Here is a 72,089-nt window from a genome sequence, read left to right on the forward strand (position 1 = left end):
GATCTACACACCTCATCATACCTCGAGATCTGCACATCTCGTCATACCTCACGATCTACACACCTCGTCCTGACCTCAGAAACTACATACCTCGTCATGAACTCACAATCTACACACCTAATCCTACCTCAGAATCTACACATTTCTTCATCCCTCGCAATCTACACACTTCGTCATACCTAACAATCTCACACCTTGTCATAACTCACAATCTACACACCTCTTCATACCTCACAATCTACACACCTCGTCATACCTCACAATCTACAAACCACGTCAAAAGCTCACAATCTACACGCATCGTCACGACCTCACCATCTACACATCTCGTCATTATCTCACAATCTACACGCATCGTCATGACCTCACCATCTACACACCTTGTCATTATCTCACAATCTACACACCTCGTCATACCTAACAATCTACACACCTCGTCATACCTCACGATCTACACACCTCCTCATACCTCACAATCTACACACCTCGTCATACCTCACAATCTACACAGCTCGTATTTCTTCACCATCTACCCACCTCGTCTTACCTCACAATCTACACACCTCTTCATACCTCACAATCTACAAACTACGTCATGACCTCACAATCTACACACCGAATCCTACCTCAGAATCTACACATTTCTTCATCCCTCGCAATCTACACACTTCGTCATACCTCACAATCTACACACCTCGTCATACCTCACAATCTACACACCTCACCATACCTCATCAGACGTCACAATCTACACACCTCATCATGACCTCACTATCTACACAGCTCTTCATACTTCACAATCTACACACCTCGTCATGAGTTCACAATCTCGACACCTCGTCATACCTCACAATCTCCCGATCTGATCATGACCTCACAATCTACACACCTCATCATACCTCACAATCTACACACCTCATCATACCACACAATCTACACACCTCGTCATACCTCACAATCTACACACCTCGTCATACCTCACAATCTAAACACCTCATCATACCTCACGATCAACACTCCTCGTTATACCTCACGATCTACACAGCTCGTCTTTCCTCACCATCTACACACATCGTCTTACCTCACAATCTACACACATCGTCTTACCTCACAATCTACACACCTCGTCATTACTCACAATCTACACACCTCTTCATACCTCACAATCTACACATCCCTTCATACCTCACAATCTACACACCTCGTCATACCTCACAATCTACAAACCACGTCAAAAGCTCACCATCTACACACCTCATTATACCTCACAATCTACGCACCTCGTCATACCTCACAATCTACACACCTCATCATACCACACAATCTACACACCTCGTCATACCTCACAATCTATACACCACGTCATACCTCACAATCTAAACACCTCGTCATACTCCACGACCTACACACCTCATCATACCTCACGATCTGCACAGCTCGTCTTTCCTCATCATCTACACACATCGTCTTACCTCACAATCTAAACACCTCATCATACCTCATAATCTACACACCTCGTCATACCTCACAATCTACTCACCTTGTCATACCTCAGAATCTACACACCTCGTCAATCCTCATTATACCTCACAATCTACATACTTCGTCATACCTCACAATCTACTTACCTCGTCATACCTCACAATCTACACACCTCGTCATACCTCACAATCTACTCACCTCGTCATACCTCACAATCTAAACACCTTGTCATGACCTCACAATCTACTCACCTTGTCATACCTTACAATCTACACACCTCGTCATACCTCACAATCTACTCACCTCGTCATACCTCACATTCTACACACCTCGTCATAGCTCACAATCTACGCACCTCGTCATATCTCACAATCTACACAGCTCGTCATGACCTCACAATCTACACAACTCCGCATACCTCACAATCAACACACCTCGTCATACCTCACAATCTAAACACGTCGTCATACCTCACAATCTACACACCTCGTCATACCTCACAATCTACACACCTCGTCATACCTCACAATCTACGCACCTCGTCATATCTCACCATCTACAAACCTCGTCATACCTCACGATCTACACAGCTCGTCATACCTCACGATCTACACACCTCTTCATACCTCATGATCTACATACTTCGTCATGACCTCACAATCTGCACACCTCCTCATACCTCACAATCTACACACCTCTGCATACCTCACAATCTACACACCTCCTCATAAATTACAACCTACAGACCTCGTCATGATCTCACAGTCTACACACCTCGTGATAAATCACTGTCTACAGACCTCGTCATACCACACAGTCTACACAACTCGTCATACCTCACAATCTACACACCTCGTCATACCTCACAATCTACACACCTCGTCATATCTCACCATCTACACACCTCGTCATATCTCACCATCTACAAACCTCGTCATGCCTCACGATCTACACAGCTCGTCATACCTCACGATCTACACACCTCTTCATACCTCATGATCTACATACTTCGTCATGACCTCACAATCTACACACATCATCATACCTCACAATCTACACACCTCGTCCTGACCTCACAATCTACACACCTCGTCCTGACTTCACAATCTGCACACCTCGTCCTGACCTCACAATCTACACACCTCGTCATACCTCGCATTCGACACACCTCGTCATATCTCACAATCTACACACCTCCTCATAACCTCACAATCTGCACAATTCCTCATACCTCACAATCTACATACCTCGTCATACCTCACAATCTGCACACCTCCTCCTACGTCTCAATCTACATATCCCGTCATACCTCACAATCTGCACACCTCGTCATACCTCACAATCTACACACCTCGTCGTACCTCACAATCTATACACCTCGTCATGGACCTTACACCTTATTGCCTACCTGCACTGTACTTACTCTGCAAGTTATTGCGTACCTGCTATGTACTTTCTCAGTAAGTTAATACTTTACTCTGCATCCTCTTTCCGCTTTTCTGTACAACCTCAAGGTACGCATGGTTTTGAAATGAAACTGAATGGATGCTGAATAGACAAGTTTTTTCCTCACTGTATCTCTCTTGTGATATTAATAAACCAATAACAGTTCCACAAATGATTCATACACTACTTTCAACACCAATTAAAGTTATAACCTCAGGGTACTTATTGTTATAACAAATCTCAGATGTTCCTAAATATTGCTTTAACAGTAGTATCAGAACTTGAATTTTTCCAGGTTTCAGTATAATGTTTAAATCAGGAAACCAAATGGGAAAAACAGTTACCAATCAATTCTCCAGGCAATTCTGTTCTACTCTGGATTATCAGAATGCCAAAGGTGCAGTCAAATATTTAAGTAGAGTAAGACAATATTAACCAATTTTTAATTACATCATGGTATATATTGCAAGATTACCAAAAAGTGACATTTGCTAGGTTCAGTTCAATATAGAATTAAATTTATAAATAAAATACCACAGACTAAATCTTGAAATATTATTGAAAATGTAAGACTGGCAAAATATATTCCTTTAAAATTAGACTGGATCATATTAGTCCATCAATTGTTTAACATTAGAGCTTGTCTTCTGCATTGGTGCTGATTCACCTCCAGTTTACATCTTCAGCTATTTGTCCTCAGCGGTTTTCTCTTCTTGCTTATTGCATACTTCCCATATAGAAAACACAGCTGACAGTTAAGTCTCGTTCCCCCTTTCTATGCTAGTATTTCAGACTGGTTTAATGCTTTTCTAAACTTCAGGATTCTCCATAATGCCTGCCTTGTTGCTGATGGGTTAATTCCCTTATTCATTTAAAACTTCATGTTTAAAACAATTTCCAAAAGAACACGCCAATATAAACAGCACATTGCTCTAACAAACAAATCCAAGGTTCATTGTGTGGTACTTCCAGAAAGAGTCTGCTGTATTTCCCAGGACTTTGAAATAATGTTTTTATATATGTGTGAAAATATATTAACAGTTGTTGAATTATTCAAAGTTATTAATTGTACCAACACAGCATTATTATTGTTTCACTAAAAGCTTATGAACATTTTTTTGTTAATTTGTAAATTCCAAAAGCAGTGATATCCATCTTAGATTGGATGCATCTCAAATAAGCAGTATGGTGATTGAGCAGGAAACACTAAAGCTTTGATTCTTAGGTTTACAGAGTCAAAGCAAGAAACAGGCCCTTTGACCCACCAAGTTCATGCCAATCCTTAGGCACCCATTTATACTAAACCTACACTAACTTAATTTATTCTTCACACATTCCCATCAACTTCCCCTTCCACTAAATCCTACCACTCACCTACACAACGGACAATTTACAGTAGTCAATTAACCTACCAACCTGGACATTTCTGGCATCCAGAAGAAACTGAGAGACAACCCACACATGCAAACTCCTCACAGACAAGTCATGGACAAAGCCAGGTCTTGTTGGTCCTACAATGTGCCTACCTAGTTCTGATGGTAAGATCTCACGCAATGTCATTACAAACAATTCCTTCTTCATTTTGTGAATGGAAGAGAACCAAATTTAAGAGCAGTAGTGCATTAAAATCTATGAATCTGGATGTGTAACAAAAAGTATGATTAATTCTTAAAATATTGGTTATTGATGACAACATGGCAACAGGCAATCTCGGTTCTAAAAAGAAGGACAGAAATTACATTTCCTTCTCCCTACCTTGTCATATACTCATCACCCAAATGGACCTTCATGAACACAAAATAGTATTCAACTTTACTTCTCTTAAAGAAAAGCAAGAAGAAAAGATCTAATAATTAATTCTATCTTATTTAAAGTTTATTGTCACCTGAGAAAATCAAAAGAAGCCCAGACTGAACTGAGGATCCAGGCTGGATGCTGCCTCTGACTACAAATGTCAACAAGTTTTAACAAAAGTGTACAAGGTATAAATATGCTCATCTTTGTCATTCTTCATGTAGCTTTAAGGATCAGGAGGAATTCCTTGAATCACTCTACGTATCTTTTCTGCATCTGCTTTAACTCCTGCATTGTTTGGGTCAATCTTAAGAGCTGCTTCGTAATCTTGAAGACCTGCCAAAGCATAAATTAAATATTAAGTTAACAGTTGTAATGTAATATTGACCAAGAAAAGTCCAGCTTGAACCACTAGTGTGGGCTTGGTTGCAAAATCTAATGTTGATAGCAGGGAGCTACAACTGGTTTCAGTCTTTCAAGGGGGGGAAGAGGGAAAATAATTCAGGATTACATATTCATTTCAACAAACATCTGCAGATTAACATTATATATTCATTGCTTGTGCTTCCACTGACATTCACCAGTGTCATTAAACATATCTCTGCAACAAACAAGGGTTACAAGTTATAAACAGTCTGCTGGAGGAACTCAGCGGCTAATCAGCATCTGTGGGAGGAAAGGGATTATTCATTTTTCAGGACAAAATTCTGTATCAAGATACAGGGTTTTGATGCTGACAGATCCTTTCCTTCCGCAGATCCTGCTTCCACCATTGAGTTCCTCTAGATGGGTGTTTGTTGCTTCAGATTCCAGGATATGCAGTTTCTTATGTTTCCATGGGTTACAAGTTACAATGCTACTTTCAGGAAAAGAAAAGGAAAAAGGAAAAGTGGGGGGAAAAAGAACACTCGTGCATCTAAATTTCTACCATGGCATCCAATATTTCTAACTACATACATTATGTAGATAAGCCTACAAGAGGAGAGGCTGTATTTGATCTGGTATTGGGAAATGAACCTGGTCAGATGTCAAGTCTCTCAGTGGGAGAGCATTTTGGAGATAGTCATCACAATTCTATCTCCTTTACCATAACACTGGACAGGGGTAGAACCAGATAAGTTAGGGAAAAATATAATTGAAGTAAGGGAAAATATGAGGCTATCAGGCTGGAACTTGGAAGATGTTCTCAGGGAAATGTATGGAAGAGAAGTGGCAAATGTTCAGGGGATATTTGCAGGGGGTTCTGCGTAGCTACGTTCTAATGAGACAGGGAAAGAATGGTAAGGTACAGGAACTGTGGTGTACAAAGGCTGTTGTAAATCTAGTTAAGACGAAAAGAAGAGCTTACAGAAGGTTCAAAACACTATGTAATGATAGAGATCTAGAAGATTATAAGGCTAGCAGGAAGGAGCTTAAGAATGAAATTAGGAGAGCCAGTAGGGGCCATGAGAAGGCCTTGGCGGACAGGATTAAGGAAAATCTCAAGGCATTCTACAAGTACGTGAAGAGCAAGAGGATAAGACGTGAGAGAATAGGACCAATCAAGTGCGGCAGTAGAAAAGTGTGTATGGAACCGGAGGAGATAACAGAGGTACTAAATGAATACTTTGCTTCAGTATTCACACAGAACAGGATCTTGGCGAATGTAGGGATGACTTGCAGCAGACTGAAAAGCTTGAGCATGTAGACATTAAGGAAGAGGATGTGTTGGAGCTTTTGGAAAGCATCAAATTGGATAAGTCACTGGGACTGGATGGGATGTACCCCAGGCTACTGTGGGAAGCGAGGGAGGAGATTGTTGAGCCTCTGGTGATGATCTTTGCATCATTAATGAGGACAGGAGAGGTTCCAGAGAATTGGAGGGTTGCGGATGTTGTTCCCTTATTCAAGAAAGGGAGTAGAGATAGCCCAGGAAATTATAGACCATTGAGTCTTACTTCAGTGGTTGGTAAGTTGATGGAGAAGATCCTGAGAGGCAGGATTTTTGAACATTTGGGGAGGCATAATATGATTAGGAACAGTCAGCATGGTTTTGTCAAAGGCAGGTCGTGCCTTACAAGCCTGACTGAATTTTTTGACGATGTGACGAAACACATTGATGAAAGTAGAGCCGTAGATGTAGTGTATATGGATTTCAGCAAGGCATTTGATAAGGTACCCCATTGCAAGGCATATTGAGAAAGAGAGGTGGCATGGGATCCAAGGAGACATTGCTTTGTGGATCCAGAACTGGCTTGCCTACAGAAGGCAAAGAGTGGTTTTAGACGGGTCATATTCTACATGGAGGTCGGTGACCAGTGGTGTGCTTCAGGGATCTGTTCTGGGACACTTTCTCTTTGTGATTTTTATAAATGACCTGGATGAGGAAGTGGAGGGATGGGTTAGTAAATTTGTTGATGGCACAAAGGTTGGGGGTGTTGTGGATAGTGTGGAGGGCCATCAGAAGTTACAGCGGGACATTGATATGATACAAAAATGGGCTGAGAATTAGCAGATGGAGTTCAACCCAGATAAGTGTGAGGTCGTTCATTTTGGTAGGTCAAATATGATGGCTGAATATAGTATTAGTGGTAAGACTCTTGGCAGTGTGGAGGATCGGAGGGATCTTGGGGCCCAAGTCCATAGGACACTCAAAGCTGCTGCGCAGGTTGACTCTATGGTTAAGAAGACATACAGTGCATTGGCCTTCATCAATCATGGCATTGAGTTTAAGGGCAGAGAGGTAATGTTACAGCTATACAGGACCCTGGTCAGACTCCACTTGGAGTACTGTGCTCAAGTCTGGTCACCTCACTACAGGAAGGACATGGAAACCATAGAAAGAGTGCAGAGGAGATTTACAGGGATGTTGCTTGGATTGGGGAGCATGCCTTATGAAAACAGGTTGAGTGAACTCGGCCTTTTCTCCTTGGAGCAATGGAGGATGAGAGGTGACCTGATAGAGGTATACAAGATGACGAGAGGCATTGATCGTGTGGATAGTCAGAGGCTTCTTCCCAGGGCTGAAATGGCTAACACAACAGGGCATAGTTTTAAGGTGCTTAGACGTAGGTACAGAGGAGATGTCAGGGGTAATTCTTTTTAAACGCACAGCAAGGTGAATGTGTGGAATGGGCTGACGGCGGCAGTGGTGGAGACAGAAACTAAAGGCTCTTTTAAGACACTCCTGGATAGGTACATGGAACTTAGAAAAATAGAGGGCTGTGGGTAAGCCTAGGTAATTTCTAAGGTCAGGACATGTTCAGCACCACTTTGTGGGCCGAAGAGCCTGCATTGTGCTGTAGGTTTTCTATGTTTCTATTACCCTGGGTCTGATCAGAAAAAAATTGCAGGAGCTCTGACTGAGATACTGTATATGGGCATTGTTAGTGATGGGTGATTTGCTGGAAGACTGGGCGATGGACTATGTTGTGCCTTTATTTCAGAAGGGTAAAACATGTAAAAGCTGGACACTATACACCTGTGAACCTAATATCTATGCAAGTTATTAGAGGAGCTTCTGAGGAAAGACAGTGGTTGATCAGGGATATTTGGTATGGCTTTGTGTGTGAGAGATCATATCTCATGAATTTGATTGATTTTTTATTGAAGAATTAACCAAGAAAGTCGATGAGAGTAGGGCATTTGATGTAATCTATATAGACCAGTGAGGCACTGGATAAGATGGACTGTTTTGGAAAGTTAGATCACAAAAGACCCAAGGAGAGCTTGGTGGTAGGAAGCAGAACGTGATGGCATTTTTCAGATCAGAGACCCATGACTATTGGAATGCCTCAGGAGACAGTGTTCCTTCAAAGTGGCATCATAGGTAGACAGTGCGGTGAAGATGTTAGGCATGCCTACTTTGGTCAGGGCACTGAATATAGAGCTGGACTGATGTGTTGCAGATGTACAAGATGTTGGTGAGGCTGCTTTTGGAATATTGTTGACCAAGTTAAGACTTTTTTCATTGGAACGTAGGAGTATGACGGCTGACCTTTGAGAGGTGTATAAAATCCTGAAGGGTACAGATTGGGTAAATGTACATAGTCCTTTCCCTAGGGTTGAGAAATCAAAAACTAGAGAATATAGTTATAAGGTGAGAGGGGAAAGAATTGAGGAACCCGAGGAGCAATGTTTTCACACAGGGGGTAGTCCATAAATGAAATGAGCTGCCAGAGAAAGTGTTTGAGGCAGGTACATTAAGAACATTTAAAAGACACTTGGACTAGTACAAGGGTAGGAAAGGGTTAGAAGTTCATGGACAAAACATGGGCAAGAGGGACTAGTTCAGATGGTAAATTTGATTAGCAAAGACCAGTTGGGCCAAAGGAGCTGTTTCCATGCTGCATAACCCTATGACTCTATTACCACAAATTCACTAAACTTAAATATTAAAGGATCTTCTTACCCTCCACATACAATTCCAACTCACAAAATGCTGCCCCTCTTCTGACATGGGCCTTCAGTCTGCTCTCAGCATTGTCTGGAACTGCAGGAGTTAATAATTCAAGTGCCTAAAAAAGAGGACAAACAGGTGTCTTTCAAAAATAAAATCAAAGGAACTGTTATAATTTAGAAAGCTTTTAAAGATTCAAGAATTCTCTCATGGCTTCCAAAGTTCTAAGTTCTGAGAACAGAATCAAAGAGTTTTTTTTCTTTGTTAATTTGATGCCTTTATGATTTCACTACATTTAAGATTTCCTGCTCCAATTAGCATATTTTTTTGGAGGACATTACTGTATAGAGAAACTATTGACACACAGCAACTGGTTTTACTTGTAAAAAGTAGTATAACAAAGAAATCTGGGTGTGGAACCTTGTACAGTATAGGAGCAGAGAGAGTATTGTATCACCTTAAAGATAGATCTTGTTAACATACAGCCCTTGATTTTGCCAGCCTTGGCAGACATCATTAGTTGGGAGGGCTCTGAGCACTTTGTGGAATGGAGAGAAACAATCCTACACCCAGAATGTCAGCCAGAATGGACTTAAAAATACTTTAAAATTTACTTTGCCAGAGCATTGATGAGTTGATACTCTTCTCAAAATTCAAAGTTGAAAATTATCTAAGTCCATTTATATCACCATATACAACCCTGAGATTCATTTTCTCGTGGGCATACTCAACAAGTTTATAGAATAATAACTTCTGCACAACTGAATCAATAAAAGACCACCCAACTAGGGTGTTCAACCAGAGTGCAGAAGCTGACAAAGCTGTGCAAGTGCAAAAAAAGAAACAAAAATAATAAATAAATATTATCAAGAACATGAAAGGAAGAGTCCTTGAAAGTTGAGTCCATTGGATGTGGGAACTTTTCAATGATGGGGCAATTGAAATACTGTATCCCCTTTGGTTCAATAGCCTGATGGTTGATAGCTCTGTTGTGACCCACAAAATAAATTGTCACCGCTCTTCGCGCTTTCAGGCTGTAGGTTAAAATAGCAGATCTGATGTAATTGGTACTCAGTCTGCAAACTGAAAGAGGACTTGATCTTTTTTGTCTGTTTGCTGTTGCTGTTCAAACTTTAGTGAGTTGCATTAAGAAAAGTAAAGGAATGAAGTTATCTACAGGGTATCCTCTATATTAGAAAGATATTTCACTAAAAATGTATGAGGAAAAGGGGAAATGAATGATCTGAAAAGCATTAACAGCAGTAACAAATTTAGCACTTAAATATTCAACAATAAATGGTTTAGGATATATCAAAATCAAAAATTCAATTGATAGAAGAAGGTTCTAAATTTAAATTTAAAAATCAACCATGGTTAATCTTTGCACAAGCAGATAAGAACTAACCTTGGAACAGTCTTCAAGGGCTTTGTGCAAGTTTCTTAGCTTAAGATGGGTTGCAGCCCGATTCAGATACAAAACTGGAAGATTGTTATTCAACCTTATTCCCAAATTGTAAGCGTTAATAGCTGCAAGATAATCTCCCGATGCAAACAGTTTGCTGCAAAAGGAAAGCAATTTTGAACAAATATGATAATCTGATTGATATTTCATTGCAGAACAGTTAATCAGGTCTTAAAAGAAAACCGCATTTCCTGTGCTCCAGAATGTCCTTTGGACTGTACACGTATAATGGGAGATCATTATACCTGTAGGAATTTGGTACTGAAACTGAAAACTATCATAGGACATAGAACATTATCGCACAGGTACAGGACCACTGTTCCACCAAGCCTGCACCAATCATAATGCCAATCTGCACTAATCCCATCTGCCTTCACATATCCTTATTCTCTGTCTGTTCATATGGGTGCCTAAATGCCTTTTAGAATTGCACAAAATATTCCAAATGTAACCTAATCAAAAAGTTTTGTACACTGCAACATGACTTCCTGGTTTTTATACTCAATGTCATGACTGATAAAGGCAAGCATGCCTTTTGTTTTTTTTTAAACCACCTGATTTACTTATGTTTCTACTTTAAAGGAGCTATTGACTTGAACTCCAAAATCCCTCTGTACAAGGTTCCTGCTATTTACTGTATTGTTTCCTCTGGCATTTGATCTCCCAAAATTCAACACCTCGTATTTTCTGTATCCTTCGAAAGATACTCTTTATCAAAACTCCACCAATTTTTGTGTAGACTTACTAATCAAACGATCAGCAATTTCATCTAAGTCATTAATATATGTCATAAACAGAGGTCCCAGCATCGAACCTTACAGAAAACCACTATTCACAGATCTCCAGTCAAAAAATCATTTTTCCCCCTCTGTCTTCTATGGCCATGCCATTTAAAATCTAATTTATCAACTCATCATGCATCTCCAGTGACTTAATCTTGTGAACCCATTTGCCATGATAGACCTTGTCCAATGTTTTACAACAGTTTATGTGGACAACATTCATTATCTTATATCAATTATTGTTGGTACTATCTCAAAGAACTCAAATTTTTGAGACTGGACCTTCTACCCAAAAAGCCATGCTGACTATCCCTGATAAGTCCATGCTTTTCCAAATGTGAGCACATTCTAACCCTAAGAATCTCTACATTAATTTCCTTACCACTGATTTAAGGCTCTCCAGCCTGTAATTTCCTGGTTTAGCCCAAATACCTTTCTTTAACGAAGGAACAACATTAGATCCAGTCTCATTAGATAAAAAGATCTCTGCCAAGGCCAAAGCAATCCTCTCTTGCCTGTCTAGGTATCTAGGATAGATCCCATCATGTCCTGATGACTTTTCCACCTTAATATTTCAAGACATCCAATCCCTCCTCCCTCCTAATCTCACAATCATTTATATTCTTTTCCATGGTGAATAATCTAAAGTACATATTTCGGATCTTACTCACTTCCTTTAGCTCCACTCACAACTCCTTGCAAGCTGCTCTCTGTTATTCCACTCATTACTTATAAAATATAAATTCTATGTCTAAGATTTTCATATAATGTTCTTTTAAATCTACTTTAGAAGTGGAGAGAGTGAGTAGTTTCAAGTTCCTGGGTGCCAAGATCTATGAGGATCTAACCTGGTCCCAATATATCGATGTAGTTATAAAGAAGGCAAGACAGCAGCTATACTTCATTAGGAGTTTGAAGAGATTTGACACGTCAACAAATACACTCAAAAACTTCTATAGTTGTACCGTGGAGAGCATTCTGACAGGCTGCATCACAGTCTGGTATTGGGGGGGGGGGGGGGGCTACTGCACAGGACCGAAAGAAGCTGCAGAGGGTTTTAAATTTAGTCAGCTCCATCTTGGGTGCTAGCCTACAAAGTACCCATGACATCTTCAGGGAGTGCTGTCTTAGAAAGGCAGCGTCCATTAGTAGGGACCTCCAGCACCCAGGGCATGCCCTTTTCTCACTGTTAACATCAGATAGGAGGTACAGAAGCCTGAAGGCACACACTCTGCGATTCAGGAACAGCTTCTTCCCCTCTGCCATCTGATTCCTAAATGGACATTGAATCCTTGGACACTACCTCACTTTTTTTGATGCACAGTATTACCGTTTATGCACATTTTAAAAATCTATTCAATATATGTATACTGTAATTTATTTTATTTACTTTTTCTCTCTCTTCTAAATTATGTATTGCATTGAACTGCTGCTGCTAAGTTAACAAATTTCACGTCACTGGCCAGTGATAATAAATGTGATTCTGATTTTGAGATCTGGCAACACTTTATTCCGCATTCTGTTATTGTTTTACCTTGTAGTGCCTCAATGCACTGTTGTAAAAAATGAATGGTCTGCAGACAAGTAGTTTCACCATACGTGTGACAATAATAAACCAATTTACCAATTCTTCTGTCCACGTTGCCTTGCTGGATGAGCCCTCCAGGTTGCCATCTTTAAGTACAGCCATTGTATTCGCCCTAATCAGCAATGCGACTGCCCCATTTCTTTCACACCCCTCTCTGCCAAGTCTGAAACACTTGTACACTGGAACATAGACCCATCAGATCTTAAACACTCTGTGATTAGAAGCCAGATACCCAACACTGTCACCTTAACTTGTGGAAGTCTATTTGATTGGCTACTTGATTTTAGAGGACTAGAACTGAATAAGATGAAGAAAGAGGGACAAAACCACTGCAATGCACAAATTCTGAGTGGAAATTAGGCTCTAGCCATGTGGACCATGACATATTCAAAAGCAGATTTTTTTGCAGATCACACAAAGCTATAAAAAAGGTAGAACTTAATCATGACCATAAGACCTAACAGCAGAAATGGGCTATTCGGCCCATCAAGTCTGCTCCGCCATTCCAATATGGCTGATTTATTATTCCTCTCTACCCCATTCTCCTGTCTTCTTCCCATAACCTTTCATGCCCTGATTCATCAAGAACCTATCAACCTCTGCCTTAAATATGCCCAATGACTTGACCTGCACATCCATCTGTGGCATTCATCTGTGGCAATGATTTTCTCAGATTTACCACCCGCTGGCTAAAGAAATGTTTCCTCATCTCTGTTCTAAATGGATGTCCCTTTATTTTAAGCTGTGCCTTCTGGTCCAAGACTATCCCACTACAGGTGTCTCCCGCTTTTTGAACGTTCGCTTTACGAAACTTCGCTGTTACAAAAGACCTACATTAGTTACCTGTTTTCGCTAACAGAAGGTGTTTTCACTGTTACGAAAAAAGGCAGTGCGTGAAAAAAGCAGCGCGTGATAAAAGGCAGAGCGCACCCCGAGCAGCCAAGCTCCTCCCCTGGAAATGCATTCTAGCCGGCATTGCTTAAACACGTGCCTGTGAGCAGTCATTAGCAAGATGAGTTCTAAGGTATCGGAAAAGGCTAAAAGAGCTTGTAAGGGTGTTACACTTAGCATAAAACTAGACATAATGAAGCATTTCGATCGTGGTGAACAAAGTAAGGACAAAGTGAGTTTGGCTTGTGGAAGTTGACGAAGATGATGTTGAAGAGGTTTTGGCATCCCATGACCGAGAACTGATAGATGAAGAGCTGATGCAATTGGAAGAGGAAAGGATAACAATCGAAACCGAATGCAGTAGCGAACAAACCGAAAGTGAAGTCGTCCAGGAACTGGACGTGAAGCAACTGTGTGAGATTTTCGCTGCAATGATTGCAGAAAAGTATGACTTTAATTTTGAAAGGGTACGTAGGTTTAGGGCATATTTGCAAGATGGTTTGAGTGCTTACAAAGAACTGTATGATAGAAAAGTGCGCGAGGCTAAGCAGTCAAGCATACTGTCGTTTTTCAAGCCTTCCACATCAGCCACAGCAGATGACAAACCTCGACCTTCGACATCGAGGCAGGCAGACGTAGAAGATGATGACCTGGCTGCCCTGATGGAAACAGACGACGATGAGATGACACGCCGGTGTCCCACCACTTCAACCCCTGGGCCTCGGACCAATACATTGCCGCGGAGAATACAGCGGTAGGGGGGACGCACCCAATACATCTTTAAGGAAAAAGCCGAAATAAACAAGCTAATTAATTAGGCACCGGGTGGCACCTAATTAATTAGCTTGTTTATTTCAGTTTTTTTCTTAAAAATGTGTTGGGTGCGTCCCGGATACCACTGTCCCGCTGCATGCTTCGCGGATCGGTATCGGTCCGCAGCTTGGAGATTGGGAACCACTGCACCATCCCAACCTCCGATGACTCAGCCTAACACACCATCATCAGTGTGCTCGGCACTGTCTTCCAGATTCCGGTAAGTGATACTACACTGTACATACATTATTTCTACTTTATATAGGCTGTGTATTTTTATGTGTGATTCAGTATGATTTGGCAGCTTCATAGCTTAAAGGTTACTGGAGAGAGTGTTTCTGCTGAGAGCACTTGCGTGAGATTTTCACTATGGAGAACAGTCTGGCAACGATTGTAGAAAAGTATTTCTACTTTATATAGGCTGTGTATTTATCATATCATTCCTGCTTTTATTATATGTTACTGTTATTTTAGGTTTTATGTGTTATTTGGCATAATTTGGTAGGTTATTTTTTGGGTCTGCGAACGCTCACAAATTTTTCCCATATAAATATGTGGTAATTGCTTCTTCACTTTACCAGCTTACGAACCATTTCATAGTAGCGCTCTAACTTCGGATGGTGGGGGAAACCTGTAGTCCATGCCTTTATCTCCAACTTCTTTGCCCATTCTCCCAGTCTGTCTAAGTTCTTCTGCAGATTCCCTGCTTCCTCAACACTATCTGCCATGCCACCTCTATCTTCATATTGTCAGCAAATCTGGCCACAAAGCCATCCATTCCATCATCCAAATCATTGACATATACCATGAAAAGAAGCAGTCCCAAACCGACCCCAGTGGCACACCACTAGTCACTGGCAACCAACCACAAAAGGTCCCCGTTATTCTCACTCTTTGCTTCCTGCCAGTCAGTTAATCTTCTATCTATGCTGGTAATCCTTCCTGTAATACCATGGGTTTTTTTTACCTTGGTAAGCAGCCTCATGTATGGCACCTTGTTAAAAGCCTGAAAATCCAAGTAAAGAACATCCACTGATTCAAAGCAGCCCTGCCTATCCAACTATACAATTTTTAACTTCCTAATAAACACAGATTACCTTGATGACAATCTGATACAGCAGTTATTGCATGGTATAATGCTCTGTATATGAAGCTGCTGTGAGTTCCCTTGGAGCTCCAAATAAACTCCAAGATTATGAACAGTGGCACCAGAAGAGGAGCCACTGATTAGTGCACTGCAAGGAGCATAGATCTCTTAGGCTGAGTATTATTGAAGGGAATGGGGAATAGAATGCAGAGGAAAATAAGGCTAAGTATCTTTGTAGATGAGTCAAATTACCATTCCCATGCTGGAGGATTACACACTTCTGTTCCACTAATATACATGTTCCATCATCCACCTACTTTATGAAGTGTCCTTACACAAGTGTCTGCCTTGACAGGATTGTCCCATTATAAACACAAGAGATTCTGCAGATGCTGGCAATCTTGTGCAACACACAGAAAATGCTGGAGAAACTAGCAAGTCAGACAACATCAAAGGAGTGGAATACACAGTTGATGTTTGGCCCAAAATGGTGGCTGTTTTTTGCTTCTACATAAGTGCTTCTTGACTTGCTGAGTTCCTCCAGGGTTGTCATATTGTCCATGCAGTACCATCATCGTTAAATCCATCCATGTCTTCACAACATCTCAATGTGTACAAATTAGACAAGATTTGCAGCATAGTGATTAAAAGAAGAAATGCAGTTTATTTTCCTCACTGTAACAACTCCTGTTGGAATTTTTTTTCTGTCACCCAGGTCACCCTGGGAAGAAGAGCAGATTACTTAATCAGCAGCGGCTGGGATTATATCTGGAACACCCATGGTTATTTTATTCAATTTGATAAACATATTTGATAGCTATGTACTTCATGAGTAATTTAAAGTGTTTTCATTACTTACTTCCCTTTATCCTTCAGCCAGTCTGGATTTTTTTCTTCTTCTTTTAAATCTTTAAGTTCAGGAACATATGTATTATTGGCTCGTCTAGCTTCTGCTTGCTTCCTGAGCCACTTAAGTAGGGAAGGGAAAAATAGTTCATGAGCAAGAAATCCCAACCACCCTTTGCTTCTTATAAAGATTATTGAATTGAGCACAGCAACAAAAAACCAGGCCCCTTGGCCCACCCTGGCCAAGTTGAGTATCATGACCCCATCTCCACTAATCTCAGTTACTAGCACTTGGTCTGTAGCCTTCTGGGCTTTGGTGATTCAAGTGGTCATCCAAGGTTCCCCCCACTTCTGAAAGTGGAGAGCATTCCTATGAAACCTTTCATGCCGAAATGGCGTAAAGCGAAGAAGCAATTACCATTAATTTATGTTGGAAAAATTTTTGAGCGTTCCCAAGCCCAAAAAATAACCTACCAAATTATACCAAATAGCACATAAAACCTAACATAACACTAACATATAGTAAAAGCAGGAATGATATGATAAATACACAGTCTATATAAAGTAGAAATAATGTATGTACAGTGTAGTTTCACTTACCAGAATCGGGAAGATTTAGAAAAAAATCGGCACGTACACGCATGTGCACACACCTGCCCGTGCAAGGCTTCACGGTCATGGTAGTCTTTCTCAGGGTAAACACAAGTTTAAAGTGGGCGCCTTTTTTCGTAAAAGCGAAAATCCTCTTCGGATTTCTTTTGGTTAGCGAAAACAGGTACTAATGTAGGTCTTTCGTAAAAGTGAAGTGGCGTAAAGCGAACTTTCGTAAAGCAGGGGTCACCTGTACCTATTAAATGTTATGAGAGTCTCTGCATCCACTATCCTCTCAGATTCCAATCACCCCCTAGATTAAAACATTTCTTCTCAGAATGTCCTTTAATTTCTTGTCCAAAACCACTAGTTTTAGTCACCTTTGTTATGGGGAAGCTTTCCTACTATTTGTTCTATGTACGCCCTTCATGATTTTCTATATATCTATCAGGACTCCCCTCATTCCTTTGCTCCAGCAAAACAAATCCAATTCATCTAGTCTCTCATAAAAGAAACACTCCATCACAAGCAATACCCTGGTGACTCTCTTGTACACTCCACAGAGTACAATCAAGCCATTTCTATGGTGTGGTAACCAGTACTCAAGCTGTGGCTTAACAAAATTTTAAAAAAGCAGTACCACAACTGTCCAAACATTTCTATTAGACAGCTAATGAAAGCATATGTCGCATATACCTGTGCTGCCACTTTCAGGTATCCTGGCACTTGCCCACAAAGGTCAGCAAATGTGTTTTAAATACAGTGGATTTTGGTTAATTGGGACACAATGAGACCAGTACATTTTGGCCCAATTAAATAGCTGCCCCAATTAGCTGAAGTTTCATGAAGTTTTATAAGGTATAAAATCAACAAACCACTGTTTAACTAAGTAACAAATTATGTATTTAAGTAAAATAACAAATAAATTAGAACACTACCAAAACTACCACAGCACTATAACAATGTATTAGTTCCTAATAATTATAGAGGGAGGAATTCATCCAGTGTATGCTGCCATGTTCTTTTGATTGATTGACAGTAAATAAACAAAATCAGTACAGACACCCAGTGCAGATTAGGGAATGCTTTCATACAATGCTTTCGACTATGATGATTAAAAAAGAGGAAGAACTGGCGCTTTTAAGGAATATAAAAGTGGATAAGTTTCCGGGTCCTGACAGGATATTCCTTAGGACCTTGAGGGAAGTTAGTGTGGAAACAGCAGGGGCTCTGACAGAAATATTTCAAATGTCATTAGAAATGGGGATGGTGCCGGAGGATTGGCGTATTGCTCATGTTGTTCCATTGTTTAAAAACGGTTCTAAGAGTAAACCTAGCAATTATCGGCCTGTGAGTTTGACGTCAGTGGTGGGTAAATTAATGGAAAGTATTCTTAGAGATGGCATATATAATTATCTGGATAGACAGGGTCTGATTAGGAACAGTCAACATGGATTTGTGCGTGGAAGGTCATGTCTGACAAATCTTACTGAATTTTTTGAAGAGGTTACTAGGAAAGTTGACGAGGGTAAAGCAGTGGACGTTGTCTATATGGACTTCAGTAAGGCCTTTGACAAGGTTCGACACGGAAGGTCAGTTAGGAAGGTTCAATCATTAGGTATTAATATTGAAGTAGTAAAATGGACTCAGCAGTGGCTGGATGGGAGACACCAGAGAGTAGTGGTGGATAACTGATGGTCAGATTGGAGGCCGGTAACTAGTGGTGTGCCTCATGGATCTGTACTGGGTCCAATGTTGTTTGTCATACACATTAATGATTTGGATGATGGGGTGGTAAATTGGATTGGTAAGTATGCAGCTGATACTAAGATAGAAACATAAAAACATAGAAAATAGGTGCAGGAGTAGGTCATTCAGCCCTTCGAGCCTGCACCATCACTCAGTATGATCATGCCTGATCATCCAACTCAGAACCCTGTACCTGCCTTCTCTCCATACACCCTGATCCCTTTAGCCACAAGGGCCATATCTAACTCCCTCTTAAATATAGCCAATGAACTGGCCTCAACTGTTTCCTGTGGCAGAGAATTCCACAGATTCACCACTCTTTGTGTGAAGAAGTTTTTCCTCATCTTGGTCCTAAAAGGTTTCCCCTTTATCCTCATTCTGGACTTCCTCAACATTGGGAACAATCTTCCTACATCTAGCCTGTCCAATCCCTTTAGAATTTTATACGTTTCAATAAGATCCCCCCTCAATCTTCTAAATTCCAGAGAGTATAAGCCTAGTTGATCCAGTCTTTCATCATATGAAAGTCCTGCCATCCCAGGAATCAATCTGGTGAACCTTCTTTGTACTCCCTCTATGGCAAGAATGTCTTTCCTCAGATTAGGGGACCAAAAATGCACACAATACTCCAGGTGTGGTCTCACCAAGGTCTTGTACAACTGCAGTAGTACCTCCCTGCTCCTGTACTTGAATCCTCTTGCTATGAATGCCAGCATACCATTCGCCTCTTTCACCGCCTGCTGTACCTGCATGCCCACTTTCAATGACTGATGTACAATGACACCCAGGTCTCGTTGCACCTTCCCTTTTCCTAATCGGCCACCATTCAGATAATAATCTGTTTTCCTGTTCTTGCCACCAAAGTGGATAACCTCACATTTATCCACATTAAATTGCATCTGCCATGAATTTGCCCACTCACCTAACCTATCCAAGTCACCCTGCATCCTCTGAGCATCCTCCTCACAGCTAACACTGTCGCCCAGCTTCGTGTCATCTGCAAACTTGGAGATGCTGCATTTAATTCCCTCATCTAAGTCATTAATATATATTGTAAATAACTGAGGTCCCAGCACTGAGCCTTGCGGTACCCCACTAGTCACCGCCTGCCATTCTGAAAAGGTCCCGTTTATTCCCACTCTTCGCTTCCTGTCTGCTAACCAATTCTCTATCCACATCAATACCTTACCCCCAATACCGTGTGCTTTAAGTTTGAACACTAATCTCCTGTGTGGGACCTTGTCAAAAGCCTTTTGAAAATCCAAATATACCACATCCACTGGTTCTCCCCTATCCACTCTACTAGTTACATCCTCAAAAAATTCTATGAGATTCGTCAGACATGATTTTCCTTTCACAAATCCATGCTGACTTTGTCCGATGATTTCACTGCTTTCCAAATGTGCTGTTATCACATCTTTGATAACTGACTCGAGCATTTTCCCCACCACCGATGTCAGGCTTACCAGTCTATAATTCCCCGGTTTCTCTCTCCCTCCTTTTTAAAAAAGTGGGGTTACATTAGCCACCCTCCAATCCTCAGGAACTAATCCAGAATCTAAAGAGTTTTGAAAAATGATCACAAGTGCATCCACTATTTCTTGGGCTACTTCCTTCAGCACTCTGGGGTGCAGACCATCTGGCCCTGGGGATTTATCTGCCTTTAATCCCTTCAATTTACCTAACACCACTTCCCTACTAACATGTATTTTCCTCAGTTCCTCCATCTCACTGGACCCTTGGTCGCCTACTATTTCCGGAAGATTATTTATGTCCTCCTTAGTGAAGACAGAACCAAAGTAGTTATTCAATTGGCCTGCCATGTCCTTGTTCCCCATGATCAATTCACCTGTTTCTGACTGTAAGGGACCTACATTTATCTTAACCAATCTTTTTCTTTTTACATATCTATAAAAGCTTTTACAGTCAGTTTTTATGTTCCCTGCCAGCTTTCTCTCATAATCTTTTTTCCCTTTCCTAATTAAGCCTTTTGTCCTCCTCTGCTGGACTCTGAATTTCTCCCAGTCCTCAGGTCAGCCGCTTCTTCTGGCTAATTTGAATGTTTCTTCTTTGGAATTGATACTATCCCTAATTTCCCTTGTCAGCCACAGGTTCACTACCTTCCCCGGTTTATTCTTTTACCAAACTAGGATGAACAATTGTTGTAGTTCATCCATGTGATCTTTAAATGCTTGCCATTGCATATCCACCGTCAACCCTTTAAGTACCACTTGCCAGTCTATCTTAGCTAATTCAAGTCTCATACCTTCAAAGTTACCTTTCTTTAAGTTCAGAACCTTTGTTACTGAATTAAATATATCACTTTCCATCTTAATGAAGAATTCCACCATATTATGGTCACTCTTACCCAAGGGGCCTCGCACGACAAGATTGCTAATTAACCCTTCCTCATTGCTCAATACCCAGTCTAGAATGGCCTGCTCTCTAGTTGGTTCCTCAATATGTTGGTTCAGAAAACTATCCCACATACATTCCAAGAAATCCTCTTCCTCAGCACCCTTACCAATTTGGTTCACCCAATCTATATGTAGATTGAAGTCACCCATTATAACTGCTGTTCCTTTATTACACGCATTTCTAATTTCCTGTTTAATGCCATCCCCAACCTCACTACTACTGTTAGGTGGCCTGTACACAACACCCACTGCGTTTTCTGCCCCTTAGTGTTATGCAGCTCTACCCATATCGATTCCACATCCTCCTGGCTAATGTTCTTCCCTTCTATTGCGTTAATCTCCTCTCTAACCAGCAATGCCACCCCACCTCCTTTTCTTTCATGTCTATCCCTCCTGAATATTGAATATCCCTGAATGTTGAGCTCCCATCCTTGGTCACTCTGGAGCCATGTCTCTGTGATCCCAACTATATCATATTCATTAATAACTACCTGCACATTCAATTCATCCACCTTGTTACAAATGCTCCTTGCATTGTCACACAAAGCCTTCAGGCTTGATTTTACAACACTCTTACCCCTTATACAATTATGTTGAAAAGTAGGTGGAGTTGTAATAATGAGGTAGGTTTTCAAAGCTTGCAGAGAGATTTAGGCCAGTTAGAAGAGTGGGCTGAAAGATGGCAGATGGAGTCTAATGCTGATAAATGTGAGGTGCTACATTTTGGTAGGACTAATCAAAATAGGACATACATGGTAAATGGTAGGGCATTGAAGAATGCAGTAGAACAGAGGGATCTAGGAATAATGGTGCATAGTTCCCTGAAGGTGGAATCTCATGTGGATAGGGTGGTGAAGAAGGCTTTTGTTATGCTGGCATTTATAAATCAGAGCATTGAGTATAGGAGTTGGGATGTAATGTTGAAATTGTACAAGGCATTGATGAGGCCAAATTTGGAGAATTGTGTACAGTTCTGGTCACTGAATTATAGGAAAGATGTCAACAAAATTGAGAGAGTACAGAGAAGATTTACTAGAATGTTACCTGGGTTTCATCTCCTAAGTTACAGAGAAAGGTTGAACAAGTTGGGTCTTTATTCTTTGGAGCATAGAAGGTTGAGGGGGGACTTGATAGAGGTATTTAAAATTTTGAGGGGGATAGATAGAGTTGACGTGGATAGGCTTTTTCCATTGAGAGTGGAGGAGATTCAGACAGGAGGTCATGAGTTGAGAGTTAAAGGGCAAAAGTTTAGGGGTAACATGAGGGTGGTAGCTGTGTGGAACGAGCTTCCAGCAGAAGTGGTTGAGGCAGGTTCAATGTTGTCATTTAAAGTTAAATTGGACAGCTGTATGGACAGGAAAGGAATGGAGGGTTATGGGCTGAGTGCAGGTCGGTGGGACTAGGTGACAGCAAGAGTTCAGCACGGACTAGAAGGGCCCAGATGGCCTGTTTTCATGCTGTAATTGTTATATGATTATATATGGTTATATCCTCCAAATCTTCCGTTTTCATTGTAACATTCCAGATGATTGACGATACCTTCAAATTCTCCATAGTTTCTAACCTGTTGAAAGTAGTAGTAGTCATTTTTACTCCTGACTTTCTGGCATCTCCAAGCTTAAATGCTTGAAACCGCTGTAAGCAAAACAGTCCAAATTGTCTTACTGGTTACTTCTTGCCAATTATCAGTGACTGCTTTTTGAAGACAAACACAGGCAAATGACGCTATTTAAAAACTGTTTGCTCTAAGCACTGTATAGTGTCTAATGGCCACAAAGTACACATGACCGATGTTAGTTAGAAACTGTTCAGCAACAGTCTCCTGTCCTAATTAAGTGACATAGTGTTCCAAATAAATGAAGAGAATCCTGGCGATTTTCTCAATTAGTTTTTGTTCTTTAAGAGTTTCGGAATCCACTGTAGTTTTACAAAATCCTTACCTCCTCTTCCTCAGCAATTAGAGATTCTCGCAAAGCAGTAGGAAAAACTCGAGGTGTGAATTGTATCTGTATATTACCAGCTGAACGAGGAGCTGGGATCATTTCTTTTCTGGCATCTTCAGTAAATATATTGGTAGCATTGCCTGTAAGTGAAATGCAGTTAGAGATTTACCATTAAATCCATCCTGTAAAAACAATGGTCTTTTTTTATATAAAAGCAGATTATGATTTACAAAATAGGCAAAAGGTAACATTTTTCTATTTGGTATAGATATATCAAGAAATGAACTAGTTCTTGCACTATCTTAAATTAAGATAATAACCAAGGAATTTGCTCAAGCAGTAGGATCTACTTATACTATGCATAAAATTACAGCTACTATTACTCTCTTACTTAATGGTTGACACATGACACTATTCTAATCCTGAAATAAAACCTACTAATTTAAAGCTGCTAAACACTGGCCATATCCATGGACAAGAAGCTGATAAATCCTAATGGCACAAATAGGATACACAGTTTCCATACCCTCAGCCTGCTTGATGTGATGCAAAAGTTGACGATTTAGAGCTGTTTGCACCAGAACCTTGAGTGAGGAGTTGGCTAAAGTTAAAATAAATGCTTATTGTTTTCCCACAAAGTTCATTCAATGTTGAGGTTTTGAATATCCTGCCATGATAAATCCAGAGATCGGGCTCATTGAAGGACTCAACCAGAATAAATATAGATAGATGGGATAAGGAAAGCAATTGAGCAACAAAGAAAAGGCTTAACTAATTATGCAAACACCAAAAGAAATGTGTACTTACTTAAGTGTGGCACATTTAACATTATAAAATGTCGCAATGTGCTATGAAGCAGTATAATCAAACAGCTTGGTCCAAAAGGTAGAGAGAGAAAGAGTATCATAAAGAAAAACAGGGAAACAAAAAGACATGAGGAGAACATTTCAGAATTTAGGAACTAGTCACTGATGGCCAAATGCCAGTGATGAAGCAATTGAACCTGGGGTGATTCAGGAGGCCTGAAATGTAGGAATCTAGTAATTTCAGGGATTTTTAGGTCTGGAGATCAGTAATAAATGTAAGTGAAGCCCTGGAGAAATTTCAAAACATCTGATTTAAGAGCTACTTTGCTTAACAGTGGTTCACTGGCACTCAGTCAAGAAAGCATTATCACCTCACACAACACACATAAAAGTTGCCGGTGAACGCAGCAGGCCAGGCAGCATCTCTAGGAAGAGGTGCAGTTGACGTTTCAGGCCGATGACGAAGGGTCTCAGCCTGAAACGTCGACTGCACCTCTTCCTAGAGATGCTGCCTGGCCTGCTGCGTTCACCAGCAAATTTTATGTGTGTTGCTTGAATTTCCAGCATCTGCAGAATTCCTGTTGTAAGCATTATCACTTGTTTGCTTTGAACAAGGTTAGATAAGGCAGAAAAAAAACAGAACACTGGGAGCTCTCAGCAGGTCAAGCAGCAACTGAGGAGGCACAGTAAAGTATATGCTGATGCTTAGCCTTGAGACACTGCATCAGGACTAGGAGGGAACAGGAAGGATCACCAGTACCTAGAAGTATTGTGCAGCAGAAGGGGTGGGGGAATTTGGAAAGAGGCTGGTGGCTCTTTTGGTGTCAATGGGGAGGGGGTGAAAGGCAGATAGAACCAAGTACTTGAGAGGATGAGATGGATGTAACAAAAGTAGATGGGCAGGAAAATGTGTCTGGAAGGAAAGAAACCAGGAATGTGGGTTTACTGAAAGGGGCAAATGAAATGTTCATACTACAAGGTTGTAAGCTTCAAAAGGAGGTTATGAGATGTTGCTTTTCCAATGGTGAAGGCAGAGGAAAGGCAGACAAGAGTGGGAGTGGAAAGGAAGTTAAAATGATTTTCGACAGGAAACTTACGATGGCCATTGTGGAAGAATTCTAGTGCTCTACAAAACTGAGACCCCTGCTCCCAAACGGCTCATTTATACCATCAATGTCTAGTGTCCAAGTGCAAATTATTTATTATGATTGGCTACCAATTTGACTGATAATAAATTAAGCTTGTATTCTCTCTATATAAAAGGCTGCTGCTAAAAAGATGTGCTGCTGCTCTCTCTATTTTATCCACCATTCAAACTTCTCCCCCAAATTCCTGACAAGAAATCAGAACTGAAAATATTTTATGTGCTATATTCTTTTGTTTCAGGTTGTATCCCTCACTTCTTACTCAGGACATTGATAGTATGTTGGTACCTGCTCATCTTGCTGCCAAGTTTCATTCTGCTCCTAGCTTCATATGATCCATCTCTGTCACTTCCCTTTCCCTCCTCAGCTTCTCCATCTCTATTTTAAGAGATATGCTGGCTATTGGTATACAGTGAGATATTCTGATGAAAGGTCATTGACCTAAAACACTGTTTCTCTCTTCATATCCTACTGGATATTTCCTATCTTTTCTGTTTATTTCAGATTTCCACGATCAACAATTTTTTTTGTTTGCTTCGTCTCTGCAGCCTCTGGATCTCAGAGATACTTTAACACCATTCCTTGGCCATTAATGCATCCTACCATACTGTCTGTTATAATACCACCTTACTTGACAGTACTTCCAAAGCATTTTCTATCTAATTTAATAATCATTTTGTCTCCCCTGAATCTGGATGGACTTCAACTGTGACTGCTCCTTTTCCCGTATTTCTGCTAACTCTCCCTGGGTAATTTTCATGTGATCCAGTACTATGATTAGATTTTCCTTCACTTTCAAGCTGCCTTCTCCCAGTATCCCTTCATGCCCTGACCAATCAAGGATCTATCAACCACTGCCTTAAATGTACATAAAGACTTGGCCTCCACAGATTCACAGCTCTCTGGCAAAAAAAATTTCCTCATCTCTGTTCTAAAAGGTCATCCCTCTATTCTGCGGCTGTGTCCTCTGGTCTTAGACACTCCCACCATAGAAAACATCCTCTCCACAACCGCTCCATCAAGGCCTTTCACCATTTGATAGGTTTCAGTTAGGTAACCCCTCGGTCTTCTGAATTCCAGGCCCAGAGCCATTAAACGCTCTTCATATGACAAGCCATTTAATCCTGAAATCATTTTCATGAACCTCCTTTGAACAACATGTTCCTTTCCCCTTGCTTTGCAATATTTCAAATAAATCATTTCCCCCAGGAGCTCTGGTTCACTCTTTCTTTGCCTTTCCTATGGTACTTTCTTGCGTAATCACAAGAAATGAAACATCAGCTCTATTACATCTTCCTTTTACAACATACAGGGCCCTAAATAACTGTTCAATTGAAGCAACATTATATTTGCATTTCTTGCAATGTAATAAATGCATTCACTGCTTGTAACAAAGTATTTTCTTAACTGGGAAAACTAAATGTGAATTGGGTCACTTTCCTCTTTACAGGGACCATATTTGATCAGCAATTTTGTAGGAAAACCATTTCAAATGAGTTTTTTGCTGATTTTCTGTGGATGGAACAGATTCCATATTCAAAATTAAGACCGCTATTGTATTAATCACTGGTGTGAAATAGATTTACCTTTTTTGAGAGAGCGCTTGTATGGTGCTTCTGAAGCAGAATTTCGTATTATATTTTCACCTTTCTTCCACTTTTCTTCTGCTTCAATTTTTTGCCTTGCGATCTTTAGTTCCTCCTTTCTCTTTAGTTCCTCTTCTTCAAGCTTCTGAAGCTTCCACTTTTCTAGCTCCTCAGTAGCTTTTATTTGTTCTCGCTTTTTCAATTCTTCAATCTGTTTTCTATTATCTTCCTCCACCTGTACCATTTTAGCACATGTGTATCATTTTACTGTATTTGCATATAGACTATGCTTACTGTATTCTATTATCCCTTCTACTCAAACACAAATTTGAAATTTAATTCAGTTTCATCTGAAAACTTAAAATGAAGTTTAGAAGCATCTTGCACTAAAAGAGTGTTTAACATCCATACTGATTATAAGACCAATATAAAAATATACTGCTGTTGACGTGTGGCGTGCAGGTAAGAGACACAGTTAAAAGATGGGCAGGACTGGCAACTCAGTATTACAAGGAATAGAATTTTGAGGGGAAACAAAGGAAGATACATATGAGGAGGTGATATTATTCTGTTAATTAAGGAATATATTAACTTAGTATTGAGAGAAGACATCTAGAAGGCTTCTTAAATGAGAACATATAGGTATTTCAGTTCTTCTTTGCAGTTGACCATCTGGAATACAGTTTTTAAAACCTCACCGTTTCTGTTTCATGGTGTCCCAGGATTAAGAATGCTTTACCTAGAGTCATACAGTAATACAGCATGGAAACATGCCCTTCAGCCCAACTGGTCTATTCTACCCTGCTAGTTTCAGTTGCCTGCATTTGGTCCAAAACCCGCCAAGGCCTTTCCTCCATGTACATATACAAATGGCTCAAACGTTACAATTGTCACTGCCTTGACCACTTCCTTTGGCAGCTCATTCCCCTCACTCTCCTCTGTATAAAGAAGTTACCTCTCGAGTCTCTTTTAAATCTCTTCCCTCTTACCTTGTACCTGTGCCCTCTAGTTCTGGACCCCCCAACCCTGAGGAAAAGACTATCCATACCCTCTAATGGTTTCACTGTTTCAATGACTCCATATCAGAGAATGAATACAATAAACAACCTGAAATTCTTACCCTCTGCAGACATCCACAAAACAGAAGAAAAACCCCAAAGAATGAATCAGAAGAAAAATGTTAGAACTCCAAAGCCTCCTTCCCCCTCCCATGCACAAGCAGCAGCAAAGCATCAACCCTTCCCCCTCCCCTCCTCCCACTTATTCCAGCAAAAAACATAAGCCTCCCCATCATCCACTATGTAAGCAATAGCAAAGCCCCCAAGGAGACTATGATCTAGAATCCATCAAAAACTACTGTTCACCCAAGAATTTGACATGCCACAGATTCTCTCTCACTAACAAGGGAGTTAGAGGAATCACTCCTGTCACAAAGAGGAGACCAACAGCTCACTGTTTCGATGTTACAGTCTGCATCTTCACTTTTATTTCAAGTTCCTCAATTCAAGAATCGGCAGCAAACTCTCTCTCTCTCTCGAGAGAGAGAGAGAGAGAGAGAGAGAGAGAGAGAGATCACTCGTGCAAAGGCCTCCAGCACCCCTGCACCCGCTGTCTCGATGTTCCGATCTCCTGCGCTGTTTCAGTTGGTGACACCAGCAGGGAATCGAGCCGTTCACAGGGCCACACCCTGAAGGCACATATCTTCCAGGCCGCTCGTAGAGATATTGACAATGGCCTCTTGTCGAACTCTGAGAACAGGAACCCACCGCCGTGAAGAACCTTCATGATTTTATAAATTTCAGTTTGGTCATTCTTCATTCTCTAATGCTCCAACATATAAAGATCCAGAGTGGGCAGCATCTCTCTATAATTCAGGCTCTCTAGTCCAGGCAGCATCCTCGTTAATCTCTTCTGTACCCTCTCCAGTTTACCAAGGCTTTCCTACAGTAGAGTGACCAAAATCGTGCACAATACTCCAAGTGCAGTCTCACTAACAATTTATATAACTGCAACATAATATCCATACTTTTAAACTTAATTCCCTGACTGATGAAAGGCAGCAAACAAAATGCCTTCTTCACCACCCTGTCTAATTTTGAAGCTGCTTTTTGCAAACTGTGCACTTGTAGAAGTCCTAACCTGATTTGTATGTCCAAAATACATCGCCTCACACTTACCTAGGCTGAAAACTATTTGCCAGTCCTCAGCCCATCTCCCTAACCAATTAAGATCTCTTTTCAATTCATCGTAGCCTGCTTCAATATCAATAAGATCCATAGTTTAGTATCAGCAAATATGGTAACCATACCATGTATGTTCACATCCAAATTATTTATATAAATTAATATCAGAGGTCACAACCAATGAACACTAGGCAGCCCACTCGGAGACCATTCTTCACAGACCTCCTGTCGGAGAGTCAACCCTCAGTTTTCATACTCTACTTCCTATCATCCAGTCAATTCTAAATCCACCTTGCTGCATCCCCTTAAATCCCGTGAAATCTAAACTTCAAGATCAGTCTGCCATGTGAGACCTTATCAAAGGCCTTACTATAGTCCATTTAGACAACATCTACCTTCTTTTATCCCCTTAGTTACCTCATCAAAAAACTACTTTCCTACTTCATTTCTTGAACTTTTTGCATAATAGGGGAATTAAAGATTACAGTGAAAAGGTTATTGATAGGTGGAGATGAATTCATGGCCAGATCAGCCATGATCTTATTGAATGGCAGAGCAGGACTGACGGACCAGATTGCCTACTCCTGCTCCTATTTCTTATGTATGTTCAAAGGAATAACATTTTCCACCCTCCAGTGATCTGGTATTACTCCAGTAGCCAGTGAGGAGGCAAAGATCATCGCCAAGAGCGCAGCAATCTCTTTCTTTGCTTCCTGTAGTAACTTGGGGTATATCCTGACCAGCCCCTTTATCAGGTACCTCCTACAGCAGTTTTCTGCTGTATACTGAATACTGAAGCAAAGAAGTTATGAAGGACCTCTGCTAACTCCTCCAATTCCTGGTACCTACATCACTTCTCTCCCTGATCAGTCCTACCCTCAGTAGTTATCCTCCTATTCTTCACATACACGTGCAATGCCTCGGGATTTTCCTTAATCCAACTCAGCAAGATCTTTTTATGCCCGTTCTAGCTTTCCTAAGACCATTCTTCAGCCCCTTTCTGGCTAATCAATATTAGGGGAATATTGAAGGAGGTGCCAATCAATATTAGAGGAGTTGTAGTCGCCCATGACAGCAACCCTGTTATTTATGCACCGTTCCAAAATCTGCCTCCTGATCTATTCCTCAGTGTCTCTGACGCTATTGGAGGATCTATAGAATACTCCCAATAGAGTGATTGCCATCCACACTGACTCAGTAGCAAGTCCCTCCACAATGTCCTCCCTTTATGCAGAAATATTTAGCAATACCACTCCCCATCCCTGTTCCTTTTGAAACACTTAATCCCCAGAATATCCAGCAGTCATTCCTGCCCTGACGACAGTCAAGTCTCCGTAATGGCTGCAACATTATACTTCGATGCAGTAAGTTCATCACCCCTGTCCCTGATGCTTCTACATAAAAAGAGACACATTTCAACCCATCTCAATGACTACAAATTAGCTTTATTGACTTCTGCCTACCCTTCCTCACAATCTCGCTACATGCTGCATGTACCTGTATACCAATTGCCCTATCCTCTGACCCATCAGTCTGGTTCCCCTCCCACTGCCAAACTAGTTTAAAACCACCCTAACAGTTCTAACACATCTGCCTGCAAAGATTTTGGTCCCCTCAAGTGTAACCCGTCCTTTTTCACTAGTCCTACTTTTCCCAGTGATCAGTGATCCCAATGATCCACAAATCTGAAATCCTGCCCCCTGCACTAATTCTTCATCTACCAAATCATCCTATTCTTATCCTCACTGACATGTGGCATATGCAGCAATCCAGAGATTACTATCCTTGAGGTCCTATTTTCCAGCTTCCTCTCTCTTTTCAGGACCTCATCCCATTTCCTGCCTATGTCTTTGATACCAATATTTACCACAACTTATGGCTGTTCACCCCGCTCCTTTAGAATTCTGTGGACCAATCAGAGAGGTCCCTAAACCTGGCACCTGGTAGGCAATATACCATCTGAGAGTCTCTTTCACGCCCACAGAATCTCCTGGATGCTCCCCTAGCTAATGAAACCCCTACCAACACTGTACTCCTCAAAACATTAGGACAGATACAGTCAGCGGCCACCTTATTAAGTAGACCAGCTCGTTAGCGCAAGAGATTCTGAACCGGAGTCCCACAGACCTAGTCACTGTGATTTTTCCCGGTAGGTCATATCTTGTCCCCCTCCCCAACAGTATCCAAAGTGCTTGTTATTGAGGGGAACGGCCACAGGAGTACTCTGCACTAGCTGCCTATTCCCTTCTCTCTCCTGACAGTCACCCAGCTACCTGCCTCCTGCAATCTAGGGGTGACTACCTCCCTGTATCTCTTATCTATCTCTTTCTTATTTTCCCATATGAACCGAAGGTCATCCAGCTGTAGCTACAGTTCCCTAACATGGTCTGTAAGGAGCTTCAAGTGGATGCACTTCACATAGATGTAGTTATCAGGGAGTCTGGAGTTCTCCCAGAACTGCCACATTTGACATGAAACACACACCACTGACCTGGAACCATTAGCCTAGCCCTAATAGAGAAGGAAAGAAATGAACTTAGCAGAAACTTACCTTAGCCTCTGCCTCTTGAGCCAAAGCTGCAAGCTCTCTAACACTGGCCCATTCACACAATGGCCACTCCCACAATGGTTTCTCTGCTTAAACTACACTTCTTTTTATAGACCTTTGCCAAATACCTAATAAATTGCAATATCTCAAGCCTGCCAAAAAATTTTGAAAGGTTCTGCCCATATTGTAAATCTCATACTCAGCTCACTCATCTCCAAACAAGCAACTGTTTGTGATATCTCAAGTCTACCAAAAAGTTCTGAAAGGCCCAACTCACGTTTTAAATCTCATGCTCAGCTCAACCACCTTCAAACAACCAACTGCTCATGATATCTTTTTATCTTCATCAAGGGGTTCATTCATATCCAGCTGCCTAAACGTGATGTACACTTCCTCTTTCCTCCTTACCAGAGCCCTGAATTTGGTATGTCTATCCTTATCCCTAGCAGAAACATACTGTCATTGGACTCTTAAACTGACCCTGTTAAAAGCCTCCCGCTTGCCAACTGTTCTTATACCTTTAAATAGTCACTCAGTCACCCCCAGCTAGATCCTGCGCTCCAGTTTAGGATATTCACCTCTGAGCCTAGTCTACCTTTTTCCATAACTATTCTAAAACTAATACAATTATGGTCATGAGACCCAAAGTGCTCCCCAACCACCACTTCAGATACTTGAATCATCCTGAGAGGAAGTTCAGTATTTCTCCTTCTCGAGTAGGTTCTTCTACATATCATGTGAGAAAACTGGCTTGAGTGCCCCATCCAGGCCCTTTAGCACTACCCTACTATTCACACAACTATGTGCAATTACTCAAAACATCTGCTGCTCAAGTTCCTGCTGACTATTGGGGGGGTGGGGGGGTCTATAATATATTCCTTCCATAGTGCCCATCACTTTCTTATTTCTAACTTTTTTCTAATGGCACCAATGGTTGATTCCTCTTTAAGTAATGCAGTTATATCCTGCCTTAGCAAAAGAGGTAACACCCACTCCCCCACCCCTCCTACCTGTTTCTCTGTCATGCCTACACTCCAAAAACATCAATATCCTGGAATATTGTGCTGCCAGTCCTGCCCGTCACTCAGCCATATATCTGTTATGTCCACAATATCGGAGTCCCTACAGGAAATCCACACCCTCAGTTACGCTGCTTTACCTGTTAAGCTATGTCTATTGAAATAGGTGCAACTTAAAGCAGTGGTTCTGTCTGGTCTCTTACTATAACAAGGCTATCCTGATTGCAAGGCTTACACGTTTTGATTACTGTACATAGTCAGTCTTTTCACTGACTTCACTCTCTCAAGTCCCACACCCCAGCCAATCGTATCTGTATACTCCCTGTTAGGGTATTGGTGGCCCTCTGGTACAAGTTCTACCTGTCCCTCTTGTACGGGTCACCTCTACCTCAGAAGAGATCCTAATGATCCAAAATCCTGAATCTATATATATGAATAAGCTCACATAATATTATGTTCAAAAATCTGACGTATATACATTTGTTCATTTTTCCACCCTCTCTCTTTCTTCCCACTTCCCACGTTCTTTCTTGTCAGTGCTTTTGTTGCTATTCATTATAATACTCTGCAAGTATGGTTAGTACAGTTAATGATTTTTGTATACTTTCCAACTTATAAACAAAATCAACTTTATGGACTTCTATAAAAACAGAAACCATTTGTTATCGCAGCAGGCCAAGCAGCATCTATAGGAAGAGGCGCAGTCGACGTTTCAGGCCGAGACCCTTCGTCAGGACTAACTGAAGGAAGAGTGAGTAAGGGATTTGAAAGCTGGAGGGGGAGGGGGAGATGCAAAATGATAGGAGAAGACAGGAGGGGGAGGGATAGAGCCGAGAGCTGGACAGGTGATAGGCAAAAGGGGATACGAGAGGATGGCCTTTTATATATTGGTGAGACCCGACGCAGACTAGGAGACCGCTTTGCTGAACATCTACGCTCTGTCCGCCAGAGAAAGCAGGATCTCCCAGTGGCCACACATTTTAATTCCACATCCCATTCCCATTCTGACATGTCTATCCACGGCCTCCTCTACTGTAAAGATGAAGCCACACTCAGGTTGGAGGAACAACACCTTATATTCCGTCTGGGTAGCCTCCAACCTGATGGCATGAACATTGACTTCTCTAACTTCCGCTAGGCCCCACCTCCCCCTCGTACTCCATCTGTTACTCATTTTTATGCACACATTCTTTCTCTCACTCTCCTTTTTCTCCCTCTGTCCCTCTTGCCCATCCTCTGGGTCACCCCCCCCCCGTCTTTCTTCCCGGACCTCCTGTCCCATGATCCTCTCGTATCCCCTTTTGCCTATCACCTGTCCAGCTCTCGGCTCTATCCCTCCCCCTCCTGTCTTCTCCTATCATTTTGCATCTCCCCCTCCCCCTCCAGCTTTCAAATCCCTTACTCACTCTTCCTTCAGTTAGTCCTGACGAAGGGTCTCGGCCTGAAACGTCGACTGCGCCTCTTCCTATAGATGCTGCTTGGCCTGCTGCGTTCACCAGCAACTTTGATGTGTGTTGCTTGAATTTCCAGCATCTGCAGAATTCCTGTTGTTTTTGTAACCATTTGTTATCCCAGGTTGGCCTGGAGTTAAGTTGCATATTTTATTCAAATGTTAAGCAAATTAGTAGCTTTACACAAATTCCTTGCCTTACCCCTTCTGCACCAACATGCATGTTCAAAATGAAAAAAGAAATATTTAACATTTTTAATAATAATCACCTTCATCATTTTTTCCAATGAGTATTTCTCATTTTCTCGCTCTCTAATTGCTTTTTCTTTTGCAGCTTCTTGTGCCTTCACTTGAGCAGCAAGAATGGCTCTCTCTCTCTTTTCTTGCAACTTTTCCTTATTAACTATCAAAGCAAAACCAAAATGACTCAAAGTTATTACATTTCAAATAATCAACACAGCTGTCGTATTTCACACTCTAAAGTCTACATGAAGTTAAAACAGTTAACACTTTCCTTACCTTCAGCAGTTATAAGTTGTTCCCACATTCTAGATTCTCTTTTATGCAAGGTGAAGGTGACAGCACCATTGCCAACCTTAGCTGAGCTTTTTGATTCATCAATAGAAGCATATAGCAGCACTTCAAACAGAAATGGAGGGAAGTTCACCTGTTAAAACAAACCATATATCACTAGCTGCAGGCTACAACTAACAACTGCACAAAATGAATCAAATCCTTCATTCCTATCAAAACTAAAAACACAAATTCGATACATTATCATGAAGCAGTCCACAATTGAACATAGCAAGACTGCTCTTAATAAACTTGACACCATACAGAACTTGCAGCCTATTTGATAAGCACTCCATCTGCAACCATTCACTCACTTCTCCACCTACACACAGTAGCAACAGTTTGCACCACCTACAGAACGTGCTGCAGCTCACCGAAACTCCTAGGGCAGCACCCTCTAAACCTATGACCTCCACCAGCTAGAAAGACAAAGGCAGTAAATACATGGGAACACCAGCACCCCAAAGATTCTCTCTGTGCCAAACATCATTCAGACTTCCTTTACTGTTGCCGGGTTAAAACCTTGTCATAGTACTGTGGGTATACTGATACCTCAAGGACTGCAGCTCACCACCATCATTTCAGGTGGCTTCTAGGGATGGCAAGTGAAACCCACATCCCTTGAATAAATATAACAAAAAAATACACCAGTAGTATCTTTAAATGATTTGGAGATAAGTAATGGAATCATATTAAACTCAAATGAATGACTCAAATATAAAAGATCAAATACTGGTTTATGATCTGGCCTGACTATTGAAATCATTAAGATCATAAGACCAAAAGACATTGGAACAGAAATAAGTTACTTGCCCCATCGAGCCGGCTCTGCCATTCGATCATGGCTGAATTATTATCCCTCTCAACCCCATTCTCCTGCCTTCTCCACATAGCCTTTGATGTTCTTACTAATTAAGAACTTATTGACCTCCGCTTTAAGTAGACCCAATGACTTGACTTCTACAGCTGTCTATGACAATGAATTCCACATATTTGCTACTCACCACTACGGAAATTCCCCCTCATCTCTGTTCTAAAGGAATGTCCTTGTATTCTGAGGCTGTGCCTTCTGGTCCCAGTCTCGCCCACTATTGGAAATATCCTCTCAAAGTCCATTATACCTTGACCTTTCAAAATTAGGTTTAATAGGTTTCAGTGAGACCCCCCTCATTCTTCTAAATATTAGCAAGTATAGGCCCAGAGCCAACAAGCATTCCTCATACATTAAACCTTTCATTCCAGAGATCATTCTCATGAAATTCTTCTGAACCCTCTCTAACACCAGCACATCCTTTCTTAGATAAGTGGCCCAAAACTGCTCATGATACTCCAAATGACTTATAAAGCCTCAGCATTACATCCTTGTTTTTACAATATATTCAAGTCCTCTTGAAATGAATGCTAACGTTGCAATTGCTTTCCTTACTACTGACTCTACCTGCAAGTTAGTCTTTAGGGAATCCTACACGAGAATTCCAAAGTCCCTTTGCACCTCCGATTTCTGAAATTGCTCCCCATTTAGAAAATAGTCTACACTCTTATTCTTTCTACCAAAATGTATGACCATACACTTCCCAACACTGCCACTTCTTTGCCCCAATCTCCTAATCTGTCCAAGCCCTTCTCCAGACTCCCTTCTTCCCCAACACTAACTACCCTTCCACCTATCTATGAATCGTCCATAAACTTAGCCACAAAGCCATCAAGTCCACCACCCAAATTATTGACCTACTGTATAATGTGAATAGAAACAGTCTCAAAACAGAAGCCTTCAGATCCCCATTAATCATCAGCAGCCAAACAGAAACCGCACCCCCCCCCATTCCCATTCTAAATGATCCAGTCATCCAAACTTCTGTCCATGCTAGTTTCTTTCCTGTAATACCATGGACCCTTATCTTGTTTTGCAGCCGCATGTCTGGCACCTTGTCATAGGTCTGCTGAAAATCCAAGTAATCAAAATACACTCAGCACACACAAAATGCTGGAGGAACTCAGCAGGTCAGGCAGCATCTATGGAAAAAAGTACAGTCAACATTTCGGGCCGAAACCCTTCGGCAGGACTTGCCAAAGTCAGTCCAACATTTTGAGTGTGCTGCTCAGATTTCCAGTATCAGCAGATTTTATCTTGTTTGTCAAACAAAATCCACTGACTCTTTTGTCTATCCTGCCAGTTATTTTCTCGGAGAATTCCAACAGGTTTGTCAGGCAACATTGCCACTTAAGGAACAAAGCCTATTTTATCATGTCCCTCCAAGTACCTCGAAACCTCATCCTTATTCATGAACTTGAGCATCTTCCCAATCATTGTAGTCACAGGTTAACTGGACTATAATTTCCTTTCTTTTACCTCGCTTCTTAATGAGTGGAGTGACAGTTGCAATTTTCCAGTCATCCAGAGCTATTCCAGAATCTAGTGATTCTTGAAAGATTACTCCTAACGCCTCCACAATCTCTTCAGCTACCTCTTTCAGAATCCTGTGATGTAGTTCATCTGGTCCAGGTGTCTTATCTAACTTCACACCTTTCAGCTTCCCTAGCACCTTCTCCTTAGTAATAGCAACTACACTCACTTCTTCCCTCTGACACACTCAAAGTTCTGGCATACTGCTGGAGTCTTCCATAGTGAAAAATGGAGCAAAAAACTTAGTGTTTGTCTCCCATTTCCTTGTCCCCTACTGACACCTCTCTGGCATCATTTTCTGGTTATCCAATATCCTCTCGTCTCTCTTTTACTCCTTATATATCTGAAAAAAATTGCTGTCCTCTTTTACATTATTGGCTAGCTTACCTTCATATTTTGTCTTTTTCCTACTTATTGCTTTTTTTTAGTTGCTTTCTGTTGTTTTTTTAAAAGCTTCCCAGTCCTCTTGCTTCCCACAATTTTTTTTTCTATATTGTATGAACTCTCTTTTGCTTCTATTTTGTCTTTCACTTCCCTTGTCAGCCATAGTTGTTTTATCCTCCCTGCAGAATCAAGTGTACACATCTATGAAATAGGCAAATGTATGTGAAGTTAATTTGTAGAGAAGGTTTGTAAGAGAACGTGTGAAGGAAGACAGAACAGTAGAGGGACTTTTCCCCTTCCCCTTCTCTTTGCCTATTCTATTCTCCCCTACCATTCTACTCTCTTTGGCCCCATCCTCCATTTCTCCTCAACTTTCTCTCCCCCTCCTATGAGCTTGTCATGGTTATTAAGAGACTAAGTAAAGTATTAGGTCAAAAGAAAAAGTACATGTTACCACAACAGCACCAAGATTGAGGAAATTAGAAAATTTTGTAATTCTGTCAAGTAGGATGAGGACATTGAAAAGAAAATGGGAAGTAAAATACACGAGTCTGTTATCAAGAAAAATAAAAATAAATTGCAAGAGTTTCTATACACTTATCTAAAAAGGAAAAGATTAGCTAAAATTGTGGGTACCTTACAAACAGGAAAAACTGCATTGCTGGATAAGGAAATGGCAGAGAAGTGCTTTGTGTGTGTGCTTTCAGAAGGATGCAACTTCTTAAAAATACTAGAGAGAAACAGGCCTAGAGAAGCTTAAGAAAATTTCTGTAAGAAAACACAAACTAGGAAAAGAGATTATTAGATTGAACCGTCATAATCCTATAAGACTTAATGACCAACACCCTTTGGTTTTGAAGGGGGTAAATAAGGAGACCGTGATGCACCAGTTGTCTTCCAAAATTCCACAGAAATGATCACACAGATTGGAAGACAGCAAATATAAGTCCACTATTTAAAAATGAAAGAAAATATGGAAAATATGAACCAGTTAGCCTGACATTGATAATAGAAAAAAATGCTGGAATCAATTATTAAGAAAGTGGGCACAGGACATTTGGGGAAAAAATGAGGTTAGGGAGAATTAACATGGATTTTGGATGTGTATGGGGTGTGCAGGGAGGGCAGCACCTCTGGGGAAAAGGCTTGTCGTGTCCATTCTGGGGCAGCTCACTCACCTTTGGTCCCCACCAAACACTCATCTCTCACCTGTGGCTCCAAGTAGCCGTTTGCATGAGATAGCAACCACACCCTTGTTTACAGCTCCATGGGGGATAAACCAGGTGAGGGTAGTTGGACAGCCTCATACCCCGGAGGGATAAGGACATGCCTGGCCTGGCATGTTAAGTCAGCTCCAGCAGAGGTGGTAGATGAGATCAACAGTAAGATCCAACAGCCAGGAAGGTGGTTCTGCAACACTTTGTGAAAAGCGAAGGGCATGAAGAGGCACAGAAGTCATGGTCTTCCACTGCATCCAAGGAAGAAACCAGTTGTGATGATTACTCGTACTACTGAACACTCCCCTCCTACATAGCCTTCCATTTTTCTATCATCCATGTACCTCTCTGAGTGATGATGGCGCTAAACAACGACTCCTTTGCTTGCATCTTCGGAAGCAGCTTTATTTCTATCTTTGATATCTCTTTTTTCCCCTTTCAAGGAGCTTTAGAAGACCCTGACCTGGAGTAACACTCTGACTTCGGTTCTTTGCAGGAATGGGACCCACTCTCAGGGCCTCACAACCAACCACGTTTCGATATGCCAAGGACGTGGCTTGGAAGATGAGCATGCCTTCAGGGTGCTGGATGCTCATGGCTCTGGAGGTGGGCGGATTCAAGGCTGGTGCCGCTGCTGTCAACTGATGCGTCGCGGGGGAACAAGATCAGAAGCAGCAGGCTTGCTGTTGGCTGTGTACCCAGTGGCATAGAGCTCAGAAAGAGCAACGCAACAGACTGTTAACACCATAAATTCAGCAACTTTGATGTGTGTTGCTTGAATTTCCAGCATCTGCAGAATTCCTCGTGTTTGCGGCCATAAATTAGTGAGTTGTTTTGTGATGTCTCCCGTTATGCTGTGAAATGGGGACACCTCTTTTTCCTTTATTAGAGAGAGAGAGGGCTCTCCCTCTCTAGTGTCGAATTACTGGGTGAACGAGTAGTCTTTGGGGTACTGCAAGTCTGTGTCTCGGCCTGAAACGTCGACTGCGCCTCTTCTATAGATGCTGCTTGGCCTGCTGCGTTCACCAGCAACTTTGATGTATGTTGCCTGTGTCTTTATTGATGCTTTGTTGCATGCTTGAGTGGTTGGTGGGGGGTGCCAATGCTTTTTGCTGGTGGGGGAGGGGGAGGGTCATTGCCTTGCTACTGTTTGTGCATGGGTAGAGCGTGCTGGGGGCCTTTGGGGTTCTAACATTTAACTGTCATTCATTCTTTGGGGCACTCATCTGTCTTCGTGCATGTTTGCGAAGAAAAGGAATTTCAGGGTGTATATTGTATACATTTCTTTGACATGAAATGTACCTATTGAAACCTATCCAAGAGTTTCTTAAATATCCCTAATGTAACTGCCTCTACCACCACATCCGGCAGCATGTTCCACCAACCCACCACTCTCTGTGAGAAACACATCTTTGACTCTCCTCTATATTTTTCCACCCCTCACTTTAAAATTATGCCCTGTCGTATCAGCTATTTCCATCCTAGGAAAAAGTCTCTGGCTGTCTACTCGATCTATGCCTCATATCATCTTGTTCAATTATCTCTCAATTAACCTCTCATCCTCCTTCAATCCAAAGAGAAAAGCCCTGGCTCACTCAACCTATCCTCACAAGACATGGTCTCTAATCCATCCTGATAAATCTCCTCTGCATCCTCTCTAAAGCTTCCACATCCTTCCTATACTGAAGTGACCAGAACTGAACAAAATATTCCAGGTATAGTCTAACCAGGATTTTATGGAGCTGTAACATGACCTTGCATTATCAAGGGGAAATGAAAGTGGGACTTCCTCACTCAGAGGGTGGTGTGAGTGTGGAATGAGGTGCCAGTGGAAATGGTGGATGTAGGTTCATTTGTAACATTTAAGAGAAACTTGGTTAAGTACATCGATAGGAAGGATATGTAGGGCTATGGTCCAGGTGCAGGTCCATGGGACTAGGCAGAGTATCTTCGGCATGTACTAGATGGGCAAAAAGACCTGTTCCTGTGCTGTAGATCGCTATGACTCTCTGATCTATGCAGCATCCTGGTGAACCTCTTCTGCACCCTCTCCAAAGACACCACATCCTTCCTATTGTGTGGTGATGATAATTGCACAAAATATACCAAATGTGGCCTAACCAAAGTTTTATACAGCTACAGAATGACACTGACTTTCATTTTCCGACTATGAAGGAAAGCATGCTATATATATTCTTTATCATGCTATTCTCTTGTGTTGAGCTTGCATTCCAAGATCCCTCTGTATATCAATTTTCTCAAGAGTCCTGCCATTTACAGTACTGTATACTTTCCTCTTGAATTTAACTTCCCTAAAAGCATTACGAGGATTAAAATCTGTAATTTCTCCAGCTAAATTTCCAACTGATCTATATCCCACTTCCCAATACAATCTCACCACTTTCCATGTCTTCTACAAACTTACTCATCAGACCACCTACACTTTCATCCTAATCATAATTTTTTTTTTTACAAGCAATAGAGCCCCCACCACTAATTTTTACACAATACCACTGATCATAGATCTCTAGTCAAAAAAAAACATCTTTTACCACTACATAAATATAAGAGGTTCTGCAGATGCTGGAAATCCAGAGCAACACAAACAAAGTGCTAGAAGAACTCAGATGAGGCAGCATCTTTGGAAATGAATAAACAGTCGGCGTTTTGGGCCAAGCCACTTCACCAGGACCTGAAAGGAAGGGGAAAGAAGCCAGAATAAGAAGTGGGGATGGGACGCTAGAAAGTGATAAGTGAAGTCACGTAGGTGAGAGAGGAGGATGAAATAACCACCTGGAAGGCAATAGATGGAAAGGCAAAGGGCTGGAGAAGGTATCTGATAGGAATGGAGAGTGGACCATGGGAAAAGGGGAAGGAGGAGGGACACCGGATGGAGGTGATAGGCAGGTAAAAAGAGAGGGCAGCCAGAGTGGAGAATTGAAGAGGAAAGGGGGAGAGGGAAATTTACTGGAAGTTGGAGAAATCAGTGTTCATGCCATCAGGATGGAAGCTACCAAACAGAATATAAGGTGTTGCTCCTCCAACCTGAGAGTGGTTTCATCGAGGCAGTAGATACAGCCATGGATCAACATGTTAGAATGGGAATGAAAATAGCTGGCCACTGGGAAATCTTGTTTTTTGCAAAAAGAGCAAAGGTGAGAGACAAAACGGTCCCCCAATCTACATCAGATCTCACCAACGTAGAGAAGGTCGCATCTGGAGCACCGGATGCAGTACTTCTACTACTACCCTGTTTTTCAAGTCCAGCCAATTCACTGCAAATTCCATGTGACTTCACCTTTGGACCAATTTACCAAAAAGGGTCTGTCGAATAGCAGACAACATCCACTGCCCTAGCCTCATGAACCACCTTTATTAATTCCTCAAACCTCAGTCACATTTGTGAGACAGCATCTCCCCCACACAAAGCCCTTCGGACTATCCCCGATAGGCAATGTTTTTTTTTCCCAAATGCAAGCAAATCCTATCCATAAGAATCTTCTACAATAATTTCTCCACCTCTGATTTAAGGCATACTAATTCCTAATTTTTCCTCGGTTGCCCTTTTTAAACAAAAGGTACAACATTAGCTGCCTCCAGTCTTTTGGCACCTCACCTGTGGCTAAAATCTAGGTCTATGCAAAGATCTAGGTCAAGGTCCCAATCTCCTCCTTGCCACCTTCAAAATCCAGAAGTAAATCCTATCTGGCCCAGGGAATTCATCCATCTTATCACTTTTCAAGGCACCCAATATCTCTTCCTTCTTAGAATCAACATGATTTAAGATATGAACATATCCTTCATTGATCTCACTATCATCTCCCTTCTCCTTGGTGAATACTGATGCAAAATACTCATTTAGGATCTCATCCACTTTTTCTGGTTCCATTCTTAATTTTCCTCTTTTATCCTTGAGTGAACCTATCCTTTTCCTAGCTCCCTCTTGCTCCTAATATATCCTCTTCCAGTCTAAGTGCAACATGTCTTTCTCATACAGGTCCCACCTGCCCTGGAAAAGAACACATTGATATAGGTACAGTCTCTCTTACACTGGCTCTCTAGGCATGCATTGACCTGAAGTGGCTAACATGAGAGGATAGAGTTTTACAGTGCTTGGAAGTAGGTACAGAGGGGATGTCAGGGGTAAGTTTTTTCTTTATGCATAGAGTGGTGAGTGCGTGGAATGGGCTGCTGGCGACTGTGGTGGAGGTGGATACAATAGGGTCTTTTAAGAGGCTCCTGGATAGGTACATGGAGGTTAGAAAAATAGAGGGCTAGGCAATTTCTAAAGTAAGTACTTGTTCAGTACGGCATTATGGGCCAAAGGACCTGTATTGTGCTGTAGGTTTCTAGTCCAAAGGAGATTCACAAAAATGATCCCAAGAATAAAAGGGTTAACGTATGAAGAGCATTTGATGACTCTGGGCCTGTACTTTGTGGAATTTAGAATGACGGGAAATTTTACTGAAACCTATTGAATATTGAAAGGCTTGGATAGAGTGGATGTGGAGAGGACAGCAGTAAAGTTGTGGACCAAATGTCTCAGCCTCAGAAAGGACATCCCTTTAGAACAGAGATAAAGAAGAATTTCTTTAGTCAGAGGGTGGTGAATCTGTGGAATTCATTGCCACAGACAGCTGTAGAGGCCAGGTCATTAGATATATTTAAACTAGAGGTTGATAAGTTCTTCATTAGTATGGGCATCAAAGGTTACATGCAGAGGGCAGGAGAACAGGGTTGAGAGGGATAATAATTCAGCCATGATCAAATAGCAGAGCAGACCTGATAGCCAAATCACCTAAATCTGCTCTTATGTCTGATGGTCTTATGATTACAATCTAAAGCTCAGCTCAGCTCAGCTCAGCACATCACAGGAACCAGCCTTCCCTCTGTGGTCTCTCTCTAGACTTATCTCTGCCTCAGTAAGTTGTTATTCAGTTTGGAAAGACCATCAGTCCATTACCAAGTCCAAAAAGAAGACATCTTTGATGACTAATTCTAGTTAACCCACCACCCCCCTCTATCTATTACCTCAGTCATTGCACTTACTGTAAACACTGTAAAAGCACTTTTTATAATGCTGTTTACATTGTAAATACATGTAAGTACATGTAAATACATGCATTTATGTACATTTCATTCCATACCACGCTTCTCACTTTATTTTTATAAGATTCTTTACTTTTTATAATTGTTGAATGGTGCTAATTTTTGTGGCATGTAGTTCCAATATAGCACAGTAAATTTCTCATACATGTAAATGCATATGGTGAATAAAGTTGATTCTTGATCCTTAAAGCAGCCAGTATAATCAAAGTCTCCACCAACCCTAGGCATCCTTTCTTTTCGCCTTTTGTTGAAGATACAAAAGCCTGAAAGCAAATACTACCAGGCTCAAGGAAAGCTTCTAAGTTATCAGACTTTTGAACAGACCTCTTGTACGATAAGATAGACTCTTGGTCTCACAATCCACCTTGTTAGGATCTTGCACTTTTATTTTTACCTGCACTGCAGTCTTTTGGTAGACTTTACATTTTATTTTGAATTGTTATTTACTGTATTCTAGTTCAACATTCAACCCTGTTTAACGTCATTTCCTGTACACAAGGGTAAAGGAGAATGAAATAATTGTCACTCCAGATCCGATGCACCACAAAAAAAAACACAAGATAAAGAACACTATAATTTAATAAAACACAATATAAATACATAAGAAAACTGATACACATAGATTGGTTATATGTCCATAAAATGACGATAGGCACAGGAGTGTCTGTACATAAGATGACCGACAGGAAATGATAAGGTAATGGTGGTTGGAGTTGAGGAGGATGCTTTAGTGGGTGGAGGTATTGATCAGCCTTACTGCTGGGGAAAGTAACTGATTTTTTTCAGTCTGGTGGTCCTGGAGTGCATGCTATATTGCCTCCTCCCTGATGGGAGTGAGACAAACAGTCCATGAGCAGGGTGGGTGGGATCCTTCATGATGTTACTGGCCCTTTTCTAGCACCTTGCTGAATACATGTCTGTGATGGTGGGCAGGCTGGTGCCAGGGATGTGTTGGGCAGTTTTTACTACCCCATTGTAGAGCCTTCCTGCCCTCTGCAGTGCAGTTTTCATACCATGCAGTGATGAATCTTGTTAGGGTGCTCTCTACTGCACATCTGACATGACATGAATATAGATGAGCATGGTCAACTTCTCTTCAACCTCCTCAGAAAGTAGATGCATTGCTGAGCAGAATGTGTTCTGGGACCATGAAAGGTTGTGCAAGATGTGCAGTCCCAGGAGATTGAAACTGCTTGCAGTTTTCACTGCTGTGTTGCTGATATAGGGGTGGGGGGGGAGGTGTGAATGATGCAAGTTCTCCTACAGTCGATAACCATCTCCTGTGTCTTGTTGACAATGAAGAGCAGATTATTTGCCTGGCACAAATGTACTGTGTAATGATTTGATCTGTATATACAGAATGCAAGACAAGCTTTTCACTATATCTTGGTACATTTGACAAAAATAAACCAAAACCAATACTACCAATAGAGGTCCTGATTTATAATTTTCTATCAAATATTGGAGTCCATTATTAAGGATGAGGTTTTGGGGTACTTGGTGGAATATGATAATGTAGACTGAAGTCAGCACGATTTCCTTAAAGAGAAATCTTGCCTGACAAATTGTTAGAATTCTTTCAGGAAATAACAAGCAGGATAGAAAAAGAAGAGTCAGTGGGGGGAAACCAATATCCTGGCTGGGAGGGTTGTTGATGTTACTCAGGAGAGATTAAACTAGCTTTTTAGGGTCTGGGAACAGGAGCCTCAGGTCAGTAAGGGAAGGATTGGACCAGAAGGTGGATGTCAGGAAAAGTATCCAAAGGCAAAATGGGTAAGGATGATGAAGTTAGAGCATGGATTAGTACATGGAACTATGATAGAAACATAGAAACATAGAAAATAGGTGCAGGAGTAGGCCATTCGGCCCTTCGAGCCTGCACCGCCATTCAGTATGAGCATGGCTGATCATCCAACTCAGAACCCTGCACCAGCCTTCCCTCCATACCCTCTGATCCCCTAGCCACAAGGGCCATATCTAACTCCCTCTTAAATATAGCCAATGAACTGACCTCAACTGTTTCCTGTGGCAGAGAATTCCACAGATTCACCACTCTCTGTGTGAAGAAGTTTTTCCTAATCTCAGTCCTAAAAGGCTTCGCCTTTATCCTCAAACTGTGACCCCTCGTTCTGGACTTCCCCAACATCGGAAACAATCTTCCTGCATCTAGCCTGTCCAATCCCTTTAGGATTTTATACGTTTCAATCAGATCCCCCCTCAATCTTCTAAATTCCAACGAGTACAAGCCCAGTTCATCCAGTCTTTCTTCATATGAAAGTTCTGCCATCCCAGGAATCAATCTGGTGAACCTTCTTTGTACTCCCTCTATGGCAGGGATGTCTTTCCTCAGATTAGGGGACCAAAACTGCACACAATACTCCAGGTGTGGTCTCACCAAGGCCTTGTACAACTGCAGTAGAACCTCCCTGCTCCTGTACTCGAATCCTCTTGCTATAAATGCCAGCATACCATTCGCCTTTTTCACAGCCTGCTGTACCTGCATGCCCACTTTCAATGACTGGTGTATAATGACACCCAGGTCTCGTTGCACCTCCCCTTTTCCTAATCGGCCACCATTCAGATCTGTTTTCCTATTTTTGCCACCAAAGTGGATAACCTCACATTTATCCACATTAAATTGCATCTGCCATGAATTTGCCCACTCACCCAACCTATCCAAGTCACCCTGCATCCTCTTAGCATCCTCCTCACAGCTAACACTGCCGCCCAGCTTCGTGTCATCCGCAAACTTGGAGATGATGTTGTAGCCATTACTGAAACTTGGTTGAGAAGGGGCAGGATTGGGTGATTAATGTACCAGGTTTTCAACATTTTAGAAAAGATAGAGGAGGAGGGTAAAGAGGGGGTGGAGTTGCCCTACCAATTAGGACAACATCACAGCTGCTCTCAGAAGAGACATAATGGAGGGGTCAGTCACTGAGTCCATTTGGATGGAACTCAGGAATATAAAAGATGCAGTTACACTGATGGGATTGTACTAAAGACCCCATAATAGCCACCGGGACATTGAGGAACAGATATGTAATCCGATTAAGGAAATGTGTAAAAATAATAGGGTTGTTGCCTTACCAACTTGATTGAATTTTTGACAGGGTGACGAGACAGATTGATTAGAGTAGCGCAGTGGATGGTGTCTACAAGGATTTTAGTAAGGCATTTGACAAAGTGCCTCATGTGAGGCTAATCCAGAAGATTAAGATGCATGGGATCTGTGGAAAATTGACTGTTTGGATTCAGAACTGGCCAGAAGACAGAGGGTAGTGGTTGAAGGAACTTATTTGAGCTGGAGTTCTGTAATTAGCGGAGTGCTGCAGGGATCTGTGCATTACAAGTGTGCAGATATACAAATATCAGAACAGAAGTAAGAAAGAATAAAAAATAAGTTACCTCAAACAGTCTAATGGGAGGGGTCATCACTTCCCTGGCTATAGGTTGACTCATTATAGAGCCTAATGGCCAAGGGCAAGAATGACCTCATATAGTCTCTTTGGAGAAGTGCAGTTGTCTTAGTCTATTACTGAAAGTGCTCCTCTGTTCAGCCAAGGTGGCATGCAGAGGGTGAGAAACATTGTCCAGAATTGCCAGGATTTTCCATAGGGTCCTCTGTTCTACCACAGCCTCCAATGTGTCCAATTTGACTCTGATAACAGAGCCAGACTTTCTAATCAGTTTATTGAGCCTGTTGGCATCACCCATGTTGATGACATTGCCCCAGCACACCACTGCATAGAAGGCAACAACAAACTGGTAAAAGATGTGAAGGAGAGGCCAGCATACTCCAGAGGACCTCAGTCTCCTCAGGAAGTAGAGGCGACTCTGGCCCTTCTTGTACACAGCCTCTGTGTTGGTGCTCCACTCAAGTCTGACAGCCAGGTGCACCCCCAGGTACTCGTAGGTCCTCACCACATCCACGTCCTCACCATCTATAGTAACAGGGAGCAGTGCAGGCTTAATCTTCCTGAATGTCCATCATCATCTCCTTTGTCTTACTGATGTTGAGCTGCAGATGATTCAGCTTGCACAATTTGACAAAGTCCTCCACCAGGGCCCTGTAACAATCCTCCCGTCCTTCCTTTATATACCCAACTATTGCTGAGTCATCAAAGAATTTCTGCAGATGACATGATTCAGTGTTGTATTTAAAGTTGGAGGTATACAGGGTAAACAGGAAGTTAGCCAATAGAGACCCCTGTGGGGCCCCAGTGCTGCTTATAGCTATGTCTGACACACAGCTCTGAAGTCGCACAAACTGTGATCTGCCAGTCAGATAGTCCATTACCCAGGATCCAATGGCAGTGCCAGTCTGCATTGAACAGAGCTTTTCCCTCAGCAATGGGGGCATATGGTAATGAAGGCACGAGAAATCAAGAAACATGATCATCACAGTGCTACCCAAATGGGAGTAGGCTTTGTTCAGAAGGTAGATGTGGGAAGACTGGCAAAGAATACAGCACGATATCGACCAGTTGCAGATATGGGCTGAGAAATGGCAGATGGCACTTAACCCAGATAAGTGTGAGGTGTTGCACCTCAGTACAGCAAATGCAAGGAGACAGTGCACTGTTAAGGGCAAGATCCTGAACAGTGTTGCTAAGCAGAGAGATTTCGGGATCCAAGCTCATAGCTCCGTAAAAGTGGCCACACAGGTCAATAAGGTGGTTAAGGTGGCTCACGGAATGCTTGTTTTTATTAGTCCAGACATTGAGTTCAAAAGTCAAGAGGTTATGTTGCAACTTTATAAAACTCTGGTTAGGCCACATCTAGAGTATTGCATACAGTTCTGGAAGGATGTTGAGGCTTTGGAGAGGATGCAGCAGAGATTTACCAGGATGCTGCCTGGTTTAGAGGGTATGTGCCATCACGAGAGGCTGGATAAACGTGAGTTGTTTTCTCTGGAGTGTCAGAGGTTGAGGAGAGATCTAATAGAGCTTTACAAGATTATGAGAGGCATAGATAGAGTGGACAGAGACTATCTGTACCCAGGGTTGAAATGTCTAATACCACAGGGCATGCATTGAAGGTGAGAGGATAGGTTCAAGGGGGATGTAAGGATGTTCTTTTTACTCAGAGAGTGGTGGATGCCTGGAATGCACTGCCTGTTGTGGTGGTAGAGGCAAATGCATTAGAGGCTGTTAAGAGATGTTTGGATAGGGATGTGGATGTAAGGAAGATGGAGGGATATGGACATGGTGTAGGTAGGAAGAATTAGTGTTTGGGTATTTTTGATGTGCTTTTTTTTAAGCTGGTTCAGCACAACATTGTGGGCCAAATAGTTTGTTCCTGTGCTGTACTCTTCTATGTTTACTTGGATTTTCAGAAGGAGTTTGACAAGGTGTCACACATAAGGCTGCCAAACAAGATAGGAACCCATGGTATTACAGGAAACATACTAGTACGGATAAAGGATTGGCTGACTAGCAGGACAAAAAGAATGGGAATAAAGGGGGCTTTTTCTGGTTGGCTGCCAGTGACTAGTGTTGTTCTGCAAGGGTCCGTGATGGGCCAGGTTTGCGGAAGATAAAAAGATAGGCAGAGGGCCAGTCACTGTTGAGGAAAAAAGGAGTCTGCAGAAGGACATAGACAGTTAAAGAGAATGGGCAAAGAAGTGGCAGCTAGGATATAGTGTATGGAAGTGCATGGTCATGCACTTTGGTAGAGAAAATAAAGGTGTTAACTATGTTCTAAATGGGGAGCAAATTCAGAAATTGAAGGTGCAAAGGGACTTGGGAGTCCTGATGTCGGATTCCTGAAGGTTAAGTTACAGGTTGAGTCAGAGGTAAGGAAAGCAACTGCAATGTTTGCATTCATTTTGAAAGGACTAGAATATAAATCAAGAACGTAATGCTGAGTCTTTATAAGGCATTGGTCAGATCACACTTGGAGTACCATAATCCACTTTTCTAAGAAAGGATATGCTGGCGTTAGAGAGAGTCCAGAGGAGTTTCCTGACATGTCCCCGGGAATGAAAGTGTTAATGCATAAGATGTATTTGACGGCTCTGGGCCTGTAATTGCCGGAGTTTAGAAGGATAAGGGGGAATCTCATTGAAATCTATTGAATACTGAGAAGAGGATGTTTCCTATAGTTGGCAGTCTAGGACCTTCTCCATGGATTGTCACCTTGTCGCGGTGGAGAAGCTTGTGTGGTCCTGTGATCCCGAGAGCGATGCCATCTGGAGCTATGCTCCTGGTAGGGTCACCCAATGACGGTAAGGTCGAGGGAGAGGTCCCTGACAAAGAACAATCCAACCAAGACCTCAACGGTGGAACAGGTGGACAAAGTTACTTTGAACTCAACGGCTGTGAAGGCGGATGAAGGCTGCAACAAATCCATCAGCTCCAATCGTCGTGGTTTCCATGCCATTGGAATCAGATGGTTGATTTGTGAAGTATCGTGTGCTTCTTGGAGTGCAACATCAAGTACATGTTAAACAAATATATGCACAGGCGTCTTCGCTCTGTGGGCCACTTCTTCAAGTCTTTCAGCGATTGGGCGACGGGAGCAGGCAATGTGATGGCTGGAAGCTCCTAGTCAAGAACCGGCACAAAAGCGGTTGATTCAGTCACTCAACTTTTGGACAGAAGCAGGAAAGTTGTTTGGCAGCAGTACTCACGTCTGAGCAGCCCTATTTAGGATCCACTCTGCTCACCCTGAACTGGGAAAGGGCTAGAAAGGGTGCTCTAAAAATAGTCTGGTTCACCCCATCCTGTCTGGAAAGTCGCGTCCAGAGGGATCACCATCATGTGGTCGAAAAACATCGAGAAGTGAAACTATGAAATTTGGAACCTGGAATATACGAATTCTGATGGATAACCCAAACTCAGACGGACCAGAGAGGAGAACTGCCTTTGTTGCCCGGGGACTCCAAAAATTCAACTTTGACATTGGTGCTCTGAGTAAGACCCGCAGAGCTGGAGAAGGGCAACTAAAGGAAGAGCAAGGTCAATAAACCTTTTTCTGGAAAGGGTTTGATCCTGAACAACCGAGGATCCATGGAGCAGGTTTTGCCATCCGAAACAGCCTACTTCAGAAGCTGACACAGCAACCACTGGGAATCAACGAACGTCTCATGACTCTGCGAATCCACCTTGTCAAGAACCAACAAGCCACCATCATCAGCACCTATGCTCCAACTCTGGACGCTGAAGATGAAGTAAAGATGAACTTCTACGCCCAAATTGACCACGCCCTTTCCTCTGTTCCCAACAACGACAAGATCATTCTCTTGGGAGACTTCAATGCCAGAGTCGGGAAAGATCATAGGCTCTGGACTGGAATAATAAGCAAGGAAGGAGTTGGCAACGTCAATGCCAATGGAACACTCCTCCTCACCAAATGTGCTGAACACAACCTGGTGATTACAAACACCCTATTTTGCCAGAAAAACAGGCACAAAGTCTCCTGGCAGCATCCACGCTCCAAACATTGGCACCTCATCGACTACATCATCGTCCTATCTTGGGACCAACAAGATGTACTGATAACAAGAGCTGTTACTGGTGCTGACGAGTGCTGGACAGACCATCGACTCATCTCGTCCACCATGAGAATGAAGATTCGGCCGAACAGGAAACACCAAAATCAGAACACTATTAAGAAATTTAATGTTGACATCCTTCAAGACATCAACCATGTACAGAAGTTCCAACAAAATCTTCAAGAACAACTGCCTCCACAAATCCCACCATCTGTAGAAGAACACTGGAATCAATTGAAGAATGCTATCATCACCTCCTGCACAGAAACAATTGGGTTCAAGGTGAAAAAACATCAGGATTGGTTCGATGATAACGACAAACTACTTCAACAACTCATCGACGAAAAGAGAAAAGCTTTCATTACCTTACAAAATGACCAGCAATCGGCTACCAAAAGGAAATGCTATCAGGAATGCAAGGCTGCAGTCCAGACCAGCACCCAAAACCTGAAAAAAACCAATAGTAGAGGAAGAAAGCTCAGGAAATCCAACAACTAGCAGACGCCAACAACACTCGAGGCTTTTTCAATGCAACTAAAGCTATTTTTGACCCGTCCACTCACGGTCAAGCCCCTCTCAAAAGCAAAGATGATTCAACCATCCTGAAGACCAATGCTGACATCAATTCTAGATGGAGGGAGCACTTTGACTATCTTCTACATCAAACTGTCTCATTTGACAGGAATGTGATTAACAACATTCCAAAACAGCCCGTTGACGACTCCCTAAGCAAAATACCAACACTTGAAGAAGTCAAGCAAGCCATCAAAACCTTGAAAAACAACAAGGCCGCTGGACTCGATGGAATACCAGCCGAGGTCTACAAAATTGGAGGTAACCCACTTCATTATCAACTGCATCAACTTCTCATCAAGATCTGGATAAATGAAGATGTACCAGCAGACTTTAGAGACTCAGTAATCGTTACCATCTACAAAAGGAAAGGCGATCGATCTGAATGCGGAAACTATCGTGGAATTTTCATTAGGAACAGCAGGAATGATCCTTAACCGCATCATGAACAACAGGCTTAAACCTTTAGCTGAGAAGATCCTTCTGGAGACACAAGCCGGTTTTAGACCATCACATGGAGCAATCGACATGATCTTCACAATGTGACAACTACAAGAAAAATATCGTCAGCTTCAACCTTTGTACATGGCATTCATCGACCTCACCAAAGCCTTTGACTCGGTATCAAGGGAACTCCTATGGGATGTTCTATCCACTTATGGATGCCCTGAAAAGTACATTTGAATCCTGAGACTCCTCCACGATGGCATGCTTGCCACAGTCATGGTCAGCAACAGTAACTGTGAGCCTTTTCAAGTTAGATCAGGAGTAAAACAGGGATGCGTGATTGCCCCAACTTTGTTCACCATCTTCATTGCAACAATCATCCACATTATCAAGGACGACCTATCCCCAGGAATCAAAATTGTCGACAGAACAGATGGTAGACTTTTCAATCTTGCCCGTCTCAAGTCCAAAAACAAGAGATCCACGAGTTCCAATATGCAGGTGACAACAGTGTTGCAGCTCTTTCAGAAAACCACCTACACCCTATCCTCGTTATATGCGAGGGATACGTTCCTCGAAGTTGACGCATAATATGAATAATTATTTAAATGGAGAAAATAGGGATGCGTTCCAGAGGGCTTCCTAAATATGTTTTATCTGTAACTTATTCACATTTTTATACCAATACGACACAAAAGCAGTACTACAAGACAACATTTGTATTATATTTAATCAATTTAAGGTAATATTCAATGTAATAAATCATAGAAAGTTAACATCCTCTGGTGTACAGTACTCACCAACAGTGGCAGGTGTGTTCGCTCCGGGAGATAAGTGGTTGTTGTGGTGTTGGGCAGCTTTACATAGATAAGGTGGATGGTTGTGGTCATCAGGATAATATCAAGCACAGCAAGGGGTGAAGGAAGACTCACAGAATTCTTAGAACTGCCGGCAGCAGCAGATTACAGTGATTTGCATAAAGTGGTGAGGGTTGTTTGCTTGGCAGCATTTTGTTTTTCAGCATAAATTTGCCTGTAGGGAAGAAGGGTTGACGGCAGGGAACGACTGAAATGCTGACTCCGTTCTAAACTTGGGTCCATGTCCACCGCCATTTGTGCCAAGTGTTCCGACTTCCACCATTCCCTCACCGTTGGTAAACTCCCGGGGTTTTCAAAATTGTCTGTTGCTTGCAGCATCTGAGAGATAGTTCGCAGTAAAAAAAAACGCATGCCTTGAATGTGGATTACACCTTGGTCGAGTGGTTGAATCAGCGATGTTGTATTAAGCAGCGGGAAACACACTGTTATGTTAGGATGAATGCTGACCAAATGTTTAGGATGGGCTGGCACATTGTCAAGCAACAAAAGAACTTTAAAGGCAAGATTTTGCTCCTGGCAGTAGCGTCCAAGGCTGTGTTGCCTTCAGCTGATGCCGCACTGTTTATAATTTCCAACTTTTTTTCAAGTGTTAAAGCGGTTCTCTGCCACTCGGCTGACAGCTCAAGACATGACATCGGACGCTTAGGAGGCATAATTAAATATTTCAAGCACAAAATCACTGCACCTTAGGTAAAACCAACAGAAGTTTAAGATCGCGCATCCACACCTTGCCAAAACCAATGCGAGAGTGGCGGGAGAGAGATGGTGAGGCGCGCGCACCTGACTTGTATTGGCGGGAAAGCGGTGCTTCACGTCCCTAACAGTGAGACTGTGAGGTGCGTACATGTGACTTGTATTGGCGGGAAGGCAGTGTTCCTCGCATAACTGTGAATTTTGGACACATATAACGAGACGTCGGTAGAAATAGGTTCCTCGCATAACTGTGAATCCGCATAGTCTGAAGACGCATATAACGAGGATAGGGCGTACAACAGATTCTGACTGCCTTCAACCATGCATACACGAAACTCGGACTTACCATCAATTCCAAGAAGACTCAGATCATCTACCAATCATCACCAACTGAGACAAATCGGATAGAACCATCAATTCAACTTGGCGAAGTAACTCTGGAAAACTTGGACCACCTTCTGTATCTTGGAAGTCACCTCTCCTCCAATGTCGACCTTAATGACGAGATCCAACATCATCTTAAATGCGCTGGAACAGCTTTTAGACATCTCTGAACAAGAGTCTTTCATGATTGTGACATCCGAACAGACACCAAAATGTTAGTGTACAAAGCAGTGGTAATCCCAACGCTCCTGTATGCATCAGAAACCTGGACAACATACCGACGACATCTGAAGGCACTTGAAAAGTTCCATCAACGCTGTCTTCAAAACATCTTAAATATCAGCTGGGAAGATAGAAGAACCAACGTCAGCATGCTAAATGAAGCAAAAACAACAAGCATTGAAGCCTACGTCATCAGGAACCAACTAAGATGGAGCGGTCATGTTGTTCGGATGAAAGACGAACATCTGCCGAAACAAATCTTCTACTCCCAGCTTAAAGAAGGCAAACGTAAAAGAGGCGGACAACAGAAGAGATTCAAAGACGTCTTAAAAGCCAACATGAAGAAATGTAACATCAACATCAACAATTGGGAAACCAATGCCAAGGACAGGAAACTCTGGCAAGCCATCATCCGAGAAGGAACAGCAACTTTCGAAGCCAACAGATGTGCAGAATTAGAAGAAAAGAGAAGAAAATGGAAAGAGAGGCAGCAACAACCAGAGCCCGATCTGCCTTCTGGAACTACCTGTCCTGAATGCTGAAGAACTTTCAAAGCCAAGATTGGACTCATAAGACACTTGAGAGCCCATAAATAGATCAACCGAACAAAGACCATCATCCTCGACCTCGAGGGATAGCCACAACGACGACGAAGAGTCTAGAACCAGGGGGCACAGGTTCAAGGTACAAGGAAGCCCCTTTAAAACAAAGCTACGTGGAACTTCTTCCACCACATGGTGAATCTGTGGGATTTTTTTGCACAGACTGCTGTGGATATCAAGTTATTCGGTATTTTCAAAATGGAGGTTGATAGGTTCTTGATTTGTAAGGGTGGCAAAAGTTATGGGGTGAAGGCGGCAAAATGGGCTGACAGTGATAACAGACATCCGATCTGACTCGATGGGCCAAATGGCCTAACTCTGCTCCCATGTCTTACTGTCCAATAGTCAGAGGAACCTGGGTGTACAAGTGATTAGGAAGGCAAATGACACACTGTTTATAACAAGATCAATTCAGTTCTAGAAATACCTTACCTAATTTACAGAGCCCTGGCACAAATAAACCTGGAATATTGTCAACACATCAGATTCCAACCACAAGGAAAGGTACATTTACAAAGAAGGGAGTGCTACAAAAATATGCCCAATTGATTCTCAAGATCACAGTTTTTCTTTTAAATCAGCATAAGTTAAAAAGACCAGCCTATATTCAAAGATGATTCTGCACCCACAGATGATTGCATTGATACAATAGATGAAGGGATGATGTCTCGCTGGTTGGAGCGAATAGAAAATATTACACTTGCAAAATAGTAAGTTCAGGTTTGGAGCAAATAAGAGATTTTCTCCCCCATTGGCTCTTGAATATTTTAAATCTCCATTAAAAGAAAACGAAGGCTAAGTCAATGAGAAAATTCAAAACTCTTGTGGATTTTTGAATATTAAGGAATGAAGGGATAAATAAATGGTCAGTGCAAGACAGCGACATATTTGGTAAAAAGAAATCTGCCAGGAGCTTACTAAATGGCCAAACTCTCACTCTCCTCTTTGTTGGTCCGTTTCCATCTTTTCATGTGCACCCGCATCTGGCTTCCTCTTCTTCGCCCTTTCTCTCTTCCTCATCTCTCTCTAACCCCTTTCCTCTTTCTCTCCCCTTCTCTGCCCTCCCCTTTACCTTTCTCTCCCCTTTTCCCTTTCCCGTTTCTCTCCCCTCCCCTTTTCCCTTCCCCTCTCTCTCTCCCTACCCGCTTTCCCCCTTCCCCTCACCCCCCAAAGTCTCGGCCCCTTGCCCTGGAAACTGCCTGAATTCCATCGGCAATCCTGATGCCGCCAATTTCCTGTCGTCGCGCTTCCCTTGCCTTTACGTAATCCTCCGCACAGAAGATGTCCGCTTTTCCAGCGCCGACCCCCTTCAGTGGCACCGTGATAAACACTTTGGACTCCACCTGCTCCCAGGTGTAATCTTTGACCAGCACCGACATCTCAGCCCCGACGGCGCCGTTGCTAAGGAAGCGGCTTTGATTGCTAGGGACTGATATTTCCGGTGACGTTTCGATACTTCCGAAAGAGACGGAGTTCGCCGGCAGGAAAGAGTGGGCGCATGCGTGAATGTGGTTTGGCACTTGTTGCGGGAAAGAGGGTGGGGAAGGAGCGGGGTAGGGATTTGGGATCAGAGGATTATTGTGAAGGGAGAAATAAAGGGAATGAGGAGATAGTGAGGGGATGGATGAATGAAAACCGAGACAAAGGGAATAGAAGAATAAGAAATGACAGTGGAGAGAGCTCTGAAAGTGAGGAAGATGAACAAGTTCAGAGAGAAGGTGTTGTCATAATGAGGTCTAATGAGAAGGCTCAAGGAAGCATGAAGAAAATTAACCCGTTTGTGCTAACAACAACTTTGGCAAATAAGATAGGGGAAATAGCATTTGCAAAAGACCTTAATGATGGCAATCTATTGGTAAGATGTGGGAATGAGGAACAACCTCAGAAAGCACTCAAGCTAAAAGAGATAGGAAAATCCAAGGTGGAATACACAGGGAGGGTGGGAGCATGAAATGGTGGTTGAGTGATCACGAGGGGTACCAATGAGTATAAATATGGAGGAGTTAAAGAGGAATATCAAAGGAGGAAAAGTAATGAATGTTCTAAGACTGAAAACACCAAAGGAGGGAATGAAAAAGGAAAGTGAATTTGAAGAAGAAAGAGTGCCAAGGAAGGTGTTCCTGGGTTTCATGAGTTACCCAGTTAAGGGTGTATGTGCCAAAGCCATTGAGGTGCAATAATTGTCAAAGGTTTGGACACATAGCTAAAAACTGTAAAAGGCAGAGCAGATGTGCTAGATGTGGGGGTGATCATGAATATGGAAAGTGCGGAACAGGAGTGCAACCAAAATGCTACAATTGTGGAGGAGCTCATAATGTGGGCGTGAGGTTATGAGACGGGAGAATAAAATTCAAGAAATAAGAGTGAAAAGAAAGATCACTTATGCAGAAGCTGTAAGAGTGTCAAGAGAACAGAATAATACTAATGAACGGAGCAATAGGGATGCGAGCGATGCAACAAAGAACAAATGACAGGATTTATGTAGACAAAAAGGCTATAGTAACATTCATTGCAGGAGTGATTAATAGTACGGCTGAGGTAAAGTCAAAAAGTGACAAAATTCAGCTGGTGGTCAAAGCAGCTGTGAACCATTTAGGGTTGGTTGGACTGACATGGGAAGAAGTGAGGGAGAACCTCACTAATCAGTAAAGCCAGGAAGTGTCATGAGTTGGTTAATACTAATTATGGTGATTCTTTTGCAATGGAATGCAAGGAGCTTACTGGCCAATAGCCAGGAATTCAAGCACTTTACTAAAGAAATGGTTGTAAAACCGGATGTAGTGTGTATTCAGGAAACTTAGTTGAAACCAACTTTAGACTTTGTGGTATATGGGTATACAATGATAAGGAAAGATAGAAATCTAGGGGGAGGAGGGGGTTGTGCTATGTTAATCAAGCAAGGGAAACCATATAGGGTACTGGAAAAAGGAGATGATCAGGAATACATAGTGGTGGAAGTGTGGGAGAGAGGGGAGGGAGTGGTTATAATTAACTACTACAATCCATGTGAAAGGTTGGATTTGGACAGCCTATTACAGATACAAGGACAAAACAGACATAAAGTAGTGTGGTGTGCAGATTTCAATGCTCACAGCACAATATGGGGGGATCCGATTACAGATCCAAATGGAAAGGTAATTGAAGATTTGATAGAAGAAAGGGATTTGGTGTGTATGAATGATGGTAGAGGAACAAGGATTAACATAACAACAGAAACTGAGTCTGTATTAGATATTACGTTAGTGTCTAATATTTTGGCTGGCGATAGTAACTGGGGAGTTTGGACTGCTTCAACAGTAGGCAGTGATCACTACCCAGTTTTAAGTTCAGTGGGTGAAAGAGTTGAAGTAAGACCAGGTGGTGGAATCCCAAAGTGGGTGTTTGGAAAAGCAGTTTGGGGTAAGTTCCAGAAGTTGAGTGAAGAAGCATTGACAAAGATTGACATTTCTGGAAATAGAGATGAATTAAACAGTCAGGTGACTTCAGCAATTATCATGGCAGCAGAAGGATCTATACCCAGGATGAATAGAAAACTGGTACCATGGTGGACAAAGGAATGTTGTCAGGGTGTAAAAAAACAGAAATAGAGCATTCAGTCTAGTTGAAAGAACCCATAATATGTAGCAATTTGATTCAATATAAGAAGGCACAGGCAGTGTCAGGCTAAAAGGGCAAGTTGGAGGAGTTTTTGCAACAAAATAGGAAGAACAACACCTGTGGGAGAAGTATGGGGAATGATTAAGAGGATGGGGGGAGATAGAAGAGAATGGGAATATCCAGTAATGATATCTGAGGGGGAAACAGCAGTCTCCAGTAGGAATAAGGCTGAGATCATGGCCAAGTCGTTTCTTCAGAAAATTTGTCTGAAGAAGGGAGAAGGAGAAGGGAAAGAACAATGAGTCAACACCCAGATGTGTTAAACAGGAGGGAAGGAACAGATGATATAATTGGTGATCCATTTACATTGGCAGAAATGGTGAAAGATCTGATATGCTATGTTATGCTAAAAAATCCAGGAGAAGGAGCACTGCATTTTTATAACAGAGTGTGGGAGGAGGGGAGATTACCAAGTGCTTGGAAAGAAGCAGTAGTAATTCCACAAACACGAGGAAATCTGCAGATGCTGGAATTTCAAGCAACACACATAACAGTTGCTGGTGAATGCAGCAGGCCAGGCAGCATCTCTAGGAAGAGGTACAGTCGACGTTTCAGGCCGGGACCCTTCGTCAGGACTAACTGAAAGAAGAGATAGTAAGAGATTTCAAAGTGGGAGGGGGAGATCTGAAACGATAGGAGAAGACAGGAGGGGGAGGGATGGAGCCAAGAGCTGGACAGTTGATTGGCAAAAGGGATACGAGAGGATCATGGGACAGGAGGCCAAGGGAGAAAGAAAAGGTCGGGGGGGGGGAACCAGAGGATGGGCAAGGGGTATAATGTGGGGGACAGAGGGAGAAAAAGGAGAGAGAAAAAGAATGTATGTGTGTATATAAATAAATAACGGATGGTGTACGAGGGGGAGGTGGGGCATTAGCAGAAGTTTGAGAAGTCAATGTTGATGCCATCCGGTTGGAGGCTACCCAGACGGAATATAAGGTGTTGTTCCTCCAACCTGAGTGTGGCTTCATCTTTACAGTAGAAGAGGCCACGGATAGACATATCAGAATGGGAATGGGACGTGGAATTAAAATGTGTGGCCACTGGAAGATCCTGCTTTCTCTGGTGGACAGAGCGTAGGTGTTCAGCTAAACAATTTCCCAGTCTGCGTCGGGCCTCGCCAATATATAGAAGGCCACATCGGGAGCACCGGACGCAGTATATCACCCCAGCCGACTCACAGGTAAAGTGTCGCCTCACCTGGAAGGACTGTCTGGGGCCCTGAATGGTAGTGAGGGAGGAAGTGTAAGGCACGTTCCGCTTACAAGGATAAGGGCCACTAGGGAGATCAGTGGGGAGGGATGGGGGGGACGAATGGACAAGGGAGTGATCCCTGCGGAAAGCGGGGGTGGGGGGGAGGGAAAGATGTGCTTAGTTGTGGGATCCTGTTGGAGGTGGCGGAAGTTACGGAGAATTATATGTTGGACCCAGAGGCTGGTGGGGTGGTAGGTGAGGACAAGGGGAACCCTATTCCTAGTGGGGTGGCGGGAGGATGGAGTGAGAGCAGATTTGCGTGAAATGGGGGAGATGCGTTTGAGAGCAGAGTTGATGGTGGAGGAAGGGAAGCCCCTTTCTTTAAAAAAGGAGGACATCTCCTTCATCCTGGAATGGAAAGCCTCATCCTGAGAGCAGATGCGGCAGAGACGGAGGAATTGCGAGAAGGGGATGGCATTTTTGCAAGAGACAGGGTGAGAAGAGGAATAGTCCAGATAGCTGTGAGAGTCAGTAGGCTTATAGTAGGCATCAGTAGATAAGCTGTCTCCAGAGATAGAGACAGAAAGTGGGGGACAGATACCAGAATAGTTTTGGAACATAGATTGTTCCACAAAGCCAACAAAAAGGCAGGCATAGCTAGGACCCATACGGGTGCCCGTAGCTACACCTTAAGTTTGGTGGAAATGGGAGGAGCCAAAGGAGAAATTATTAAGAGTAAGGACTAATTCTGCTAGACGGAGCAGAGTGGTGGTAGATGGGAACTGGTTAGGTCTGGAATCCAAAAAGAAGCGGAGAGCTTTGAGACCTTCCTGATGGGGGGATGGAAGCATATAGGGAATGGCAGGGGCCGCAATCTGAAGTTCATGCCTGCTAGTGTCGGGGCCAGCAGGCTCTGGCGTCTGCAGATGTAAGATCTTGAGATCCTTGCCTAACATGACAAAGTTAAAAAAATGGCGATTGCAGGCATGGATCCGACGAAGGATGAAATAACGAGCAGGTCCATTACAAACGGCGAAGAAAGTGTCCCGAAGGTGTGGAAGGGTCTGGGATAGGGACACCAAATACCTCCTCATGGCGGAGAGGGTCGCCTTCAGAGCTTGACGGGAGAAGCGGCGAGAGGCAGAGTCAATAAAATGTGAGTACCTGGGATCCTCAGAAGGTCCAAATTGAGAGGCTCGAAAACGAATCCTAAAGCCAACTGGAGTAAGTTAGTGGTGGAGACATGTTCCAAGAAAGAATATATGCCTGTGATAGCGAGTCTGGGTCAAAATGTGGTCGAAAAGTTGAAGAGCTGAAGAAATTACAGATGGGGAGCAGTGAGAGATGGTTTCACTGAACTCCCGTTGAAGAGAAGATTTAAACTTCTTCATCACCGGAAGAGGCTTCGCCGTAGTGAATTTAAAAGCGCAAACATGAGGAAATCTGCAGATGCTGGAATTTCAAGCAACACACATAAAAGTAGATGGTGAATGCAGCAGGCCAGGCAGCATTCTAGGAAGAGGTACAGTCAATGTTTCTGGTCGAGACCCTTCGTCAGGACTAACTGAAAGAAGATCTAGTAAGAGATTTGAAAGTGGGAGGGGAGGGGGATATCCAAAATGATAGGAAAAGACAGGAGGGGGAGGGATGGAGCCAAGAGCTGGACAGTTGATTGGCAAAAGGGATGTGAGAGGATCATGGGACAGGAGGCCTAGGGAGAAAGAAAAGGGGGAGGGGGGAAAAAACAGAGGATGGGCAAGGGGGACAGAGGGAGAAAAAGGAGAGAGAGAAAAAGAATGTGTGCATATAGATAAATAACAGATGGGGTACGAGGGGGAGGTGGGGCATTAGCGGAAGTTTGAGAAGTCGATGTTCATGCCATCAGACAGAGTGTAGGTGTTCAGCGAAACAAACACCTTGTCCATTTGTCCCCCCCCCCCCATCCCTCCCCACCGATCTACCTCCTGGTACTTATCCTTGTAAGCGGAACAAGTGCTACACGTGCCCTTACACTTCCTCCCTCACTACCATTCAGAGCCCCAGACAGTCCTTCCAGGTGAGGCAACACTTCACCTGTGAGTCGGCTGGGGTGATATACTGCATCCAGTGCTCCAGTTGTAGCTTCATGGAAGCTTGTATGGCCTGACATAGACTGGCATTTGTTAGAGGTAAAAAGGAAAGGAAAATATAAAACTGATTTGGTAAGAGCATTTAACTGTCAGGTGATGGAAAAGTATAGTGAGCATGCAGAGCTCATTGACTTTATTAACTTTGCCTCCAACTTTCACCCTGCCCTCAAGTATACCTGGTCCATTTCCGACACCTCCCTCCCCTTTCTAGATCTTTCTGTCTCTGTCTCTGGAGACAGCTTATCCACTGATGTCTACTATAAGCCTACTGACTCTCACAGCTATCTGGACTATTCCTCTTCTCACCCTGTCTCTTGCAAAAACGCCATCCCCTTCTCGCAATTCCTCCGTCTCCGCCGCATCTGCTCTCAGGATGAGGCTTTTCATTCTAGGACGAGGGAGATGTCCTCTTTTTTTTAAAGAAAGGGGCTTCCCTTCCTTCACTATCAACTCTGCTCTTAAACGCATCTCCCCCATTTCACGTACATCTGCTCTCACTCCATCCTCCCGCCACCCCACTAGGAATAGGGTTCCCCTGGTCCTCACCTACCACCCCACCAGCCTCCACGTCCAACATATTATTCTCCGTAACTTCCGCCACCTCCAACGGGATCCCACCACTAAGCACATCTTTCCCTCCCCCACTCTCTCTGCATTCCGCAGGGATTGCTCCCTACGCGACTTCCTTGTCCATTCGTCCCCCCCATCCCTCCCCACTGATCTCCCTCCTGGCACTTATCCGTGTAAGCGGAACAAGTGCTACACATGCCCTTACACTTCCTCCCTTACCACCATTCAGGGCCCCAGACAGTCCTTCCAGGTGAGGCAACACTTCACCTGTGAGTCGGCTGGGGTGATATACTGCGTAAAGTGCTCCCGATGTGGCCTTTTATATATTGGCGAGACCCGACGCAGACTGGGAGACCACTTTGCTGAACACCTACGCTCTGTCCGCCAGGGAAAGCAGGATCTCCCAGTGGCCACACATTTTAATTCCACATCCCATTCCCATTCTGACATGTCTATCCACGGCCTCCTCTACTGTAAAGATGAAGCCACGCTCAGGATGGAGGAACAACACCTTATATTCCGTCTGGGTAGCCTCCAACCTGATGGCATGAACATCGACTTCTCTAACTTCCACTAATGCCCCACCTCCCCCTCGTACCCCATCTGTTACTTATTTTTATACACACATTCTTTCGCTCACTCTCCTTTTTCTCCCTCTGTCCCTCTGAATATGCCCCTCGCCCATCCTCTGGTTCCCCCCCGCCCGTCTTTCTTCCCGGACCTCCTGTCCCATAGTCCTCTTGTATCCCTTTTGCCTATCACCTGTCCAGCTCTTGGCTCTATCCCTCCCCGTCCTGTCTTTTCCTATCATTTTGGATCTCCCCCTCCCCCTCCAACTTTCAAATCCCTTACTCACTCTTCCTTCAGTTCGTCCTGACGAAGGGTCTCGGCCTGAAACGTCGACTGCACCTCTTCCTAGAGGTGCTGCCTGGCCTGCTGCGTTCACCAGCAACTTTGATGTGTGTTGCTTGAATTTCCAGCATCTGCAGAATTCCTGTTGTTTGAGTATACTCAGATTTATACGGATGGTGCTAAGGAACCGGAAAGAAATTGGAATCAGCAGAAGAACATGTAATAAGTTCGGTGTGTATACAGTGAAGATGCTGGCAGTGTTGGTTGCGTTGCGATGGGTGTAGAAAGCTAGACAAGTCAAAGTGTTGATATGCTCAGATTCATCCTCAGTTCTAGCAAGTTTAAGGTCTTTTCAGTCAAACAGTCGGCAAGATGTACTTTATGAAGTCCTTCAGTCAGTCACAAGAATTGCAAATCAAGGAGGTCAGGTAAAATTTCTATGGGTTCCAGCACATTTAGGGGTGAAGGGGAATGAGAGGGTGGATGAGTTGGCAAAGAGGGCGTTAAAGAAAATATAGAAATGCACATTTGTATCAGTAAAGCAGAGGTTAAGTGTGTAATTTGGGAAAAAAATCAACCAAATGTGGCAAGAAAGATGGGACAGGGAGGGGAAAGGGAGGCATTTATATCAAATACAAAAAAGTGTTGCAGGTACTAGGGTAGGTAGTGGAAACAGAAAGAGGAAACTGTGTGGACTAGGTTAAGGCTGGGGCACTGTGCATTAAACAAAACATTGAAAATGATAAAAAAAATAGGGAAACACCAGACAGGATTGTGTGAGGAATGTCGGGAAGAGGAGTCAGTGGAACATGTAGTTTTGATTTGCAGGAAGTACGGAATACAGAGAGAGATGATGAGAATTAATCTAAGGGAATTGGGGGTGCAGGAATTCTATTAAAAGGGTTGCTGGTCATGGGTGAGAGAGCACAGGTCAGGGTATTTTTAGCTTTCTTAAGGGGTTCAGGGTTTTTTTATAGGATATGACAGATAAGCAGGAATAGGGTACTAGGATAGCCAAAGATGGGAGGATAAAGTGTAGGGGTGTGTGTGTGTGTGTGTGTGTGAGAGAGAGAGAGAGAGAGAGATATTGGGTGAAGGGATTTAGAATGTAAGTCTATCGCACACTCCGGAGCAGAAGGTGGTGGTAATGCACCATTAAGCTGGGTGCCAATCACTGTAAAACAAGACGGAGAAGAAGAAGAAGGTACTTCTGAAGGAAGTGGGTGTTGCTGGAGTAATGGAGTCAATGTTGAAAGAATGCTTGGTGCACGGAGCAGGCAAGACGTGGGTGAGCTTGTATCCCTCCCTCCTCTCCCAAAGCTTTTAAAAAGACCTGCAAGGTTTGTAGTGTCAGTGTAGGCTGCTGAGAAATTGGTCGATGATAATCTTTGATGGTTTAATCTCAAAGAGGGAGTGTAACCTGTGGAGATCAGATCGACTATATCTCTTGTCAGAGGGAAGGGATATGGATGGGGGGTAGGGAGGAGGATGTGAGGTTGATAGAAAAGGATTTAGACACTGACTGAGGTACTGACTCTTGAATGAAACTTTAAATTGAAGCACCATCTGCTCTTCAGAAGCGCCATTTTGTAGAAGAACAGGAGAAATGTTTTATTGAGAGATTTATTGCAGAGCTGTGGCGCCCAGCAACTCTGATTGAACCCTAACCTAACCACTGGACAACTTACCATGACCAGTTAACCTACTGGATGTGTCTTTGGACTGTAGGAAGGAATCAGAGCAACTGTTCCATGTACAGGAACTCCTTACAGAGGACGGTAGGGATGAACTCCAAAGCCACTAGCTGTAATAGCGTAACACGATCAAGGGAATGGCGGCGTAAGGAAAAGGTCTCTCGGCCAAAAAGAAGGTAAACTGCCCCAAAATCGAATTTAGACAAATACTTAATATTGTATAACTATATTAATAAAAGGGGCAAGGATGATGTCTAAGAACAAGAGTAAAAAGTCCGCTCCAAAGGCTGATAAACATAAAGAGACACAGCAAGGCGACGGGCCTAGCTCCCCCACGGCAAGCCAGGACGGAAATAATGAGCAGGAATCGGTGACTCTGTCTTTGATTCTCGAAGAGATTCGCGAGTTCCGACAAGATAACAACAAACAGCTGGAGGATATTAAAGGAAAAATAGTAAAAACTAACTCGAGGATAGATGAAGCCGAAGCGAGGATTGTTGGAATTGAAGAGAAGCTACAAAACGCCAAGGAAGTGATAGCAGAAATGCTAAAGCTGCAAGACCAGCTCCAGTGGAAACTAATAGATCAAGAAGGCTGCTCAAGAAGGGAAAATGTGAGGATTTACGGAGTTCCCAAAGGAACTGAAGGTAAACCCGGACTGATGATTCAACGGGCATGGCAAAAGAAAGGTTTCATGTGGAGCAACTGTAAAATCAGTTTAGACCACGACTATGCACCGGGGATTCTTGCCAGACGGAAGGAATATGCGGAAACACGGAGGGTCCTGAAGGAAAACAACATCAGATTTCAGACCCTGTATCCAGCTCGGCTGGAAGTCTTTTACGACGAAGGGACAAAAACTTATGCTATGGCGGAGGAGGCAACGTTGGACCTGGCGGACCGGGGACTACCTATTAAAGTTATCACCCAACCAGAGTCGCTACTGGAGAGGATTCGACAGAAGTCGTGGCAGTTAGTGGGGTGAGGACGCTCCACACGAACCAGAGTGTCAAACTACAAGGAAAAGCTGCAAATATTCAGACGCGAATGTACAGAAAATACAGACTAATTAAGAGAAATGACTGAAAAGAGCAATTTGGACTTAAAGATAAAATGAAAGCTGGTATCTGAAAATAAACTAGACGGAATAACTTGAATGATAGCAATATGGTCGAGACATAAATAGGAGAAAATTCTCTATGATTATTCAAACTGCTGAGGGCCCTCTAACACAGGGTGAAGATAGAGGTTATCCCTCTGAACTGAGGCGGGTCGGTGCTCAGGCCTCACTGTGGGAAGTCGGGAAAAATTTTCAAATGTTACACGTTCAAAAATGTCTAGGGTGTGGTTATATGTTTTGGTTTACTGTTGAGAAGGGATTGCTTACTGTTTGGTTAGAAAAGGAGAGTGTTTTTTTTCTACTAGAGAAAAATGCAAATTGAATTGGTAAAAATAATTTCCTATAATGTTAGCAACATACATCAAAGTTGCTGGTGAACGCAGCAGGCCAAGCAGCATCTATAGGAAGAGGCGCAGTCGACGTTTCAGGCCGAGACCCTTCGTCAGGACTAACTGAATAATGTTAATGGGGTTTTGAATCCAATTAAAAGAAATAAGATTATGTCTAAATTGAAAAAAGAGAGGGCACAAATAGCTTTCCTCCAGGAAACACATATGAGCCAATCTGAACATGGAAAATTAAAAAGGATGGGCTTTAAGCATGTATTTTATTCATCATATAAATTGAGCCACAAAAGAGGGGTAGCTACTTTAATATCAAGTACTCTTAAATATGAATATATTTCAGAGACTAAAGACAAAGATGGAAGATTTGTAAAAATTACAGGAAGAATAGAAGGTACAGAAATAACACTGCTGAATGTTTATGCTCCTCCAGGTAGTGAATGGTCATTTTATAGACACATTTTTGACCTAATGGTCCGTTCTCAAGGGGTAGTAATTTGTGGAGGGGATTTTAATATTAGATTAAATCCTATATTAGATTCTTCAAGAATAGTTACTCAGAATAAACCTCTGACTCAGAAAATGAATTTATTGATGGAGGAGTTGGGAATTATAAATGTGTGGAGGGAATTACACCCCACTAGTAAAGATTATACACATTACTCTTTCCCTCATTCAGCCTATTCAAGGATAGACTATTTCTTTATCTTTAATACAGATAGACTCAGGATAAAAAACTGTAATATTGCAACAATTGATCTGTCAGATCATAGCCCAGTCTGTATGTCTCTAATCCTGGAAAGGAAAATGAGGAAAACACTATGGAGGCTAAACTCACATATACTCAATAACCCGGAAGTAATGGAGAGATTAAGGGGTGAAATCAAAGAATACCTAGACCTTAATGACATGGAGAAACATCACCAGTGATCTTATGGGATACATTGAAAGCTGTACTGAGAGGGAAAATTATTTCCATTACCACTCACATGAAAAAAAATCAATACACAAAAGTTAGCAGACCTTCAAGGAAAATTAAAACAACTTCAAATTGTAGATAGCAACAAAAGTAATTCAAATTTAAAACAGGAAATTAGGAAATTGCAAAGTGAAATTGATGATATTTATACGTTGGAAACTCAAAGAAATTTTCTTTACCTGAGACAAAAGAATTATGAAGTAGGAGGTAAATCAGCTAGATTACTAGCATATAAATTACGAAAACAACAAGCAGACAATACAATTCATAAAATAAAGAATCCAAAGACAAAGCTTGTGGAGAGTACAATAGGGAAAATTCAAGAGAGTTTTGAAACATATTATCGAGAGCTGTACTCCCAACCCCGGGCCTCCAATGAACCCTATATAGACAGATTATTGAATTCTTTAGATCTACCTAAACTTACAGATTTACAAAATGAAAGTCTATTAGAACCAGTAACTGCCAAAGAACTGAATGTGGCCATCTCTAGGTTAAAGGCTGGAAAGTCCCCGGGTTCAGATGGGTTTACTTCAGAGTGGTACAAATCCCTGAAGTCACAGTTAGCCCCATTACTACTTAACACCTTTAATTGGATCTTACAGAGAAGAGAAACTCCACCTTCCTGGAGAGAAGCGATTATTTCAGTTATTCCTAAAGAGGGTAAAGATAAACTAGAATGTGGCAATTATCAGCCAATTAGTGTGCTTAATTTAGATTACAAACTATTTACGTCTATATTAGCGCGCAGATTGGAAAAGCTCTTACCTGGCCCAATCCACTTAGACCAGACTGGATTTATTCAACAAAGACAAGCACAGGACAACATAAGGAGAACTCTACACATATTAGAACAGGTTAATAAGAACGAGACAGAGACAATGGTAGTAGGATTAGACGCTGAGAAAGCTTTTGATTCGGTTAGTTGGGCATTCCTATACAGAGTGTTAGGAAGATTCGGCTTTCAAGAAAACTTTATTAAAGTAATCCAGACTCTATATGACAGCCCTACAGCCCGAATTAAGATAAATGGGGACCTCTCTGACTCCTTCATTTTAGAGAGAGGCACTAGACAGGGATGCCCAATTTCTCCTCTCGTTTTTGCGCTATATATTGAACCACTTGCCCAACTAATAAGACAGAGCGAAATCGTAAGAGGTATCAAGGTGGCAGGGATTGAACAGAAAGTGGCGTTATTCGCAGATGATGTTTTAGTCTATCTGAGTGAACCAGAAAAATCACTTATAGGATTGTTTACATTGTTGGATGACTTTGGGAAAATATCAGGTTATAAAATAAATGTAAAGAAAATGCAGGTTATGTCCCTAAATTATACACCATCCAAAAAATTGCAGGATACATATGATCTTAAGTGGGAAGCTAAATCATTAAAATATTTAGGAATAACCCTGCCGAAGGACCTTTCAATGCTGTCACAGGTAAATTATGGGCCATTAATCTCAGAGATAAAAGCAGATATGCATAGATGGAATCTTATCCCCTTTTTAAGTTTAAATTCAAGGATAAATACTATAAAAATGAATATTCTTCCTCGGTTACTGTATCTTTTCCGTACTTTACCTGTGGAGGTGGATGATAATCAATTCAAAGAATGGGACAAATGGATTTCCTGCTTCATTTGGCAAGGAAGGAAACCTAGAATTCGATATAACACCTTACAGTTAGGGAAGGAAGGAGGAGGTATGGTTCTTCCTTGCCTGAGGAATTATTTTTATGCCTCACAGATAACCCCTCTGTTATATTGGTGTAATAGGGAATATAAGGCTAGATGGAAGGAAATAGAATTTGGATTAGTTGACAGTTTTCCTCTACAGGCCTCAATAGCTGACAAAGGATTGATGGCCCAATTGGAAAAATTTAAAAACAGTTGGATAAATCTTACATTAAAAATATGGCAGAAGGTGGTTAATTCATGTGGAATTAAAAACATGCTAAAACTCTTCAGATGGTGTGCATATGATACCGAATTCCTTCCCAACAGAGGAGATAAAAGATTTGAATTATGGATAAAGAAAGGTCTTACAACCTACCTCTCATTTATACATAAAAGAGTGTTACAAAGTTTCCAAATCCTGCAGGACAAACATGGCCTAAAACACAATGACTTTTTTAGGTACCTTCAAGTACGAAATTATGTTAACCAGAGTTGTAGATATACAGACCTATGAACAGTAGAATTAGAATTTTTCAAGATTCTTAATTCGGCTTGTGGTTCAATATCTAGTAAATCAGTTTCACGATTATATAATGCACTCTCCCATGCTAAAAATGTAAACACATTGTATATGAAAGAGAAGTGGGAGAAAGAAGCTGGGTTGGTACTTTTAGAGGAAGCTTGGGGGAAAATATGCAGCTTTCAGTGGTCTTCGACTAATTCTTTGACTTGGAGAGGACATTGTTGGAAAAATATTATAAGATACTTTAAGACCCCATATCAGGAAGAATATAAAGATACAAATGTGATGTGTTGGAGAAAGTGCAGCTCCAAGGAGGCAAATCATTTCCATGTTTTCTGGGGTTGTCCTAAATTAAGTCTATATTGGGAAGGTATTCATAGAACATTAGTTAAGGTACTTAGGACCCAGATACCTCTGAACTTTGAGACGCTGTATTTGGGGCATGTATTGTTTCTTGAACAGAAGGAAGATATAAAGTTGCTGCAGGCCCTTTAGCGGCAAGTAAGAAATCAATCACTAGAAAGTGGCTAAATCCAATACCACCTACATTAGAAGATTGGCACGAAATTATCTTGGAAATATTTAAAATGGAAAAGTTGACTTACTCCCTGAGAATTCAAAAAGAAAAATTTTATCAAATCTGGAATAAATGGATTGAATATATAACCCCAATGCGAGCAGACTTTAGATGAATCTCCTAATGATTTATACTGCTCTTCTCATCAACACAGTAATATTGCTAATGTAAGCACCCCTGGTCTAAATGTTTACCATTTCTGTCTTTTTTTTGTTTGGAAAATAGAGAATTATTACAAGTAAAGGAAAAGATTTGGGTAAGGGATAAAAAATGATAAAATTAAGTAAATAAGTACATAGGGATCGGATAATTATGTTTGGGGGCAGGAGCAAGCATGAACAAGTTAGGATATAAACACCTATAATGGTTGTTACATAGGCTTACACACAACATTTTGGACCAGAAGAAGTGATCCAGAAGAGATGTATGGAAACTATTACTAATCTACTATTATTACTACTTTCCTTAGCAATTAATACCATTACTTAGCCTAATAGATTAGAATTTCTACTGTACATAATTACCTATTTAAGTATCTAATTTCTTTTTATATCATCTCAATGTGTACTTAAGAATGTATAAATAACAAACAACAGGAATTCTGCAGATGCTGGAAATTCAAGCAACATACATCAAAGTTGCTGGTGAACGCAGCAGGCCAGGCAGCATCTGTAGGAAGAGGTGCAGTCGACGTTTCAGGCCGAGACCCTTCGTCAGGACTAACCTGACGAAGGGTCTCGGCCTGAAACGTCGACTGCACCTCTTCCTACAGATGCTGCCTGGCCTGCTGCGTTCACCAGCAACTTTGATGTATAAATAACTATAGTTTTATACATATAAAAAGATGGAAAAAGTTATACGTGAAAAAAGTACATGATACTTGTGAATTCCTTATCCAAATAAAAATAAAATTTAAAAAAAAGTAATAGCGTAACACTAACTGTGTGGCTGCCGTGGCGCCCTTATGTCACATCCATTATACTTCACGCAACATCACTAAGCAAATTTCAATGTTGTACTGCTGTTTCTTTGATTACAACAGTGGGTACTCTTCAAAAGTATTTCATTAGCTGTAAGGTGTTTAAAATATAATAAAATACACTATATAAATACAAGTCTTTGTACAAGCTGTTGTTGAAATAGTGCACATTTGATGATTTGGAAGACTGCAAAGACTAAGCCCTTGCCACCACACTCCAGACTCTTATCTTGATTAGTCTTGATTGGTACGTACTCGATGGGCCAGATAGTCTACTTCTGCTCCTATGGTCTTGTAGAGTAAGGTAATGGGTGGAAACTTATGCAAAATTCACAACCACCAATATTAAGTTGGGATTTAATTTAAGAGGCTGGACTGACGAAATGACGTGGTTTTGTACTGCACTTTATGTTCTGTGTTTGGAGGACAATAAAGGAGTTGCTACGGTTTCCCTTAAACATGAAATGCCTCTGCTGTTTTATTTACTAAAACCTACATTGGCGACCCTGATGCTCCAGGACGAATCAAGAATTATTCAACAAGTCAGCCAATGCAGACGCTTTGTCCGGAGTTTTGGGAGCAAAATGCTGTTGCTTGATTTGTACAAGACTTGGCCCAGTTCATGATGTGAGGAATCGCTGTGGACAACTTCAGATATTACTATGTAGTAATGTCGCTCTGTACTTCCACAGCTGTGAGAGTGGTGAGTCAGCTTGAACACCCTCTTCGACTGGAAAAATATGGCACGCTGAAGACTCACCTACTACAGACTTTTGAACTATCGAAGTCTGAAGGCGCCAAACAGTTGC

The 72,089-nt window shown here is 42.1% G+C and overlaps 1 protein-coding gene across 1 annotated transcript; it reads right to left on the bottom strand.

Moving 5' to 3' along the window:
• Window positions 1–4,517: 4,517 nt before the first annotated feature.
• On the bottom strand, window positions 4,518–56,369 carry dnaaf4 (dynein axonemal assembly factor 4). Its single transcript, XM_063066510.1, has 9 exons — window positions 56,247–56,369; window positions 34,526–34,673; window positions 34,276–34,409; window positions 26,807–27,041; window positions 23,267–23,409; window positions 16,583–16,692; window positions 10,506–10,659; window positions 9,113–9,218; window positions 4,518–5,058 (listed from the first exon to the last, which is right to left on the bottom strand). Exons 1-9 carry the CDS (start codon window positions 56,367–56,369, stop codon window positions 4,949–4,951), a joined length of 1,263 nt encoding a protein of 420 aa, XP_062922580.1. The 3' UTR covers window positions 4,518–4,948.
• Window positions 56,370–72,089: the final 15,720 nt, after the last annotated feature.

This window comes from Mobula hypostoma, chromosome 13 (assembly GCF_963921235.1).
Source record: "Mobula hypostoma chromosome 13, sMobHyp1.1, whole genome shotgun sequence".
In the NCBI taxonomy this organism is placed as follows: Eukaryota; Metazoa; Chordata; class Chondrichthyes; order Myliobatiformes; family Myliobatidae; genus Mobula; species Mobula hypostoma.

What these genes read in the sequence shown, in the direction of transcription:
- dnaaf4 (XM_063066510.1), bottom strand. Translation starts at nt 56,369, where the DNA reads ATGTCGGTGCTGGTCAAAGATTACACCTGGGAGCAGGTGGAGTCCAAA. An exon ending in CCCTTGAAGACTGTTCCAAG is followed by an intron (nt 9,219 to 10,505) that starts GTTAGTTCTTAT and finishes CCTCTTTTTTAG; the next exon opens with GCACTTGAATTATTAACTCC. An exon ending in GTTGGAATTGTATGTGGAGG is followed by an intron (nt 5,059 to 9,112) that starts GTAAGAAGATCC and finishes ATGCTTTGGCAG; the next exon opens with GTCTTCAAGATTACGAAGCA.